Source organism: Arachis hypogaea, chromosome 10 (assembly GCF_003086295.3).
Source record: "Arachis hypogaea cultivar Tifrunner chromosome 10, arahy.Tifrunner.gnm2.J5K5, whole genome shotgun sequence".
Taxonomy (NCBI): domain Eukaryota; kingdom Viridiplantae; phylum Streptophyta; class Magnoliopsida; order Fabales; family Fabaceae; genus Arachis; species Arachis hypogaea.
In genome coordinates, this window is record NC_092045.1 from 93,614,130 (window position 1) to 93,685,192 (window position 71,063).

A 71,063-nucleotide genomic window follows, 5' to 3' on the forward strand; every position below is an offset into this window, starting at 1 on the left:
GCATGCGCCTAATTCAAGCTTTAGTGCGCCTTACTTGGAGTCACGGTCATTGTTGCGTGTTATGGATGGTGTCTTGCGCCTAACTTGAGAAATCTCAAGTTAGGCACAGCCTTGGACGAATTGGTGGGAGAGAAGTGTAGACTATTATATATCGTTGGAAAGCTTCGCAAGTTAGATTTTTAACGCCACTGAAATTACGTCCATTGGATCTCTATAGCTCGAGTTATTCAGGTTTGAGTGCAATGAGGTTAGGGTTGACAACATCATTCACCTTCTTCTCTTTTTCTGTGGAAACTCCATCAAATCCAGCCAAATGCTACCTAATAAATAGAATTGCACACGACTCAAAGTAACATTCATAGTGGCTAAAAGATAATTAATTCTTGATTAAACTCAATAAATTAAATGCAAATTCACTAGGAAAAGATAGGGAAGATGCTCATGCATCACAACACCAAACTTGAATTGTTTCTTGTCCTCAAGCAACCAAACTAATATAGCCTTAGGATGTGAATTTGCATGAGAATGAGAGTTCGATTAAGCTCATGTCTCTTCTTATAGTGGGGTTTATGAAACACCCTACCATACAGAGTGTTATGCTTAAGTCATAATTCAGAGATGGCAAGGTATTACGACCTCTAAAATAAAAATTTAGTACATATAGTAGTAGGAATGATTGATTATAACTAGGAGCCTTTGAAGAAAAAGGTGGTAAACAAAAATCGCAACTCAAAAGCGCAACACTCCGATCGATAACGTAACGAACAAAAGATAAGCCAACGCAAGATTATATATATACAAGGGAGTGTCAAAAATAGGAATATCAAGACTCAAAATTCGGTTGCAAAGATAACCGGTCCGAGCATAGCAATATATACATATGATAAAATAAGGAAAACCCCAAAGGAAACCCAAAGGGACACAAATACAGAAAACTATTCTCCCAAAATCTCCTATAAGAGGAGTCATCACAGTTTGTATTATTTAACGGAGATAAAAGTATCTAAGCAAAACATATAAACTAAAACAGAGTCCCCAAGAACAAAGGATCTTCGCTAATCCAGAAGTTTCCAGCAGGCCTCAGCGAGAAACCTCACGTCCTGCATCTGAAAACCAAAAAATCTGCATGGGTGAGAACCAGAGGTCCCCAGCATGGTAATAGCTTCCACATATATAATACATAATAATAGAGGAAAGCCGAAAGTAATCCTAGAACTTCTTCCAGATAATTCAAAACTTATAAACAAGCTAAACCATAAAGGGCGTCTGACTAAAGATTCTTCAGTCTAACTAACACTTCCCTTTCCAATTCCTTCACACCTCCCAACCATCAGCAGGAGTATAATGTAGCAAACACAGTTATATCAAACAAGGAATATACAAATAGGAACAATTAAGGCATTTAGACAATTAGCAAGTAATATGTAGTCAAATAGGCAATCTCAAACAATTCATATAGTATGCATATGATGAATGCCTGTCCCTAGTGGCTGATGATATCATCTGTCGGTTATAGAGCCAACCCGACAAGTCCTGATAGCTAACCATTGGACTGTCCCTCTGTCGCGCATCCCCAACTCGAGTTATACTCATCATAAACTTGATCATAATCATGATCTATATCCATCACCTTCACTGGTGAATATTTACGGGGGCGAGCTCATCCGGGGCTTTCATAGTGCCCGGCCACCCTTACGACATAGGGTCAAAAGAGCTTCGAGTCTCAACCTGGAGCACGTGGTGGCTAGCCACTGCTTCCTTCCAGGGAAACTCTCATCTCGAACAGTGGAAGTGCAACATTCACAATTCATTCAACAGCATATATGCATTTATACTTAGCAATAATCATGGCTCCGCCGTAACACGGCAATAATCTAGCCATCCGGCTCACGGTTAAATCCATAACCAGCCAATTCATCAACAATTACGGCCCTTCGGCTGATGGTATAACAAGCACTTCCACCACCATCCTCCGCATCTCACATAATCAACTTTGATCCTCATTGATCATTCATTTTTCCCTTGCTTCACTCATAAGTTACCACATTCTCTAGCTCCTTTTCTCATTGCTAGGCATATCATAATGACTTAAGACATAAGTGGTGATATCGTAGGCTTAGAAGTATGAGATTTGGCCTTTAAAACTCAAAAATCAACTTTGGGATGAAAACAGGGCCCCGCACACGCACTCCACGCGCACGCGTGGATGGCCACAAAACTCATCGACTCGTATGCGTCATGCACGCTAACGCATGGATTGAAAAATAGCCAAGCGACGCGCACGCGTTAGTCACGTGTACGCGTGGGTGTTCTCGTGCCCCAGGCACAAATCTGGCACAGTTCTGGCACAACTCTCTGGAAAATAGCTGGGCATTGGGTGCAGCACATCAGCGCGCCTGCACATACCACGCGCACGCATGGATGGCGTTTTCTGAAAGAACGGCGCGTTTGCGCTAAGTGCGCCTACGCGCGAGGGGTCTTTCTGCTAAAAATTTTCTAAGTTAAAAGTTGCAGAATTCACAGATTCGACCCCCAATCTTCCGACGGACATAACTTTCTCATTTTAAATCGTTTTTCGCCCGTTCTTCAAACGGCATGGACATCCCGGATCCAATTTTATTTCTAAATAGAATTGGCACAAAACAAAGATCCGTAGCCCAAGTTATGTCCCGTCAAAGTATACCAAAAAACCATGTTTTTCATACAAAACCACAAAGTGCCATTTGCAAAACAAACCATTTTCAACTCTTTTCAAAATCAATCAAAACATGCCAATTTCATCCATTTTCTTTGAAATCAATCAAAATATATCAAATTCAACATCAAGCCTCCTCAACTCACACATTGACACTTACCACAATTCACCAAAATCACTATCCCATCATTTTAACCCACTTCACCCAAGTGGCTCAAACTCAAACACATTGACATATCATATACTCTTCCTCAATATCATACTCACCATCAACATGGTTCCACCCACAATTCAACCATAATCAATCATCAAGCATATATCACAACATGCATATTTCTCATACATCATACCATCAAGACATCAATAATCATCATCACATATATGACCACATCATACATCTCAATCATTCAACAACATCAACCATTCAATGCCTATCTTAAGGTCTCTAGCCTAAGTATTTCCTACCACATTATGTATTAGATACGAGAAACCGAAACCATACCTTAGCCGATTTCCCAAACTCAACCGGAGCACTTCCAAACCACTTTTTCCTCAAGCTCTCAAGGCCTCAACACTTCCAAGAACAGATTTTTCACCACCAAATCCCTTTTCAAGCTTTTTAATATCACCAATCAAGCTCCAATATTCACATATACACAACCTAAGCCACAACCATCATACCCATACACAACATCTCAATACCCAAACATCATAGAACAACAAATTACACTAGGGTTGAGAATCTTACCACACCCAAGGTCCAAGGAGACAAGATTAACCTTCTACTTCAAGAGAGTTGGGTCCTATAACATCAAAGAGCCCAAAATTTCAACATTTTTGCTCATGAAACTCGAAATCAAAGCTGGAAATTTGAAGAGCAAAACGTGGCTTACCTCAAGATTGATTGTATGGGTTTTGTAGAGCTATCCGCGGTGAACGCGTGGCCGTAAACGACGCGGCATTCAGAGCTCTAGATCAAAAGTTATGGTGGGTTGAAGATCAAGGGAGAGATAGAACTTGAGAGAGTGTTCTTCCCCCCTCTATCTCAATTTTCAGCATGTGTGAGTGTATAGTGAGGAGAGAGAGAGAGTGCTGAAAACTAGGGTTCTGGTTTAGTTTAGTTGGGCCAAGGGCCCACTTTGGGTCCGGTTGGCCCGGTTTGGCCCGTTCGGTCCAATCTTGGTCCGAATTCTATAAAATTGGTACCGAAATTCTCGTCTCAATCTCCTCTATCACATTTAGCCATAAAAATCACATTTTGGGCTTTCTAGAATGAATTCTCATTTATGGGTTAATTAGCCATTAATTAACCAGGTTTTACATTCTACCCACCTAATTGGGAATTTTGCCCACAGAATTCAAATTCAATTACCTGAGAATAAGTGCGGATAATCCGTTCGCATCTCTGATTCAAGTTCCCAAGTGTGTTCCTCAACACCGCCTCGACTCCAAGCCACTTTGACTAATGAAACCTCTTTTCTACGCAACCGTTTGATACTAGTATCATCAATTCTGACCGGAGCCACTAGAAGCGTCAAATCTTCTCTTAACTGAACCGATTCAGGTTCTAACACATGGCTAGCATTAGGAGTATACTTCCGAAGCTGCGACACGTGAAACACGTCGTGCAGGTTCGAAAGATGAGGTGGTAGAGCCATCCGATACGCCACTGGTCCAACCCTCTCCAGGATTTGAAATGGACCAATGTATCGAGGATTCAACTTCTTTGTTTTAATCGCCCTACCTACTCCCGTGGTCGGAGTAACCTTAAGGAAAACATGGTCTCCTTCCTCAAATTCTAAGGGCTTTCGCCTCTGATCGGCGTAACTCTTTTGACGACTCTGCGCCGTAAGCATCCTATTTCGGATTTTCTTGACTTGTTCAGTGGTCTCAGCTATCATCTCTGGCCCCAACAAGCCTTTCTCTCCAACTTCATACCAACATAGCAGAGACTGACATTTCCTCCCATACAAGGCCTCATACGGAGCCATTCCGATGCTTGCATGGTAACTATTATTGTATGCAAACTCCACTAACGGCATATATCGATCCCAGCTCGCCGGTTGGTCCAAAACACAAGCTCTCAATATATCCTCTAGTGTTTGGATTGTCCTCTCGGATTGACCATCTGTTTGAGGATGGTAAGCTGTACTCAAGCTTAATCGGGTTTCAAAAGCTTTCTGAAATGCACCCCAGAACCTTGAAGTGAAACGAGGATCTCTATCAGAGATTATAGTAGCAGGTACACCATGAAGTCTCACAATCTCCTTTATGTATAACCGTGCTAGCTTCTCAAGGGTGTAAGTCATACGAATGGGTAAAAAGTGAGCTGACTTCGTCAGTCGGTCCACAATCACCCAGATAGCATCAAAACCAGCCCTAGTCCTTGGCAATCCTGACACAAAGTCCATTGCAATACTTTCCCACTTCCATTGTGTAATCTCTAAAGGTTGCAACATACCGGCAGGCCTTTGATGTTCAATCTTTACTTTTTGACAAGTTAAGCACTTTGATACATATTCCGCCACATCATTCTTCATACCCGGCCACCAAAACATCGCATTTAAATCATGGTACATCTTAGTACTTCCCGGGTGAATGGAGAATCCGCTTTTGTGTGCCTCCTTTAAAATATCTTGCTTCAAAGTGCCAACATCTGGCACAATGATCCTACCCTTGAATCTCCATAACCCATCTTTTTCTTCCGACACTCTCCACTGTTTCCCTTGCTCAATAGCCGGTAACACCTTCCATAACGCTTCAGCATTTTGATGAGCCTTTAGGAGTTCGGACTTAAAGTCACTTGAGATTTCTAATCGGCTCAAACACAAAGTTCCGGATACTTCTCAAGCACCAATTTTCAGACTCTCGAATCCCTTGAGTAACTTCTCCTCTTGAAGCATCATCCAAGCCGCATCTAACGACTTCCGACTTAACGCATCCGCCACTACGTTCGCCTTTCCCAGATGGTAACTCAACTCAAAGTCGTAGTCTTTCAATAATTCCATCCACCTCCTTTGCCTCATATTAAGCTCTTTCTGACCAAAGAGGTACTTCAAGCTCTTATGATCAGAGAAAACTTGGAACTTAACCCCATAGAGGTAATGCCTCCACACCTTTAGCGCAAACACGACCGCAGCAAGCTCCAAATCGTGCGTAGGATAATTAACTTCATGCGGTTTCAACTGCCGTGAGGCATACGCCACCACCTTATGATGCTGCATCAGCACGCACCCTAAACCCTTCAATGAGGCATCACAGTACACCTCAAATGGCTCATTCGCCTCAGGTAACACTAACACAGGTGCAGTGGTCAACTATTTCTTCAATGCCTGAAAGCTCTCCTTGCACTCAGGAGTCCAAACAAACGGAGTGTCTTTGCGGGTTAACTTTGTCATTGGCAAGGCTATCTGTGAAAAGCCCTTGATAAACCTTCGGTAATAGCCAGCTAAGCCCAGAAAACTCCTTATCTCCGTTAATGTGGTTGGTTGCTTCCAATCCATCATAGCCTCCACCTTAGTTGGATCTACGGCTATTCCCTTCTTACTCACCACGTGACCCAGAAACTTCACCTCACTCTTCCAAAACTCACACTTAGACAGTTTCGCATAGAGTTTCTTCTCCTTTAGAATTTGCAACACAGTCCTCAAGTGTTCCGCATACTCTTCCTCAGTCTTGGAATAAATTAGTATGTCGTCAATGAAGACAACAACAAATTTATCTAGAAACAAACGGAAAACTCTGTTCATGTAATCCATAAATACTGCAGGAGCGTTTGTCAATCCAAAAGACATTATAATGTACTATAATGACCATAACGAGTCCTGAAAGCAGCCTTAGGGATATCCTCACCCCTCACCCTTATCTGGTGATAACCGGATCGCAAATCGATTTTGAAGAAAATTCCAGCTCCTTGTAACTGATCCATGAGATCATCAATTCTCGGCAATGGGTACTTATTCTTTATTGTGACCTTGTTCAGCTGCCTGTAATCCACACAGAGCCGTATACTCCCATCTTTCTTCTTTACCAGTAGCATTGGCGCACCCCACGGAGAGACACTTGGTCGTATAAAATTCTTACCCAACAAATCCTCTAACTGAGACTTTAGCTCGTCCATCTCTAACGGTGACATCCAATAAGGAGCACTTGAGATTGGTCCCGCCCCAGGCAACCAATTCAATAGCAAACTCAACTTCTCGGTTAGGTGGAAACTCATCAATATCATCGGGAAACACTTCTGGAAACTCACACACAACCGGAATCTGTTCCAACCTTTGATCATCACCTGAAACATCCGCGGTTAACAACAGGATACCCTGACATTCGATTCTGGAACAGTTCACCATCATCGAATTCAAGTAATAATTATTCACCATGACCGGCCCTTCTGTATCCTCCGGCAGAAAGTACACCGACTTTGTAGAACAATCAAGCAGGATATGGTTCTCGGATAACCAGTCCAATCCCAAGATAAGATCAAGACCGATCATCGGCAAGCAGACTAAATTATGAACAAAATCATGCTGCTTGAACCTAAAGGAAACTTTCGGGCATCCTAGCCTAGTTACCATGGCTTCATGGGTAGCATTATACACTTTTAGGTCATAACCTAAGGTTACAATATTCAATCCTAACTCATGGGCTTTCTCAAATGCAATGAATGAATGCAATGCTCCCGAATCAAATAAAGCATTTAAAGTTTGACCAGCCATTTCACAGTTACCTCGAATAAGTGTCTCGGATCCCTCGGCACCTATAGCTGAGGTGGTGAACACCCGACCAGTCTGTTGTGCTTTTTCAGCACCTTGTTTCTGCTTTTCCGGACAGCTGGCGGCTTTGTGCCCCGCCTTTCCACAATTGTAGCACAAACCCCATCCGGCCTTGCATGGTGTTCCCGGATGGTGACTCCCACATCTAGTACAAGCTTGATCATTCTGAGGCTGCTTCCCAAACTTCTTCCCTTGGAGTTGTTGCTGTTGGGCCTCCTAAAGGAACCTCCCCTCTTGAAAGGCAGACCTCTAGCTGCAAAGCTCTTCCCTCGATTATGTGGGAATGATCCTTTGTGACTTCCTTTCTCAGCGACTGTCCTCTTCACACACTCTTCAGCAACCCTACACTTGTTCACCAATTCGGAGAAAGTTCTGATCTCCATTGGTCCCACTGAGCTAAAGATATCGCTCCGGAGTCCTCCTTCATACTTAACACACTTCCATTCCTCATATTCCACCAGAGTCCCTTGACACATACAAGAGAACCTGAACAGCTCTTCAAACTTGTCAGTATACTCTGATACGGACATGGTTCCCTGCTTCAGCTGTAGTAATTCAAGTTCCTTAGCCGTCCTAGCAGAAGTCGGAAAGTACTTCTTATAGAACTCCTCTTGGAAGATATTCCAAGTGATATAGTCATCACCCTGCTGCAGAAGACGTCGGATACCTTGCCACCAATGCGACGCTTCACCAGTGAGCATATAGGTAGCGAACTTGACACACTGTCCTTCACGTACCACTTGTGCTTGCAGTGCTCGCTCTATAGCCTGAAACCATGTATCAGTCTCAGTCGGGCTAGCATTTCCCTTGAACTTAGGCGGATTAACCTTCAAAAAGTTTGCCAGTGTCATCGGGCCCTGAACTCCACCTCTATCATTTCTATGGTTGTTCATCTGTTGACCAAGAGCCTCAGCAGTGGCTTGCATAGCAGCAGCCATATTCTCCAACGTCGTCATAAAGTTCACTGGGTCATTAGGATTATTCTCCGGTGCACGAGAATTCGTACGACCTCTTCCTCGGCCTCCACCGCGTCCACGAGGCGCCATCTGGTCCCTATACACACCCAACAATCGATATTAAGTTGATCAGTCTCAATATCGGAAGTCTAGTGCTTCAAAGTCCCAAATGCACGCTCATGAATGTTTATGCCAATTATATCAAGCAGATATACTAATAGCACATAACACACATACAGAGAATGCATAGAAGCATAGTCAGTCCATCCCTCAGGCTCTACAGGAACGAACTGCTCTGATACCATAATGTAACACCCTACCATACAGAGTCTTATGCTTAAGTCATAATTCAGAGATGGCAAGGTATTACGACCTCTAAAATAAAAATTTAGTACATATAGTAGTAGGAATTATTGATTATAACTAGGAGCCTTTGAAGAAAAAGGGGGTAAACAAAAATCGCAACTCGAAAGCGCAACACTCCGATCGATAACGTAACAAACAAAGGATAAGCCAACGCAAGATTATATATATACAAGGGAGTGTCAAAAATAGGAATATCAAGACTCAAAATCCGGTTGCGAAGATAACTGGTCCGAGCATAGCAATATATACATATGATAAAATAAGGAAAACCCCAAAGGAAACCCAAAGGGACACAAATACAGAAAACTATTCTCCCAAAATCTCCTATAAGAGGAGTCATCACAGTTTTTATTATTTAACGGAGATAAAAGTATCTAAGCAAAACATATAAACTAAAACAAAGTCCCCAAGAACAAAGGATCTTCGCTAATCTAGAAGTCTCCAGCAGGCCTCAGCGAGAAACCTCACGTCCTGCATCTACAAACCACAAATTCCGCATGGGTGAGAACCAGAGGTCCCCAGCATGGTAACAGCTTCCACATATATAATACATAATAATAGAGGAAAGCCGAAGGTAATCCTAGAACTTCCTCCAGATAATTCAAAACTTATAAACAAGCTAAACCATAAAGGGCGTATGACTAAAGATTCTTCAGTCTATCTAATACTTCCCTTTCCAATTCCTTCACACCTCCTAACCACCAGTAGGAGTATAATGTAGCAAACACAGTTATATCAAACAAGGAATATACAAATAGGAACAATTAAGGCATTTAGACAATTAGCAAGTAATATGCAGTCAAATAGGCAATCTCAAATAATTCATATAATATGCATATGATGAATGACTGTCCCTAGTGGCTGATGATATCATTTGTCGGTTATAGAGCCAACCCGACAAGTCCTGGTAGCTAACCATTGGACTGTCCCTCTGTCGCGCATCCCCAACTCGAGTTATACTCATCATAAACTTGATCATAATCATGATCTATATCCATCACCTTCACTGGTGAATATTTACGGGGGCGAGCTCATCTAGGGCTTTCACAGTGCCCGGCCACCCTTACGACATAGGGTCAAAAGAGCTTCGAGTCTCAACCTGGAGTACGTGGTGGCTAGCCACTGCTTCCTTCCAAGGAAACTCTCATCTCCAACAGTAGAAGTGCAACATTCACAATTCATTCAACAGCATATATGCATTTATACTTAGCAATAATCATGGCTCCGCCGTAACACGGCAATAATCTAGCCATCGGCTCACGGTTAAATCCATAACCAGCCAATTCATCAACAATTACGGCCCTTCAGCCCATGGCATAACAAGCACTTCCACCACCATCCTCCGCATCTCACGTAATCATCTTTGATCCTCATTGATCATTCATTTTTCCCTTGCTTCACTCGCAACTTACCACATTCTCTAGCTCCTTTTCTCATTGCTAGGCATATCATAATGATTTAAGACATAAGTGGTGAGATTAGAGGCTTAGAAGTATAAGATTTGACTTTTAAAACTCAAAAATCAACTTTGGGATGAAAAAAGTGCCCCGCGTACGTGCACTCCACGCGCACGCGTGGATGGCCACAAAACTCATCAACGCGTATGCGTCATGCACGCTAACGCGTGGATTGAAAAATAGCCAAGCGATGCGCACGCGTCAGCCACGCGTATGCGTGGGTGTTCTCGTGCCCCAGGCACAAATCTGGCACAGTTCTGGCACAACTCTCTTGAAAATGGCTGGGCATAAAGTGCAGCACATCGGCGTGCCCACGCACACCACGCGCACGCGTGGATGGCATTTTCTGAAAGAACGGCGCATACGCGCCAAGTGCGCCTACGCGTGAGGGGTCTTTCTGCTAAAAAGTTTCTAAGTTAAAAGTTGTAGAATTCAGAGATTCGACCCCTAATCTTCCGACAGACATAACTTTCTCATTTTAAATTGTTTTTCGCCCATTCTTCAAACGGCATGGACATCCCAGATCCAATTTCATTTCTAAACAGAATTGGCACAAAATGATGATCCGTAGCCCAAGTTATGTCCCGTCAAAGTATGCCCAAAAACCATGTTTTTCATACAAAACCACAAAGTGCCATTTCCAAAACAAACCATTTTCAACTCTTTTCAAAATCAATCAAAACATGCCAATTTCATCCATTTTCTTTGAAATCAATCAAAATATATCAAATTCAACATCAAGCCTCCTCAACTCACACATTGACACTTACCACAATTCACCAAAATCACTATCCCATCATTTTAACCCACTTCACCCAAGTGGCTCAAACTCAAACACATTGACATATCATATACTCTTCCTCAATATCATACTCACCATCAACATGGTTCCACCCACAATTCAACCATAATCAATCATCAAGCATATATCACAACATGCATATTTCTCATACATCATATCATCAAGGCATCAATAATCATCATCACATATATGACCACATCATACATCTCAATCATTCAACAACATCAACCATTCAATGCCTATCTTAGGGCCTCTAGCCTAAGTATTTCCTACCACATTACGTATTAGATACGAGAAACCGAAACCATACCTTAGCCGATTTCCCAAGCTCAACCGGAGCACTTCCAAACCACTTTTTCCTCAAGCTCTCAAGGCCTCAACACTTCCAAGAACAGATTTTTCACCACCAAATCCTTTTTCAAGCTTTTCAATATCACCAATCAAGCTCCAATATTCACATATACACAACCTAAGCCACAACCATCATACCCATACACAACATCTCAATACCCAAACATCATAGAACAACAAACTACACTAGGGTTGAGAATCTTACCACACCCAAGGTCTAAGGAGACAAGATTAACCTTCTCCTTCAAGAGAGTTGGGTCCTATAACATCAAAGAGCCCAAAATCTCAACAATTTTACTCTTGAAACTCGAAATCAAAGCTGGAAATTCGAAGAGCAAAATGTAGCTTACTTCAAGATTGATTGTATGGGTTTTGTAGAGCTATCTGTGATGAACGCGTAGCCGCAAACGGTGCGACAATCAGAGCTCTAGATCAAAAGTTATGATGGTTTGAAGATCAAGGGAGAGATAGAACTTGAGAGAGTGTTCTTCCCCCTCCATCTTAATTTTCAGCGTGTGTGAGTGTATAGTGAGGAGAGAGAGAGTGCTGAAAACTAGGGTTTTGGTTTAGTTTAGTTGGGCCAAGGGCCCACTTTGGGTCCGGTTGGCCCGGTTTGGCCCGTTCGGTCCAATCTTGGTCCGAATTCTATAAAATTGGTACCGAAATTCTCGTCTCAATCTCCTCTATCACATTTAGCCATAAAAATCACATTTTGGACTTTCTAGAATAAATTCTCATTTGTGGGTTAATTAGCCAATAATTAACTGGATTTTACAGTTTACAACTGAAATCCTAAATAGTTTTGGCATCTCACTCTCCTTTGAATCAGAAGGATGTCACTATCATTCGGAATTAGAATCTGGATAATATTATGAATTTTCTAATCTTTTTGTACTTCAATTTAATCCTTGAACACAGCAAATTTCCTTTGATTTTCTTTTCTTTGGTGCTTTGCACCTTGAGCCTAGCCGTGACTTTAAATGTTTTTTCTCAAGCTTCACTGACACAAAAACATCACAAACACTTAATTGAGGAACTCTCTTTAAGTTCTGATTTTCCTTTCAGTTACTCCCAGACAGTGGTGCTCAAAGCCTTTGGCATACTCTGTTAAATGTATTTGATCTCGACTCTTAGTGTTCTGTCTCAAGGATTACTTGACACAATCACACCACAAGCATATGACCAGGGAAACAACTCTTTGAGCTTTTAATCATGTTTGACCTCCCTAGTCATTGATGCTCAGAGCCTTGGACCTTGCTTTTATTTTTCTTTGCTGTTTCTTCTGCTTCAAGGATTAAACTTTCACTTATTGCATAGACTTTATAATAGTTCTCTAAATTTCTGTTCCTTGTACATCAACATTCTTTGATATAAATTTAAATATGCACTGTACATGTCATACATTTAGAGTCACAGAAAATACCACCACATTTGGATAAATGAGACTATTCTTAAAATTAAACTCACTTTCTCATGCACTACATCTTTTATTCTTTCTTTTTGATTTCAAGATCAGTGGGCAATACATGAGGCACCTTTCAACATTAAAGCAAATAACAGAAAATTTCAAAATAGTAGAACTAAACTATAACCTAGGAATTTATCTAATAAAGGATCATGCAATAAACGAGACAAAATAGCAGAAAACCGGAACATAACATAGTAAGAGCGGGAAGGAATATAGAATGAAAGAAATTCAACCACCTCAGTTATCCTAGTGGCCGTTTTATTTTTCAGGCTGTGCTCCTCCGTGAAGATGATTCGCCTCCCTTTGGTACCATAAAAATAAACAGAAAAATCATCAGCGAAGCGACAACACCAAACTTAAAGGTTTGCTTGTCCTCAAGCAAGGAAGAATTGAAAACAGAGAGAGACATAAAAAGACACACGAAAAAATAAAAATAAATAGTATGATAAAAGAAGAAATAAAGGATAAAAGAACGAGAGGTTAAAATAATTAAAATAAATAGAGTATTTTTTGTTTTTTTTGTTTGTTTTTTTTATTATTTTTTATTTTTTTATTTTTATTATATATATATATATATTATATATATATATAAGACGGGGTAGTAATATAAGTAAATATGTTATATCATAGTTATGAGAACCGAACCGGTAATTAACCCGGTCATATGACTGGGTCATTGGGTTACTGGTTTAACCGGTGGGTCACTGATTTATCCGTTTGACCCGGTCATAATTAAATAAAAATATAAAATTATAAAAATAAAAATAAAACTAAAAAATTAAATGCATGTTTTCAAAAAATATATTAATCATTAATCAAATATCAATTCTTAGATAATATTTATGGTGCAAAAATAGATAATAAATTAGTCACTAGTATAAAATATTTTCTCAATTTAAATGAATGAGAGAAAAACAAAAGATAACACAATCAATATCAATATATTAATATGTTTGTATATTAGGTATTGTTATTTGTTTGGTATCCATGTCAATTCATATTTAAAAGGATAAAAAATATAAAAATTCATTTATGATTATTATATATATAATTTTTGTCATAAGAATTATGAAGATGCATAATGGCATAGCGGTAAGTGCTAGAGTGGCATACTCATCACTATGTGTTCAAATCTCCCATGTTGCATTTTTGGAAATTGATATGGACGGGAGCTCCTACCGTGGTTCAGCAGCGCGCATGTGTATCGTGGACCCGCGCGGGTTTGATGCGGTCTGGAGCTCGAACCGGCCGATTTTCAACAGATTTGACCACCGTTGACCGGTTCAACTGCATATTCGGTTCAACTCACTAACCGAACCAGACAGACCACCGGTTCACTGGTCGTACCGGCCGGTCCGGTCCGATTCTGATAACTGTGTTATATAATTGGGGGGTGGGTGGGGCGGGGCGTGTAATATATATATATATATATATTAGAAGTGGGTGTTGGGTTTAATGGTTAATTAATAGGGGAGGGTGGGGGAGACGTGTTGGTTTGAATGGGGAATGAATGAGGGGGTAGGTGGGGGTGATCACGGGATGAAGAAGGGTGTTGTGGGGACCAGCTTGCATGGTTTTTTTTCAACTCTCCCACACTGAATTTGGAGATAGGCAAAATTTTTTTGAAATATTCGGTTCCTGTTTTAAAATAGCTGCATGATCAAAATACACGTAAAACGAAAGAAAAACAGTAAAAACTCAATAAAAATCAAATAAATAAGAAAACCACTACTACGAAAAATAACTAAGGATACAAAGTTATTGGGTTGCCTCCTGACAAGCGCTTCTTTACCGTCACTAGCTTGACAGTCAGCTCTTCTAAGGAGGAGGATCATAGGGGCTCAGCTCTTCACCCCTTACTTTGAACTTCTTTCTTGTGTCTCCATAAAGTAGCTCAATATGCTCCAGAGAGAGGATTCTGTTTACACTATAAATCCACACTGGATTGCTAGTCAACACCACTTTCATTCCTGGGGAGAAACCTTCAGTGGGGATCTTTTTGTTTCTCCATCTTCTGGGTACTTTCTTCTTTTTGGGAACCACCTCCTTGGTGGATGATGCATTCCCGACACCAAAATTAGGTTTGATGTCAGGAGAAATTTTATTGATTGTCACCAAAGGAGGTTTGAGCTGCAGATTCTGCTGTGCATCATCAGGGGGTTCTTGAAGGTTTGGATCAATGAGCTCAGTTTTCATGCACCTCTCTTCTTCACCTGCTGAATGTATATCTTTGAAGACATGAAAGACCAGTTGCTCATTATGCACTCTAAGCACTAATTTACCTTCTTCCACATCAATTAGAGCTCTTCCAGTGGCTAGGAATGGTCTTCCTAGAATTATAGAGGCATTCTCATCCTCTCCTGTGTCAAAAATCACAAATTCTGCTGGGAGGAAGAACTTACCCACTTTGACCAAGATATTCTCTACTAACCCGTATGTAGACTTCATAGATTTTTCTGCCATCTGTAATGCTATCCTTGTGGGTTGTGCCTCTTGGATTTGCAGCTTCTTCATCACAGACAAGGGCATTAAATTAATACTTGCTCTGAGATCACATAACGCTTTCTCAAAGGTTGTGCTCCCAATGGTGCCTGGAATTTGAAAGCTCCCTAGATCTGGCATCTTCCTTGGCAAGTTATTCTGAATTATGGCACTACATTCCTTAGTCAGGACCACTGTCTCATCTCCCCTTAAAGGCTTCTTCTTTGACAACAGCTCCTTTATGAACTTAACATAGAGAGGCATTTGCTCCAAAACTTCAGCAAAAGGAATATTGATTTACAGCTTTCTGAAGACTTCTAAGAACTTTGAAAACTGCTTGTCCTTGGTCTCCTTTTGAAGTCTCTGAGGATATGGTATTTTAGGCTTGTACTCAGGAGCCTTTGGTAATGTAGGATAAGTGTCAAGAGAGTCCGGAAATGGGTTGTCCACACACTTTGGAGGTATGTGCTCTACTTCTTCCTTCTTCTCTTCTGGAGCTTCTTTTTCAACTGGCTCCTCATTAACTTGTGCTTCCATACTTGCTACTTGTCTACTTATCAAGGTGATAGCCTTGCATTCCTCTCTTGGATTCACCACTGTATCACCAGAAAATGTATTTGAGGACCTCTCAGGTATTTGCTTGCTCAGTTGGCCCATTTGCACCTCTAGGTTTCTAATGGAAGCTCTGGTTTTCTACATAAAACTTTTCATCATCTCCCAATTAGAATCTTGTTGGGGTTGAGAATTTGCCTGCTGAGGTGGTTGTTGTTGATGAGACTGAAATTGGTGGTTATTATGATTGTTCTGTTGGAAACCGCCCTGAAAATCATTGTTGAAATTCTGAGATCTATGAGGTTGGTCCCTCCACCCAAAATTTGGGTGGTTTCTCCACCCCTGATTATAGGTCTTAGAATATGGGTCATTATTGGGGTTTCTAGGAGCATTCCCCATGTAATTGACCTGTTCAGAAGAAAATTGAGTATAATCATAATTCTCATTTTGCACAAAATTACCTGTCATGTCATAAGGGTTCTCTGGAGGTACATTCTGAGTGTTGACAGCTGAAACCTGCATCCTACTCAATTGTTGAGAAATTAAACTCATCTGGTGACTCAAAATTTTATTCTGAGCAAGGATAGCATCAAGAGCTTCTACTTCCATAACGTTTTTCTTTTGAGGGGTCTTAGAGTTCACAGGATTCCTGTTAGATGAATATAAATATTGATTGCTAGCAACCAATTCAATAAGCTCAATAGTCTCCTCAGGTGTCTTCTTCATGTGCAATGAACCACCTGTAGAATTATCCAAACACATCTTAGACTTTTGACCCAAGCCTTCATAAAAGATACTTAGTTGGGTCCATTTAGAGAACATATCCGGAGGGCATTGCCTAGTCAGCAACGTGTACCTCTCCCAAGCTTCATAGAGGGTCTCACCATCCTTCTGTGTGAAGGTCTGAACCTCCACCCTAAGCTTAGTCAGCTTCTTTGGTGAGAAAAATTTAGTAAGAAACCCAGTGACAACCTTATTCCAAGTATCCAAACTCTCCTTGGGTTGGGAATCTAGCCACAGCTTTGCTCTGTCTTTCAAGGCAAATGGAAAGAGCATGAGTTTGTACACATCTGATTTCACTCCATTTGTCTTCACAGTATCACAAATTTGCAAAAAATTAGAAATAAATTGATTTGGGTCTTCTTGGGGAAGGCCATGATACTGACAGTTTTATTGCACCAGGGAGACCAGTTGTGGCTTCAACTCAAAGTTGTTTGCAGCTATAGGAGGCACCACAATGCTTTTTCCATAAAGATCTGTGGTAAGAGCAGTGTAAGAGCCAAGCACTCTCCTTTGTTGCTCATTCCCATTCAGATATGCCACATTGGCATTAGCAGCATTGTTAGGATCCATTGTGGATTCTGCAGCCTTGTAAAGTCTTGCTTGTTGCAAACGCCACCTGAAAGTCCTTTCAGGTTTGGGATCAAAGTCTAAAAGAGGTTCCTTGTCTCTGTTCCTGTGCATACACAGATAGAAGACAAGAAAGGATAGAACTCTCTACGTCAGAGTGCAGAGAATTTTCAGTAAGGTAACCTGTGTAAAGAGATAAAAGTATTGAATAAAACAAATACTAAAATTCGAAAATTACTATTAAACTTAAGATTAAAAATTTTTGAAATTATTAGGCAAATTAAATAAGAAAAATTAAAATAAGACTAATTAGGAAACACCAAACTTAATTTCAGAAATTAAGAAAAATAACATAAGATGCAAATTTTTATTTTATTTTATTTTTTTTACGAGAAACAAATAATAAAAGAAAAAAATAAAACAAAACAGGAGGGGGGTCACGAATGAAAGAACGAAAGAAAGAAGGAAAGAAAAAAATTTAATGGGAATAAAAATAAACAAATAGAGAAATAAAAGTTAATAATAATAAAATAAAACTAATTAAAAGAAAAATTATCTAATCTAAGAAATCAAACAACGAGTAGTTGTCAATCACAATCAATCCCCGACAATGGCGCCAAAAATTTGGTGCGAAATTTACAACCACAAACTAATCGGCAAGTGCACAGGGTCGTACCAAGTAGTACCTCAGGTAAATGAGGGTCGATTCCACGAGGATTGATGGACTAAGCAACAATGGTTAAGTGATTTACTTAGTTAGACTAACAGAAAATGGTGTTTGAGAGTTCAAAAAGCATTAAACAGGAAACTCAGAATATTAGAAGACAGGCTATAAATAAGTTGGGAATAAAATACGGAGAAAGCAGTTAAGGCTTCAGATTGACTTTTCTTATTAATTTATCTTAATCATTCAAGATTTAATTCCTGACAAACTATATATGACTAAACCCTAATTCCTTAGACCTTTTTAGTCTCCTCTAAAATTCATCAACCGCCAATTTCTTGGTCAACTAATTCCAATTAGAGGGTGAAATTCAATTCTAGTTATATGCCACAGAAATCCTAATTACCCAAATATAAGAGGATTATATGTCACGTATCCCATTAAATTCAGATAATTAAAAATTTAGGAGAATATGTTTTCAAGCTGTTGTTCAAGTAAAGAGCTTTTCCAAGTTATACAAGAACTCAATTAGAAAGAGGGTCATACTTCCGTTCCACCCAATTTCATAAAATAAAGAACGAAAACAATTCTTGAAATATAAATCAGTACATAAATTAAAATAGAAAAAACAAGGAACAGAATCAATCCATACAATAGACAGAGCTCCTAACCTTAACCGTGGAGGTTTAGTTGCTCATGGAAAAGAGTGAAAACTAGGATTCTGATAAACTGTAATTTTCAGAATGAGGTGAAATAATCCAGAAGAGAAGTTTCTTTTCCCTTTTATATCTAATCCTAATAAATTTAAATTATATATTTTTTAAAAGTAAATAATATCTTTTCCTATTTTTAAATAAAAATAAAGTTTAAATCAAAATTAATTAAAGTAATCCGCGCGTCTTCAATTTATGAATGGGGACTACTTGCTTCGTAGGGAGGCACACCTAACTTAGCATCAAGCCACGCCTTACTTAAGGTATGCAGTGATTGGAGCTACAAGGCTTGTGTTGCTGCGCCCTACTTGAGTGAAGCAAAATCAATGTGGCATGCTTTTGTTGTGGTATACGCCTAACTCAAGCTTTAGTGTGCCTTACTTGGAGTCACGGTCATTGTTGCATGTTATTGATGCTGTCTTGCGCCTAACATGAGAAATCTCAAGTTAGGCGCAGCCTTGGCCAAATTGGTGGTAAAGAAGTGTGAACTATTATATATCATTGGAAAGCTCTAGAAGTTAGCTTTTCAACACCACTAGAATCACATCCATTGGACCTCTAAAACTCGAGTTATTTAGGTTTGAGTGCAGAGAGGTCAGGGTTGACAGCATCATTCGCCTTCTTCTCTTTTTCTGCGGAAACTCCATCAAATCCAGCCAAATGCTATCTAAAATAAACAAAATTGCACACGAATCAAAGTAACATCCATAGTGGCTAAAAGATAATTAATTCTTGATTAAACTCAATAAATTAAATGCAAATTCACTAGGAAAAGATAGGGAAGATGCTCACGCATCATGCGTACGCACAGGTACCAAATTTTGCAATGCTGTTCCCTCGACAAGGCATGTGAGCGCCCCAACAGACTGACCTTCCCAATGTGCGCGTATGCACAGGGCTGTACGTACGCACAGGTTGTAAATCCTCATTAGATATGTGCGCACACCAGCTGTGCTAGCGCTCAAAACAGGAAGCATTCCCCTGCGTGTGCGTACGCACAGCTCTATGCATGCGCACAGGATTAAAATTTTGCAGGGTTGTGCGTGCACACAAATCAGAAATCACAAAATTCTTCAACTTTTCAGAGTTTCAGATTTTGACACCAAACTTTGAATGATCATAACTTTCTCTACAAGAATCCAAATTTTACAAACTTTATATCAGTTCAAAGCTCTCAAAGCCATCTTTAATTTAAAATAAGTTTCATGCAATTTCAATCTTTGAGGCTCAAGTTATGATCCGTCAAAGTTCACCTAAAATCCATTTTTACCCAAAAACCTCATAACCTCAAATTCACCAAATCTCACAATTCGAAACCAAACTAATCATAACCCAAACAATACCAAAATAACATCAAAGTCCATACCATTTCCTCCCAATTCAACCATCCATAATATCCCAATTACCTCATTCAACACCATCAAAATCCTTAGTCATCAACATCCAAACCATCATAATCATTCATAATCATCATCAATCAACAACAGCATCAACCACTACAATTCCTCATATTAATCTCATAAAACTCACATCTTCAAACAATAGTCATCAGAATCAAAACTCATATTTCCAATATCAACATACACACTCACCCACATCAATTAACATCATAATACATCATTAACACCAATACTTCTTAACAATCACCATCACCCACGAGAATCAATTATTCATCACAAGTCATCAACCATATCAACAACCCTTATCAACAATAATAATCCACAACATTTATCATCCACTTTCTCAACACCAACAACCATCAACATATAATATTACTCTTCAACCATATCCACTCCATACACTATTATACCAATCGCTAAATCACAATTCACTTTCAATTACCAACAACATCAATTATCAATACTCATTAACACCAACAATCCCCAATAATCATCATCAACCACAATTATCCAATATAACCAACAATTACATCAATTCAGATACAACTATCACACACCAATATCATTCAATCCTATCTTAGGGTCAACTAGCCTAAGTGTCCATAAACATTACATATTACATAAAGGAAATCGAAACCATACCTTGGCCGATTTTCAATATGCACAAACCACCACTTGAGTCCAAACAAGCATCCAAAAAGGCCAAGCCAACACCAACAAGCACTAAAGCTCAAACTAACATCGCATATATCACCAAAATCAAAACCTAGAAATCACAACATACAACACTACAAAGGTTTATGAGCAACTCACCTTATTCACAGATGATTGGGACAATTTCCAATAATTATCTGCTACTAGAGATCACCTAAACAACCAAAACCACAAAACTTGCTCAAAAACTAAACCCAAAAACGCGCAGAAAATTAGGGCAGCAAACTGGGACTTGAGCTTCAAGTTCTTACCAAGTTTTCTTAGATAGAAACGTAGAGCTTGACAAGAGCTTCGCGTGGCCACAAACGGCTCGTCAATCGGAGCTCCGTAGCTCAAATTATGGCTCCTGGAAAAGGAGAGTGAATAGTGACAAGCCAAACCCTCTTTCTTCTCTCAACTCCACGAGCTCTCTCTCTCTCTCCTGAGCTGAAAGTGGCTTTTTTTGCCACTTAAGTGGAGTATATATATGTTGGACTTGGGCCCACTTGGGCTCGGTCCAACCCATTAGCGTTTTAGGTCCGTTTGGCCTACTTTGGGGCAAAACCTTTAAGATTAGTGCCCGGTTTTCAATTCTAAATTATTTTTACTCATTTCAAAATAATAAACCAATCTTCAAAATATTATTTTCCAAAATATACGGTACTGAACAGACTAGAGCCGGTACTGCCAGCTTAAGCGCCAATACACATTTTTACAAAACTTTTCGAAAGAAATATATTTTCCAACTCAGAAAAATTCACTGAAATCAAATTTCACCTTTTTATTTTCAAATTAAAACTTCTAAATTTTAAATATATTCCACGCACTAAAATTATTTTTATAAAAACGGTTTTGCGTAAAAAAACTCGGGTTCTTACAAATAGAGTAGTGTCTGTGGTGCCTCTTTAAAAATCGTTTTTCAAAAGAAAAGAACTAAGTCTTTCATACCAAACTCTAGGATCTTGCCTTAAACCATAAAGTGCTTGGGAAAGCTTGAAAACTTGATTTGAAAATTCTTTATTTTCAAAATTAGGGGACTGTGCCATATACACTTCTCTATCAATCACACCATTTAAGAAAGCACATTTCACATCCATTTGAAAAAGTTTAAAACCACAATGGACAGCATAAGCAAGGAGAAGTCTTATAGCTTCTATTCGGGACACAGGAGAAAATGATTCATCAAAATCTATCAATTCCTCTTGATCATATCCTTGTGCCACCAATCTAGCTTTGTTTCTTGCTATGCTTCCATCCTTGTTCAGTTTGTTCTTAAAAATTCATTTAGTACCCGTCACTTTGTTTTCAATTGGATCCAGTACAAGAGTCCATACTTGATTCTTCTCATATTGTTGTAGCTCTTCCTCCATAGCTTTGACCCAAAAAGGATCACCTAGAGCCTCTTTGACAGTTTGAGGTTCAATTTAAGAGAGAAGTGCTAAATTGTTTTCTTCCGATACTCTTCTTATTGAGAATCTTGTAGTGACACCTTGAGAGGGATCTCCAATGATGAATTCTTGAGGATAGTTCTTTAAAAATCTTTATTCACGGGGCCTTAGTAATTTAGGAACAGATTCAGCTTGAGATGGTTCAGTTTGGTTAACATTCCCAAGAATTTCATCAGTTGCAGGAGATAAAATCAGTTTGTCTCCTGTAAAATCGTCTGCATCAGCTGAGATAGGGAAAGATTGCACAAATTCAGATTGGTCTTGATTAAGAGCTTCACTCATGCTATTTTTCACTTGATTTCCTGCATCATAATCTTCTGAAACACTTGAAATAGTATTGGAATCACAAAATATAACATGTATGTATTTCTCAATGATTTTAGCCTCTTCATGATAAACTCTATAGATTTTGCTAGTTGTGGAATGTCCAACAAAAATACATTCATAGGCCTTTGGATCAAAATTTTCTAAATTATTTTTGGTATTTGAAATAAAGCACTTGCATCCAAAGATACGAAAATATTTTAGATTTGGTGGATTTCCTTTCCACAGTTCATAAAGAGTTTTCTTTAAAAAATTTCTAATGATGGTTCTATCCAAAATGTAGCATGCCGTATTCACGACTTCATCTCAAAGAAGCTTGGGAACTTCACTTTCACATAATATGGTCCTTGCCATTTCTTGAAGACTTCGATCCATTCTCTCAACAATACCATTTTGTTGTGGAGTTCTTGGACAAGAAAAATTATGTGAAATTCCAAGTTCATCAGAAAAGGATTCAAAAAATTGATTTTCAAACTCTTTTCCATGATCACTTCTAATAGAGACAATCTTTAAATCCTTTTCATTTTGAATTCTTTTGCAAAATACTTCAAAGGATGAAAAAACATCATTTTTTATGTACTAGAAAAAGAACCCAACCAATTCTTGTATAGTCATCCACAATTACTAAACCATAATGTTTACCACCCAAACTTTGAGTTCTAGTTGGACCAAAGAGATCAATATGTAGCAATTCAAGGGGTATTTTAGTAGAAATGTCTTCCTTTGATTTGAAAAATCTTTTTGTTTGTTTTTCCATTTGACATGCATCACAAGTAATATCTTTGTCAAATCTTATTTTAGGAAGATCTTTCACTAAATCCCTTTTAACAAGCTTGTTAATCTGAAACATGCTAGCATCACCTAATCTTTTGTGCCATAGCCACTTTTCATAATCTTTTGAGTGAAAGCAAGCTACATTTTGACTCTTTAATTTGTCAAGAGTGAGTCTATACACATTATCACACCGTTTAGCTACAAATAATACTTCATTTGATTTTTCACACACAACTTGGCAATCTAATTTTTTGAAAATAACTAAATAACCAAGATTACATAGTTGACTTATGCTCAAAAGATTGTGTTTCAGTCCATCAACTAAGAAAACATTATCAATGAAGGTAGAAAGATTTTTACCCACTTTTTCAATTGCAATTATTTTTCCTTTACCGTCATCTCCAAAGGTCACAAGGCCATCATCATAGTTGTTGAGACTAACAAAGAAGGTAGACTTTCCCGTCATGTGCCTAGAACATTCGTTGTCCAAGTACCATAGATCTTTCTTCCTCTTGGACGCTAGGCAAATCTGCAATCATTCTTAAGCGGCCTTAGGTATCCAAACAAGTTTGGATCATTTGAAGTTAATCCATCTTGATTTCTCATGTTCATTAAAATCACAAACAATCTTGTATGTTTTATTTTCCACAATTCTTTTGTCAATAAAACATTGAGGGAAAGAATGATAATTTTTATTGCAATTAGAACAATGATTTTTGATTGCATGATGCTGAAAGTAATTAATATTATGATGCTGAAATTGATTAAGGTTATGAAAATTTTATTTTTGAAAAGGATGTATTTCTTTTGATGAACCGTTTCCCAACATTTGCACCTCTTTTTGCAACATAGCTCAAATCATAATTTTTTGACACAAAACTGTTTCTTGTAAATGAGGTACTTTTGTCAAAATTGGTTTTTCAAAAGCAGCATTATTGTTAGAAAAACAACCCATATCATAATTTTTTAACACAGATTTGGTTTTTGATGATGATGCATTTATATCAAAATATGGTATTTCATAACCAGCATCATTTTCAAAAAAATACCCAATACCAGAATTATTAATTGAGGGTTTTATTTTTTCAGGTTGATGCCTTGGTCTTGTTAAATAATTTTTCAAAAACTACATCATTCTTTGTCACATAATTCAAACCAGATTTTTCAAATAATGGACTTCGATTAGCAAGTAATTTGTCCAAGTTGCTGGAACTGTGTACAAATTTTGCTAAATCATTATTCAATCCTTTAATCATTTCATTTAATCTTTCGTCTTCTGTAATCAGTTCTTGTGAAGCGTCAACCGTGTGCTTTCCTTTGAATTTTTCAATTTCATATTTTAAAAATCTATTTTCTTCAACAAGATCAATAGCACATTCAATTTCCTTCACTTTCTCTTTCAAAAATTTATTTTCAGCTTTCAGAACTTTATTTTCATATTTACATTTATTGTATTTATTCATAGTTTTTCAGAATGGTGAGAGAGATCATCAATAATAACATGTAAATCTTCAATAGACAAGTCAAAATAATTTACCTCATCTAATTGATCATGACCAGCCATAAAAGAGATTTGTGTTTCATGTTCGGAGTCTTCATCCTCATCCGAATCATTATCTAGATCCTCCCAAGACGCCATGAGTACTTTCTTCTTTTCTTTCTTTGCCTTGTCCTCTTTCTTGAGCTTTGGACAGTTAAACTTGAAGTGTCCTATGACGATCGGATTTTTGACGGTTTAGAATTTCACAAATGAATTCTCGTTGCAAGTATAGTTTCTAAACCAAACAATAATCCTTTCATACAAAAAGTTGTTTGTCACTAAAACAAACCCCTAGAATTTATAAACCGAAGTATTGGACCTCGGGTCGTCTCTCAAAGGACTTGCAGGGTAGTGTTCTTGTTATTGGTTATGGATTTATTTATTTTGGGGTTTTAGATGAGAAAAATGAATAGTAAATGGTAAGAAAACTTTATTAACAAAATGGTCTTGGCAAGATTTGGTTGTCAAGGGTCTTCATCATTATCACTAGCCACAAGTATGGTAGTTGCAAGGATTAATCCCACTTAGTCATCCTTAAATCAATTAACAAAGGAAAGTCAAGTGAGTTATATCAATCCTAGTCCTAGCTTTCCACTAATTGGATTAATGAAGGCTAGAGTTAATGGCTATCAACTAGCAATCAATTGGACACTAGTGACTCAAGAAATCCTAAGTTACCTTCTCAAGCCAAGAACATAAAATCCTACTCTAACATCCTCTCAAGCATTTCATCAAACACTTGGAGGGTAATGAAAGAAAGTATTTTTATTTGTAAGAATAAAAGGAATCAACAACCAACAATTACAAAGAATTAACAAAACAACAATCAACAACATCACATTCACATGAATTATCTCAAATTGCATTATTAAAAGAAAACAAAAGAACAAGAATATCTCAATTACAAAACCTAGAGACAAAATAAGAGAAATTACAACAAGAGGATAGGGATAGAAAGAAGAACCAAAGTGTAGCAATCACCACTTGAAGGTAGAAGTAGAAGGAGACTTGAATTAAACCTAGAACTATGAGATCCTAATCTAACCCTAATTCCTAATCCTAGAGAGAAGTGAGAGCTTCTCTCTCTAAAACTAACTCTAACTCCTAAAACTAAGCTAATGATCAAAAGTACCTAAAAGTCCCTTGATTCCCCTTCAATACTTGACTTAAATAGCATCAGAAATGAGTTGGATTGGGCCCACATGGCTCCTAAAATCGCTGGCCACATGTTGCATTAAGTGAACCAGATGGCAGCAACGGCGCGCGCGCACAAAGTGCGCGTGCGCGCCCCTGAACACGAAGCAACATATGGCAAATTTTATATCATTTCGAAGCCCCGGATGTTAGCTTTCCAACCCAACTGGAACCGCATTATTTGGACCTCTGTAGCTCAAGTTATGGTCAATTAAGTGCGAAGAGGTCGGCTTGACAGCTTTCCGGTTCTTTCATTTCTTCATGAGTTCTCCAACTTTACATGCTTTTTCTTCATTCCCTTGATCCAATTTTTGCCTCCTAAATCTGAAATCACTTAACAAACATATCAAGGCATCTAATGGAATCAAGGTAAATTACATTTGGCTATTTTAAGACCTAAAAAGCATGTTTTCACTCTTAAGCACAATTAAAGGAGAATATACAAAACCATGCTATTTCATTGAATAAATGTGGGTGAAAGGTTATAAAATCCCCTAAAATCAATACAAGATAAACCCTACAAATGGGGTTTGTCAACCTCCCCACACTTAAACCAAGCATGTCCTCATGCTTAAGCCAAGAGAAAGCAAAGGGCATCAACATTTATTCAATGTAAATAAACTATATGCAACCTAAACTATATGCAACTAAATGCAAAATGGTTTTACTTACTTGGTTAAAAATAAATCAATCTCCAAGACATATATGCACAAGTAGGGCCAAGATCATATAACGATTCATGAGTCCTACCAATTGAAGTATAAACATGAAATTCACATAGACTTGCAAGAAGAACGCTCGTTAAAGCCGGGAATCAAGGAATTGAGCATCGAACCCTTACCGGGAGTGTTTGCACTCTAGTCACTCGGTGTTTGGGGTTGATTCTCTCAATTCTCCCCTAATCATGCGTTCCAAGATTTGTTTTTCATCTAACAATCAACAATTATTTCAATGCATACATACATGTATCATGAGGTCTTTTCTTTAGGTTGTAATGGGGCTAGGGTCAAGGTAGAATCATATATGGCTAGTGGACTTAGGATTTGAATCTTTGATTAACTTAAACTTTCCCACCTAACCTATATAATGACCTATACAATTAAGTGCTAATCTAACTACCCATTCCTCACTTTTTCACATACTCATGCATTTTCTTTTCATTTCACAACATTTATGCATTGATTCTTATTGAGCTTCACTTTGGGGCATTTTGTCCCCTTTATTGCTTTTCTTTTTTTTTTCTTTTTCTATATACATTTTTTTCTTTTCTTTTTTCTTTTCTCTTTCACTTTTATTTCTTTTTCTTTTCAATTTTTTTTCTTTCAAACTATATGCAAGAACATCAATGCATAAGGTCTATGCATTTAATCAATACATGAGTATGTACCCAATTCTCCAATATAAAAATACAAAACACAAACACCCTTTTATCCCAAGCAATGTCCCAAAGTTTTCCCACTCTTGGATGACACTCACACTCACTAGCCTAAGCCAATCAAAGATCCAAATAAGGACTTTTATTGTTTTTCGCTTTAAGGCTTGTAATGTGCTAAATTAAGAAGAAAGTGGGTTAATCATAGGCTCAAATTTGGCTAACAAAGGAAGATAAAAGGTAAGGCTATTTGGGTAAGTGAGCTAATGAAATGATGGCTTCAATCATATAAATGCATGAATACAAAGAATAATGGACATATAGACTCAAACAAAGCAAAGATCACAATCATAGGAAGAGAATAATACACACAAGAAGGAAAAATAAGTGGTTATAAGATGTAACCACACTATTAGGCTCAAATCTCACTTGCTTGTGTTCTTAGCTCAAAAACCATGTTCCAAAATAAATTCTTTCAAGCAAGTTCCACAAATTTTCTTTTTCAAATTGGTAGGGTGCCCTAAAACAGTTTCTTGGAAAGGAAATCATCACCCTAACCAAGTAGTCCTAATAAGAAGAGGGTAGTAAAATATGTACAAATTCTAACTAACATGCAACCTAGCATGCGAATGCAATAACTAACTAACATTGGTGTTGAAAAAGAAAATTGTTACCCATGGAGATCGGTCGACGACCTCCCCACACTTGAAGATTGCACCGTCCTCGGTGCATGCAAAGAAGAGCAAGGTGGATGGGTTGCTATAATTGATGAGCTCCTTCAAAAGGTTGTGCGGATGACTTGTTTGTTGCCCCATTTAGAAACTTTCCTTTTTCCCTTCTCGGTGGCCAACCTAAAAGGAAAGAAAAAGAAAGAAAGTGAAGCCTATAACAAAGATATCAAAGCAAATAGAACATAGGCGGGGGCTAATGCCAAATAAAGGTATGGTTCTCTACTACATGGTAGCTAAGCATGTGAGTGAGAAAACAATGTAAGCTAAGGCATGTCATTAAGCTCGATGCAAGAGTAAAGTTAAAGCATGAAGATTGTATTGAGCATCAAGTTCCAATGAGAAGAAGTGGGTCATGAAAGACAATATGAGGTCATATCAATGCACAAAGATACAAGAGTCATACAAGATGAGGCATTGATTTAAAAGTTTCATCACCCAACAATATCAAACAAGTCAAGAAGCACCAAAATAGTGTAAGAAAGTCTCAACAATTGAGTAGGAAGATGCAACACCATTATTAAAATGACTTAAAAAAAAACATGCTACAAAAACTAAATGAAAATGGGAAGAGTAGAAGTATGCGAATGTGATAAGCAAAAGAAAATAGAAGGGGAGAAAAAAAACTCTTTTTTTTATTTTTTTTTTTACCGACGCGTGCGCGTCATGCACGTTTACGCGTCGATGGGTATATTGGTCGAAGGACGCGTACGCGCCGGGTGCGCGCACGCGTGCATCGAGTTAGGCCGGAGGCATAGTGTCGGCCCAAGTCTGGCACAACTCTCGGGTAAAAGTACCGGGGGTGCAGATTGTGCAATCGACGCGCGCGCACAGTGTGCGTGCGCGTGCATTGCGAATTTAAGCTAATGTGCGCGTACGCGCCAGGTGCGCGCACGCGTGCATAGGCTTGTGCCTTAGGCCCAATGTTCGCACAGTCCAGGCCTAACTCTCGGGTTTTTGGCTGGGGTTGAAAATTTTTTTTGCATCCACGCGTACGCGTACAGTGCGCGTCCGCGTGGATGGTCGAAAATGCTCAGGTGCGCGTCCGCGTCATGTGCGCGAACGCGTGGATGGTGTTCTGTTTTTCAAAAAATTTTTTTCCAAGTTCTTGCACCAATCCAAGCATTCCAAACCTCCAAACAGCTACCAAAACACCCTAAAACCTTATTTATCATATTATACTTCTAACTAAACTTAACAAACCAATAAAAACATGAAGTCAAACTAATTCTTACCAATATTTACAAAAGAGAAAATGAAAAGATTTTTACCATGGTGGGGTGCCTCCCACCTAGCACTTTTGTTTATTGTCCTTAAGTTGGACTTATGGGGAGCTCCTCTCAAGGTGGCTTGTGCTTGTATTCATCTTGGAACTCCCACCAATGCTTGGTTCTCCATTGTGCCCCAAGATTCTTTATGGATTGAGCCAAGTGTTGATGGAGTTCTTCACAAGCTTGGGGCTCCCAAAGTTGATCCTCTTCTTGTGATCCGGGATCCCACACTTTATTTTCACACCCGTCTTGAGGTTGATCATCATTATTAGTCCATCCGGGTGGTGAGCAAGATGAATTCTCTATGAAGTGCCCAACAATCCTTCTAGACCCATCTATTTGAGCACTACTCCAACCTTTATATCTCATGTTTGATGCATCAACCATAATGAGCCTTGATTTGCAACGCCAACCACAAAACCTTTTCCGCTTACGCTTCATCCCACAAACTTCCCTAAGTTGGCCATCCGTTTCAAGCAAACCATATTCAAGTGGGACAATAAAACTAATAGAAATGAATTTCACCCACTCAAATGAAGGTGTAGATGGCAACCTAGGCAAAGATGCTTCCAAAGATCTTGACAAAGCGTAACCAACCCTCATTCTTCTATTTCTAGGGACTTCCACCTCTTCACAAGATCTCTTAATCTCAATCCTTTGTTCAAAAATTTTATCTAAACCTTTTCCTTTACTCAAATCATAATAGGGAGGGTGAGAAAGATTTACCTCCTCAACGTTTTCAAATCCAACCGGAGAAGGTTCTTCATGCTCAAAGGATTCTTCACCACTAAGACTTGATGCTTGATCTTCATCTCCAAGGGCACTCAATTCTTTCTCAATCCCATCCAAGTCTTCATATGGAATATGCCTTGGAAGGTGTGCACTTTCCTCCCTAGCATCAATTTCAATCATCTTGTAGGGGTTTTCTTCAACTTTATGTTCCCATGGAGGCTCCGCATCTCCTAAGTCTTCTACCACTTCTTCCTTGTCTTCAACAATTAAAGCTTCCTCCAATTGTTCCAATACAAAGCAACTTCCTTCATTTCCCACCGGAGTTTCCAATCTCTCCTTCATGCTATGTTCTTCATTTGATTCTCCACATGTAACCATGGGAGTTCTTTGGGTGTTCAAGCATTGGGAGGCTAATTGATTTGTTACCGCATCCAAGGCGGCCATGAAATTTTGCACATCCTTTTTCATCTCTTCTTGCCCTTGAACAAGAACACCAAGGGTTTCATCCATTAGATATTGGGGTGGTTGGAAGGATTCATCATTTTGGGAAAAGGGTTCATAGTAGGAAGATGGTTCTTCTTGGTAGAGTTGTGGTGGTTCAATGTTTTCCATTCTTTCCACTTGTTGCACAACACACTCCATGGTTGCTTGAAATTGATCCAATGCTTCCTTGAGATGATCCCTTGACTCTTGTTCCTCTTGGATAATATGATTAGGATCATGTGGCTCTTGGATCAATGGATATGAGTATTCTTCCATGGGCGGTTGTGGTGGAAAGTAGTATTCATCTTGTGGTTGAAAATTTTCATTTATTGGAGGTGGTTCATCTTGGTAATAATGTGGACGAGGTGGCTCTTGAAAATGTTGATGTTGGAATTGTGGTGGCTCTATATGTGGTTCATATGGTTCATAAGGTTGTTGGTAGGATGGATATGGATTAGGGTCATATGAAGGTGGTTGGTAAGAAGGGGCTTGTGAGTATGGTTGAGAGTTATGTTGAGGATATGGTTCATAGGCATATGGTGGTAGTTCTTGAAAGTCACAAGGAGATTCACCATAGCCATTTGATTGGTATGCATCATGGAATGGCTCTTCTTCATAGTGCATTGGTGGGGGTTGTTGCCAAGAGGATTGATCATATGCATATGGCTCCTCCCACCTTTGGTTGTCCCATCCTTGATACACATTCTCATTATAGTTCTCATTACCTACAACATAGTTGTAATCACACTCATAGCCAAAATGAGAATTCATGATAGTAAGAGAGGAAAAAAACAAAAAATAGGAACAAATAAAGAGAACAAATAAAGAGAACAAACTAAAAAACTAACAAAGAAGCAAAAAGCAAACATATTCACAATATTCACATATATACAATAACCAATAACATAACACCATTACAACTCCCCGGCAACGGCGCCATTTTGACGATCGGATTTTTGACGGTTTAGAATTTCACAAATGAATTCTCGTTGCAAGTATAGTTTCTAAACCAAACAATAATCCTTTCATACAAAAAGTTGTTTGTCACTAGTACAAACCCCTAGAATTTATAAACCGAAGTATTGGACCTCGGGTCGTCTCTCAAAGGACTTGCAGGGTAGTGTTCTTGTTATTGGTTATGGATTTATTTATTTTGGGGTTTTAGATGAGAAAAATGAATAGTAAATGGTAAGAAAACTTTATTAACAAAATGGTCTTGGCAAGATTTGGTTGTCAAGGGTCTTCATCATTATCACTAGCCACAAGTATGGTAGTTGCAAGGATTAATCCCACTTAGTCATCCTTAAATCAATTAACAAAGGAAAGTCAAGTGAGTTATATCAATCCTAGTCCATAAGTCCTAGCTTTCCACTAATTGGATTAATGAAGGCTAGAGTTAATGGCTATCAACTAGCAATCAATTGGACACTAGTGACTCAAGAAATCCTAAGTTACCTTCTCAAGCCAAGAACATAAAATCCTACTCTAACATCCTCTCAAGCATTTCATCAAACACTTGGAGGGTAATGAAAGAAAGCATTTTTATTTGTAAGAATAAAAGGAATCAACAACCAACAATTACAAAGAATTAACAAAACAACAATCAACAACATCACATTCACATGAATTATCTCAAATTGCATTATTAAAAGAAAACAAAAGAACAAGAATATCTCAATTACAAAATCTAGAGACAAAATAAGAGAAATTACAACAAGAGGATAGGGATAGAAAGAAGAACCAAAGTGTAGCAATCACCACTTGAAGGTAGAAGTAGAAGGAGACTTGAATTAAACCTAGAACTATGAGATCCTAATCTAACCCTAATTCCTAATCCTAGAGAGAAGTGAGAGCTTCTCTCTCTAAAACTAACTCTAACTCCTAAAACTAAGCTAATGATCAAAAGTACCTAAAAGTCCCTTGATTCCCCTTCAATACTTGACTTAAATAGCATCAGAAATGAGTTGGATTGGGCCCACATGGCTCCTAAAATCGCTGGCCACATGTTGCATTAAGTGAACCAGATGGCAGCAACGGCGCGCGCGCGCAAAGCGCGCGCGCGTGCCCCTAAACACGAAGCAACATATGGCAAATTTTATATCATTTCGAAGCCCCGGATGTTAGCTTTCCAACCCAACTGGAACCGCATCATTTGGACCTCTGTAACTCAAGTTATGGTCAATTAAGTGCGAAGAGGTCGGCTTGACAGCTTTCCGGTTCTTTCATCTCTTCATGAGTTCTCCAACTTTACATGCTTTTTCTTCATTCCCTTGATCCAATCTTTGCCTCCTAAATCTGAAATCACTTAACAAACATATCAAGGCATCTAATGGAATCAAGGTAAATTACATTTGGCTATTTTAAGACCTAAAAAACATGTTTTCACTCTTAAGCACAATTAAAGGAGAATATACAAAACCATGCTATTTCATTGAATAAATGTGGGTGAAAGGTGATAAAATCCCCTAAAATCAATACAAGATAAACCCTACAAATGGGGTTTGTCATCCTACCACATTGCTGTGATGGCAAGTGACCTTGCTAAGATCCTTCTTTTGCTCCTTTGAACTTGATCCCTTGTACTTGCCTTTGTTCCTCATTAGCCTTCTTAATCTCCTAGCAAAAGAGACAAGTTCGTCATCCGAAAAATTGTCACTTGAATCACTCTCCCTAGATTCAACTTTTGATTTTAGGGCCACTCCTTTTTTCTTTGTGTCTTGGCTGGTGTGTGTGGCTTCATATGCTAAGAGTTTTCCTCTCAATTTATCATAGGTTAAAGGACTCAGGTTGTTGCTCTCAGCTAGGACAGTAGCTTTAGTTTTTCACTCTTTTGTAAGACTTCTAAGGACCTTCCTCATCACAGTTTGTTCAATATGGGTCATGCCCATGGCATCTAGGTTGTTTATGATGATTGAGAATCTCTCAAACATCTCATCAATGCTTTCTCCATCCTTCATAGTAAATATTTCATACTTTTTTCGCAGCATATCAATCCTTATTTCTTTGACTTGTTTGATGCCTTCATGTGTGACTTGGAGTTTCTCCCAGATTTCTTTTATCATTTTACATCTAAACACCTTTTGGTACTCCTCAAAGTTGATAGCACAGTGCATCAAGTTAATAGCTTTTGTATTCAGCTCTACTTTCTTTTTGTCATCATCATTTCATTTGGCTTCCTCCTTTAGAGTCACCACTCACCACTTCATCAGCACTTATCTTTGTAGGAATTTTAGGACCATTTACCACTATCTTTCATATGTTGTAGTCAATTGATTGAATGAAGATCCGCATCCTTTCTTTCAAATAAGCATAGTTCTTCCCATTGAAGAAGGAAGGCCTATTGTTTGACTGACCCTCTATTAGAGTGTAGGCCACAATGGTTGCATCCATGTTGTTCACCATTGGACCTTTCCTCCAAGATATAAAACTTGATTCTTGAGACCTAGCTCTTGATACCAATTGAAGGTTCTTGATGGCCTAGAAAAGGGGGGTTGAATCTATGGCCTTCTTTTAAGTTAATTGACTAACCCTTAAAACTAGGAAATAAAACTTTGCTTCTATTTGTCTGCGTGATGGATTATGTAGGAGACAATTTAGTTTTGTCTCATAAATTGCAGAGATGCAAAAATAGTGCAAAGAAGAAGAATATGGCACCAGTATATATACTGGTTCAGCTGCTTTGTCTAATGCAACCGTTGGTGGAATTTTAACTATGCATTCAAGTGTTACAGACACCAATTCCCTAGAACTCAAAATAATCCTATCTGAGACAAACCAAACTTCAACATATGCTTGATTTGGCTAGAAAATGTCCTAGACTCTTAATAAGTGCTTACCCAACTTAGCAAGGGATACATCAGATACAAGATGCAAAACAAAAATACAAACAAATAGAAATCTGAAATCAAATTTTGCTTTTCTCTCCAAGTTTCTCTTTTTGCCTTTTCTCTATATTTGACATTTTTCAAATGCTTCACCTTTATGCCTTTTCCACTCAAGAGAAAATAGAGAAAGAGAAATATTGAAATAGAAATATAAAAAGTAAACCATGAAGGAGATGATTATTCACAACCTTGACTCCTATAAGAAGAACCAACTTCAATATTCTCTGAAGAAGCTCTTCATCTTGGTGGAATATTTCTTTAATGTAGAAACACTGTCCAAAATATTGAACTCTCACAGGGAAGCTCTCTATAAAATTCAGATTCTAGTTCTCTCTCCTTGCTTGCAATGATTTTCCTATTTTTATGTGCTCTATTCTTTAGCTAGGGTTTTCTTCACAAGTCAGCTTCTTGAATCTAGAGCTAGCTGAGGTATTTCTTCTTCTTTCTTCCACCAGCCCCAAAAATTAGGGATTTGAAATCAGAGTCAAGTAATATAATTTTTTTGAAAATATATCCTCAATGAACTTGATAAATCCAAACCCTTAATCTTATGCTTTGCCTCTAAAAAATAATTTTACCTATTGATTTACAGCAAAGGAAAGTTGCCTCTGTTTTCTCTTTATTTTTCGAAATGGTAGTGAAGAGGAAAGAAGATATCATCAAATAATTTTATTGCATGTAAATAGAAATAAATTACTTTTTCTTCTGATTGTGTTTTGATTAGACATTTGCTTTTCTTTCTTCTGATTTGGTGCCTAATGAGAGGTAGGGCAACTTTTTCTTCTTAGATGTATGGTGATAGAATGAGAAAGTGAGTTTCTCTTTCTTCTCTGGGTATTACCCGAAGCAACATAGCATTCTATCTTAGGGTTTGCTTTCCTTTTTCTTTGGTTCTTCACGTGGGTGAAAGAAAAGAGAGGAGAGAGAATGGACTCGGTGGTTCTGTTTTGATTCATATGAAATTTGAGTTCCATTACTTAGTTAGCCACCAATATAAGTGAGTGGGCTTGGATCACCAATTGGGCTTATGAAGGTAGTATCAATTATATTCAACCACTTATTTCTTGAAGCATATTGGTGTATGTGGGCCTGAGAGTATGATTTGTATTTAGGCCAAACTTGATTTTTCCTTTCTTCCTTGTTTTAGTCAGATTGCTTGCTTTTCTTTATATTGTGCTGATTGTTCTCTTTATTTGGGTGGCATATTAAAGAGTGACTTGGGCCTACAATCATTCACACACACATCACAAATACAATTGGGCTTTCAACCCAAAAACCAAATGTCTGTCATCATCAATATTATTAATTTTTCAAACTCAACACATCAGACTCAACCTGACACGTTAGACGGAGAACCATTTACCAATCGGTAACAGAGGTCTATCTGTCCATTTTTCTTGATAGATGGAGACATGATTAAGATTTAAGTATGATTAAGGTATGCTATGTCTCATAAAAAAAATAAAGGGTCGAAAAGGATATTTACCTTATAAATTAAACAATTAAAAGCTCATTAAATTGGAAAGAGAGAGAGAAATAAGTAGAGTTATAATAGCCAATAGGACCAAAAGGGATCAGGTTCGACAACTCCAAGCTTGTGGCCAAAGTTGTTGTCCGTCAATAAGCTAGGGTCTATCTAGGTTGGTCGATTGTCAGCAATAATAATGGATTGAAATCAGTCAACTGACATCGACTTAAAGGTAGGTAAACAAGTACTTGGTTGCATGTCGCAGGGGCAATCAGAATATGTAAATCGACAGCCATTTTATCGATTAATTAAGGTCAATTGATGGATGATTGTCAGTCTATTAGTTGTCAGGTGTCTAGTTGAGGATGACGGTCATCGATTGTAGTCAACCAATTGGCAGTTTACCAACTGGTGTTCCTAACGAGCAGCCAAAGTCCATTGGTTGACTGACTTCTATGGCATTAGGTCAATTGGTGATCAGTCTGTGTCGTGTGGTTGATGGTCAGTGGGCGACATATTTAATGATCAATGAATCACTAGGTCGGGAGTAGTCGACTAATATCATCGACTTGTTTGTCCATCTAACTGCCTCTTCAACTCTTTTAAAACTATTCTCTTTTAAGAATATAAAGGGTCAAATTAATCATTTGTTTCTAATAATATATAGGTAAGATTTTAAGTATTCCAAAAATTTTAATTATTAATTTTAATTAATATATTATATATATTTTATAATTAAAATTATTTGTTAAAATTAAAAAATATATAATACGAAGAGAAAGAGATAGATAGGAAAGGAGGAGTGAGCGAGCGAACTCTTTGATTTTGAATAGGAAAAAAATATTTTTTTAATATAATTAAATGATGATGACATGTGATATTTTAGTTATAAAATGCAATAGAAAAAAATGATAGCAGATAGATAATAGAGTGCAAAAAATATAAAAAGATAGAGTGAGACAAAAAAAAACTCCTTAATTTAAAAAAAAATATTTTAACTGTATTAAAAATATCACCTAACACATTTTAATTGTCTAACCAATAATATTATTATAATGAATTCCTAACATATTTACCTTTCCTGCAATCTTTTATCGGTATATTTTGTTGAAACCTGATTATCAATAAAAGTGGTTTACAGGTAATACTTACTAATAATTTGAAGTAAATCTATAAATAAATGTGACATACGGCTTTATAAATGTTCAAAAAGTCGTCATTTATGTTTGATTTTATTAGTAATTATTAGTTAGTTAAATTGTTAAATTGTAATCTATGAAAATTAATATTTTTGTAAAGTGTAATTGTGTAAACACTAAATTTAGGAGTTTATAGAAAATCCAATTACATGTTTTTCCTAAACTTTTGTTACAAAAAATTAATTTAGGCGGATGAACTAATATCCGGGTTAATCTTTTGACATGTGTAGATAACTTTGGCTTTTGCATAATGAAATCTAATTATTGTTACCGCAATCACAAGTCATTTTTAGACAAGTTCGATTATCAAAGGGATTTTTTATTTAAATTAAATAAATATAATCTTTATGAAAATGTATAAATAGTAGAGTATTTATTAATATACACGGCATAATATATTTCGAAATTTACTGTAATAAAAAATCACATTAAAAACACATATCGATTATTTTGTGCCCTAGATATGACACGTATATTTAAATTACATCTCGCCTATTCACCCAATTTTTGTTTTTGTTTTTCTATTCTGGGTGCAACTGGAATGTGATTTAAATTTCTGTATTATCTTCAAAGTACTGAGTAATCAAGATGTGCCTTTAATGAGATTTTTTTTGACACTGTACTCGAAATATGATATGCTATGTATATTGATAAATATAAGTTTTTGAAAATCGAATTGAATCAGTCGATTCAACTGGATTAATTGAAAATTAGTCTTCTAGTCGATTCGATTGATTCTCCAAAATCGTCTTACAAAAAATCAATAAAAAAATAGCTAAATTGGCAGTTAACTAGTGAACTGGCCTAGATTTTTGAAGGCCCAGTTCATTATTCAGCATCAAAACGGCGTGTTTTTTGATTCCGGAAGGGGAGGGGAAAAAAAATCAAAGTCCCAAACGGGCAGAAGTGTAGAACATCTCCCTTTTTCTTGTCTCTCACAATTCACAAACCAAACCTAAACCCTATCAAAGACAAGAGCAGCCCCAGCAACAGCTGTCACTCGTCCTTTTCTCCTCGCCGTTGAATATCGTTGTCGCTGGTGTCACCCACCTCACTGTCGCACATCACTCATTTTGTTGGCTCGCCTCTTCGGTCTCCGGCCTTTGTTCACCTCTCCGTTGCTCACCTCTACGGTAAGCACTTCTCGGTTCCTCCCTCACTAGCCACTGCTTGCTGCTTTCTTGTTTCAGTGCTTCGCGACTTTTATTTTTAAAAATTTTATTGATTTATTCTTCAATCTTCAATGCTTTTTCAGTGATTCTTCTCTCGGTCGTTGTCGTCATCGTTGACGTAACTAGCGTCGGTCACTTCACCCATGTTCCTCTCCTTGCTATTTCATGGTTCGTCTACTTTGTTTCTGTCACTAGTTTGCTGCCCAAATCACCTCTCTGCTCGCCTCTCCGTTCTCCACCGAGAGTGATGTCGCTGCTTGCTACTTTGACATCATTGACGGTAAGCTCCTCATCACTAACCTGATCATTCTTTCCAGACTCCTTATATCGTCGTCGTAGGTTCTTTCTTGTATTATCGTCGTGGGTTCTTTAGTTACTCTTAAATTAATTTTGAGTTCATTTCTTTTCCAATTAATTTTTAAGATTTTGAGCTGAGTTTGTGTTCTGAGTTTCGAATTAGATTATTTATTTAATTTGTTGAATGCTAATCTGATTCTGAATTTAATTTAATTTGAATTCTGAATTTGAAATTAAATTCAGTTTAATTTTTATTGCTGATGTGTTTTCAGTTTAGCTTAGATTCAAAAGTCATAATCTTACTGATTAATTAATTAGAATCCAAAAACTAAACATAATTATATGCTTTGGCTTTTTTATATTTAGCAGGTTTAGAAATTTATAATTGAATTGAACTTTGTTTTATGTTACGATTACATGATTCTTAATTTGATAATCTTTAATAATATTCAATTCTTTATGTAAAATGACAATGATGTTCTTATTAGAAATTACTTGATTATTAGAAATTATTGTTAAATATTTTTTTATTCTAAATATTTGTTGCTAATGTGATGACACATTAGTATTATTGCTAATTATTTAATTTGAACTTAGAAATTTATTATTTTATAAATTTTTAATTATAAATTATGGATATTGTGAAATTTTAAAATTAGTTTAAAAATTATTGAGTTTGAATATTTAAAATTATATATTGAATTTTTAATAATTTTATTATATATTTAATTAAATCAGTTTAATTACAATTTGATTTTGGTTAAATCAATAAATCATTGAACTAGTTATCAGTTTAATGACTGAAAATAACGTAAAATGCTAACCCCACCTTGAAAGGGGCATGAGCGAGTTTTGGAATAGATATTATTATTATTATTATTATTATTATTATTATTATTATTATTATTATTATTATTATTATTATCATCATCATCATCGGACAGAAACACTCCTACATATGATTCCATTTTAAGATATCGTTTAGCTGTCTAATAGAACCAAATCTCTTTTACAGATTTCTCTGTCTGTCGTCCAAAACATTTCCACATCCAAAAAGCCTTTCTCACACAAAAAGGGGCCACAATGTTCCGATGCGATCCACACCCTCGTCATAATTAGCAAAAGGGTGTTCAGTTTTGTTTTTTTTTTTAAAAAAAAAAAAAAAGAGAATAAAGGATTTATAGGGTTGAATTTTAAAGTGTTAGAAATTTTAATTTATATGTTGACTAGTAATTTTAATCAATAACCTAGCATCTTTAGTTTAATAACTCAATACCATATTTTTTTAGTAAATAACTTTAAATATTATATATTAATTAAGTATTGATTAAAAAAAATCAATTATACTAATTCTATAATATTATTTATTTTAATTCACAAGTAACCTTAAAGATATTTTTAAATATTATTGATTAATTATTAAAAAATAATAAATTATATTATTCCTATAACATTGCTAATTTTAATTTGCAAGCAATTTTTAAAGAGACTCATCATTAAAATTAAAAAAAATGAATTAACTGAATTATTGAAAACTTAAAATTATTTTATTTTTTAATTAAATATTCTCGCTTTAAGAACCCCCAATGAGTAGCTTAGCCTTTAAACAAAATTATAAGAAAAAATATCTTTAGGATCCACATTAAAGTACTCAAAAGATGACAACTTGAGTGCTACCTTCTTTCCTTTTATCTCTTGCTAGTCATCCACACATTTAGATCAAATAATCGATTGTGTTTCAAAGTACTTTCTCTCACTTTCTCTTTCTCTTTTTCTTTCTAACATAACACACAAATGATGAATAAATAAATAAATAAATAAATTGTCACGACAAGTTAAAACATGGCGTGGTCTTGATGGCCACGTACTTGAGTTATAGATAACCCTTAATTTAGATTGTGTTCACAATTTGCCAGTAATATCTATTGTGATGCCTTTTTTCTTTTAACTTTGTATTTTTGTTCTTACATCATCTAATATATATCCCTAACTAACTAATTTTCAACATCTCGTCCAAATAGTGGCCTTAGTCTCTTCAAAATTTTGAAAAAGTATACATATACTATATGTGTTTAATAAAATATAAAATATTTAGTAATTTTATATATAATTATTTTTAATAATATAATGTATTTAAATTTTATTTTTTCACTAACATTATTATTTAACTAATTTAATATTATACACTCAAATTTTTATACTTTTTATATTAATTTCTACATACTTATTTTTATGAAATTTATATTTTTTGATAATCACATTGTTTATTTTAGATATTTTTTTATAAAATACATTAATTTTTCTTCTAAATTTATAGTGTTAAAAGAAAAAATTTTTAATTTATTTTTTATGATAACGTATTTCGACTATCGTTTTATTTTGAAATTAAAGTTATATCTCATAGTGCCAGATCACAGAGTGAGGCTACGATTACGGTGGAGAGTGAGAGAGACAGAGCCAGCAAGGAGTGATGAAGAGTGAGAGGAAGGGGTTGCGTCGGATAGTGATGGTTCAGAGAGGGAGATACAGCGAAGAGTGGAACTTACGAGGGAATGGAGAAATTTGGGGGGAGGGGGGACGGGGGATTTTTTTGGAGGGGGGTCTCTATGGTTACCCTTTTTAAAAAAACTGTGATTATAGACCGTTTTAGGTCACTCTTTCGAAAAGCCGTGATCATAGACTCTTTTAGGCCACCCTTTAAAACTATGATCATAGACCCCCTTTAAATCACTCCCCAAAGTCGTGATCATAAACTCTTTTAGGTCACCTTTTTTTGAAAAAACGTGACTATAGAACTTTTTTTGTCACTGTAAAAAACTGTGACCATAAATCTCTTTAGGTCACCCCCAAAACTGTGATTATAAACCCTTTTAGGCCACTCCCAAAACCGTAACCATAGAGGGTCTATGGTCACGATTTTTTACCGTAACCAAAAAAACCGTAACCATAGACCCAAAATGTTGTAATGTGTATGCTATAAAAGTATCGATATCTTTGAGATAATTAATAATTTATGATTTGTTTTTAAATTTTTAAAACTTTTAAGAGAATTAATTTTAATTAAAAAAATACATAACAAGATTTGAACCAAATACAACATATATAAAAGTATTGGTGTCTTATAATTTTATAGAATATTATTGAATATTATGTTTCTTTTATGTAATTCTCACATCAAAAGCAAAATTACTAAAAATTCTATGATTTTATATATATATATATATATATATATATTAATAAACTTAATAAAAAACAACTCAATAGTTAAATATCATGTATAAATTATTTTTATATAATAAAACATAACAAAAAATAATTAAAAAATTAGTATAAAATTTGATCCATGCATATTAAAATTTATAGTTTTGTTAGGTAAACAATGATTTTTATGAACAATGTGAACAATAATTAATTCTTGCGAAAATAACTTGTTTAAACCAAGTGCATTTGAAAATGTCCTAAATGTCCCAAACAGAAATTTGCAATGTCAAAGTTCCAACCACGTTTATATATAAATCGAATTGAATAGATTCGATTTAGTAAAACAGGTAGTAAATCGAATCTAAATGATTCGAATTAGGTGCATTTAAGTTCAGTGAACGTAAATCAAATCAAATGAATTCGATTTAGATATGAACGTAATTCGAATCAATTAGATTCGATTTATGGTTGAACGTAAATTGAGTCAATTAAATTCGATTTACACATGCAACCAGCATTAGAGTAAATCGAATGTAATTGTTTCGATTTACAAAGCGGGGAGGTGTATAACCCTTAATCGAATGTAATTGTTTTGATGTCGCAAATTTTTGTTTGGAACATTTAGGACATTTTCAAAAACACTTGGTCTAACCAAATCATTTGCTCTTAATTCTTAAACCCTAACATTAGGATAACCATCTACACCCTTAATGAATTGAACATTTAATATATCTATTGTTCACATTATTTAGTATTATTCTTATTATTTATCTATACTTTTCCTAAAATTTATAGATTTGTTCGTGTCCACAATCACTCGTATTCACGTTCAAATTTAAAGGCTAAGTCGTTTTCCAAGACCCCAATTTCTTTGTTAAAGATATGCATGTTACGTTGTTCTATATATACACGACCATATGGAGCAGATTCTAAATCATATGCTGAAAAAGAAAAATAGATGGAGAGACATTGTATGAGAATTGAAGTAAAAGGTGGAAAATAAATGGCTGGAATTAATTAAGGGCATGCGGCGTATAAAGAGAGGACCGAAAGTGCACTGCATATAATATAATGATACTAACATAGTGGGATGTTCAACTAACAAGTAACAACTCTCTATTTTAGTTTATTTTTTTTTATTCTGGAACGACGACTTTTATTTCCTCATCATTTAATTTTGTGATGACACTGCCATAGGGGGACTTTCACATCAGACCAACAAAAGAAAAGCTTCATCATGTTACTATAAACAGAAAAGTTTAGGGTTACGAAACCCATAGTTTCTCTTATTAAAGATAAGGTTTTCTTTTGTGGGGTCTAGCTAGCCATTGTGTAGAAAGTGGCTAGAAAAATTTGAAATGAAATGTAATGACAAACGTATTCCTGCACGGTAATTCAGTTGCTGTATATATATATATATATATATATATATATATATATATATATATATATATATATATATATATATATAGTAGCCAACAATAAGAAAATGCGAAATTTTTTATATAGGAACATTTTATTTCGTTTCATTTGTACAAAGCTAGAGGAAGAACGAAAGAAAAACTCGGTAATAGACTTCTCCATATAACAATTAAGTTAAATGTTGAGAAAGATTTTTATCTAAAAGAAGTGTGAGTAGTATTAAATATACATCGAAAATATTTTTGGATATAACTTTTATATTACTCTTTAGAATAGGAATAGATAGATACTTTGGAAGTACTACATGTAAGTCAAATCTGTATAAGAGTGTAAAAAAGATACTACGTAGTTATTTTGAATATAGAATTTTTTTTTCAAAGTATTGGCATGTGATTTTTTTCCAGCTTTAAGATTTTCTAAGTTAAATATTAGAATAAAATACTATTCTTGTAACCTGACTTAGAATGAGTTAGTTGCTGTTGTTAGCATTAGTTAGTTAGAGTTGCCAGTTAGTAAAGTTAGGTAGATTAAGTTAATTAGGTCTTGTGTAACTATATAAAGATAAGTATGTAATGCAGAAACAGATGATGAATGAATACAGCTTTCATCTTTGCCAAAATCTCTCTTTCTCATCTTCTCCAATTCTCTCCTTTTGGAGATTCCAATTCTCCAAATTCCAATTCACTAACAGTTTCTTCTTTACTTGCACCTTCCTTCTCTATTCATCTCTCTCTCTCACTCCCTTCTCTAAGTTCTTCACCTTTCACCTTTGGACTCACCTGACAAAGATTAGTGAGAGCCCAAATCTCTCCAACCACGAAATTTCACATGGCGCGATGAGCCTGGAGGAGAGATCGCAGCTCCGATCAACGAGACCGAGGGTGAAAGATTTGAATCTGAAATCAAACCGGATTTATCGATTACCTTCCTGTTTTTCTTGCTTTTCATTTTGAAGCTGTTAAGACCCAATTCTTTTCAATTTCTCAATTTCTTGAATCTACATTAATTCCTTAATCGACGATGACAACCAATCAATCGAATCCACCTTTTCCTATGGACGCACAATCAATTGCAAATTTTCTGAATCAGATCTCTGCGATTTAAGCTCATGTGGCAAGAACTACTGTGAATACGATGCAAGATCTAGCGAGCCCCCTATTTCATCCATCCAAGTGAAAGTCCGAGTAATCCTTTCATACCTATTAAAGTGAATGCAAGCAATTATAACTCGTGGAGTCGAGGCATGCTTTTAGCTCTGAAATCAAAGAACAAGTTAAAATTTATCGATGGATCCATTGTAAAACCAGACGAACTCGATCCACTATTTGAAGCCTGGGAGAAGTGCAACACCTATCTGGTGTCATGGATAACTATGTCCCTTAGCACAGAAATATCAGGAAGTGTAATTTGGAGCAACAACGCCTCAGACTTGTGGAAAGAATTGAAACGGAGGTACTATCAGGGTGACAAGTTTAGAGTTGCTGAGTTACAAGAAGAGCTCTTCCAACTCAGGCAAGGGGATGCCACTATAACTGCTTACTACACGAAGCTACAATCAATTTGGGAAGACTTGAATAATTTCAAGCCAATTCTAGAGTGCACTCATTGTGAACAATCATGCACATGTGGACTGAATGTGATGCAAGAATTCAGAAGAGATGATTACACAACAAGATTTTTGAGAGGTCTCAATGACCAGTATACTGTTGTCAGATTGCAACTGATGTTGATGACTCCCATGCCTGATATAGACACTGCCTTCTCCATGTTGACACAACAGGAAAGACAGTTCAATGATTGCCAAGATTCAAAGATCTTCTTTACAAAGCAATACCTCCTTATCAACCAACTGACGATAGAAATAGAGGGAAAGGCAGAGGCAAAGGAAGATACTAAGGCAATGGTAGAGGCAGTGGTACCAGAATGCAATGCTCATTCTATGACAAATCAGGACATACCATTGATACATGCTATAAAAAGCATAGCTTGCAACCCCATCTAAGGCAATGACAAACCGGCAGCATCAATTTCACCACTGTTGAACCACATACTGAGAAGAGAAATCATGATCTCAGCTAAGTCAGTCTGGGGAATTGCCATAAGGAAGCTAGTGAGAAGCCAAGCTATGATATCAATTCACTCCAAAAGGAAGCAATTATCAAATTTCTCAAAGGACAAGAAGCTCAACAGCAACCTCAAGTCACAACCCAGGTTCAACACCCTCCAAATGTTATTCCCATGAATCAAGGTAAAATTGTTGTTTTAAAATACAGTAGCAATATTTCATCCTTTATTACTGCAAAATCCTCCCTTTGGGTCATAGACACAGGGGCCACTGATCATGTCACTTTTGACATAAATGACTATTATTCACACTACCAAGTAAAACCTATAATTGTTAGAATGCCTGATAGCAGCTACACAACAAGTAGCATCATTGGCACCATTAGATTTTCTAATCAGTTATTTCTTTCAAATGTGCTATTCATTCCAACTTTTGAATTTAAATTGATTTCTGTTTCAAAACTGACTGATGGATTGAAGTGTCAAATGTTAATTGATGATAAAAATTTGTGATATTCAGGACCAAGCTACTTCGAAGAGGATTGGAGTAGCTAAATGTGATGACGGTCTCTATACAATGGATAGCCAACCTTTTAGTTTTGTTTCTGCAACACACAATAATCATAGCATGCATAATTCAGCAAAGCAGCCACTCACTTTCACAGCAGCACTTTCCACCAATAATAGAATAATAGCACTGAAACTTGCACTGCATCATCAGTTCAAATAAATGCACTTTGGAATTCTAGATTAGGTCATATCCCTCAAAATAGATTGCATGTAATGCACAAAACTATTCCCTTCATTTATTGTAATGAGCAAATAAACCCATGTAACTCATGTCATTTAGCAAAGCAAAAACGCTTACCTTTCTCTTATAGCAACTCTGAATCTAATGCTTGTTTTGATTGCTGCATCTTGATATCTGGAGACCAATTTCTGTCCCCTCCATTAATGCTCACAAATATTTTTTTACCACAGTTGATGACAAAAGTAGATACACCTAGATTTTTTGTATGAAAGAAAAACGTCAGAAACTTCAGAGTTAGTTAAAACCTTTATAAAATTTGTTCAAACTCAATTCAATGACACTGTCAAGTGACTAAGAACTGACAATGGTCCTGAGTTCACTATGCAATCATTTTATGCATCCCAAGGCATTGTGCACCACACTTCATGTGTCGAAACTCCACAGCAAAATAGGATAGTGGAGAGAAAATACCAACACATTTTGGGGGTGGCTAGAGCATTGCTATTCCACTCATCTATGCCTAAATGTTTTTGGAATTTTGCTATAAAGCATGTTGTGCATATCATCAATATATTGCCAAGCCTATTTCTCAACGACAAATCACCTTTTGAACTTCTTTTCAACCAATTACCTAATCTGTCCAATTTAAAGGTTTTTGGGTGTCTCGCCTATGCATCAACTCTTTCAAATGGAAGAACTAAATTGGACCTGAGAGCACAAAAATTTGCTTTTCTCAGTTTTCAAGAAGGAACAAAAGGATTCACACCCATTGATGTGAAAACCAAAAGAATTTTCACATATAGAGATGCCATTTTCTATGAAAATCACTTTCCATATTGTGCCCATGATGATTCTGATCTGCACAATGCAATTACAATGAAGTTTCACAGCAAAATTATAACTTTGATCCATTCACTTAAGATTCTCACTACACTGACTCATTTGCTCCTAGTTCGCATCAACCACATATGCCTCAAACTTATGTTCCACTTACACATCATCAAAACTATCAAAATCTTCAAACACCATCAAATTTGAATTCTAAATTTGTTGATCACACCATAAATAAACCTGCACATTCAGCACACACTATTGAACAAATAGAAAATCTTATATCACATGCATCACATCAAAATCAACAACCACTTGAACTTATAAAATCTACAAGAATTAAAAGAAAATCCATTACTGGCCATTGCTTCTACATTGAAAAGTCACTCATTAGTTGGAAAAGCAAGAAACAAAACACTGTTGCGAGGTCGTCCTCAGAAGCTGAGTACAGAGCTCTGACCCTGGCAACATGCCAAGCTCAATGGTTGTCTTACATCATGAATGATTTGCGCATGCCACTAACAGAACCCATCACACTCTTCTGCGACCATATATTAGCCATCCACATAGCCACTAATCATATTTTCCACGAGAGAACTAAGCACATTGAGGTTGATTGCCACACTGCTCGAAACCAGCATCTCTCAGGTCTCACACACCTTATGCCGGTTTCTTCATCGAACCAATTGGTTGACTTCCTTACCAAGGCCTTAGCCCCTGGTCCCTTCTCAAGCAACATTTTCCAAACTAGGCCTTTTTGGATATTCATAGTCCTAGTTTGAGGGAGGTTGTAACCTTATATAACAGACTTAGAATTAGTTAGTTGCTGCTGTTAGCATTAGTAGACTTAGAATTAGTTAGTTGCTGTTGTTAGTATTAGTCAGTTAGAGTTGCCAGCTAGCAAAGTTAGTTAGGCAGATTAAGTTAATTAGCTCTTGTGTAACTATATAAAGATAAACATGTAATACAGAAACAAATGATGAATGAACCCAACTTTCATCTTCGCCAAAATCCCTCTTTCTCATCTTCTCCAATTCTCTCCTTCTGCAGATTCCAATTCTCCAAATTCCAATTCACTAACAGCTTCTTCTTCACTTGCACCTTCCTCATCTATTCGTTTCTCTCTCACACTCCCTTCTCCAAGTTCTTCACCTTTCACCTTTGGACTCATCTGACAGAGACTGACGAGAGCCCAAATCTCTCCAACCATGAAATTTCACAATTCTTTTAATATTTCTTGTGTAACTATTCATCGTACATATACATATTGTTAAGTCGTTACTTGAGGTCGTTGGAGATAAAAGGAAGACTTCTAGCCGTAGTCCGGGAAATGAGAATGTTGTTAGTAGAGGGGCAGCAGAGGTGGTATCTACAAATTTACTTTAACTTCCAAGTTAATATTTGATAACGAGGTAGAAAATGTTAGGGTAAGGTTGGTTACTTCTAGGGAGGTCGACCCCTCCCCCATATATCTGGCATCCTATTGTAGGCCTTCCAGGGATCATGAGCCTCCCACTATCCCTAGATTATCGCATCTTCCGTATTCATCATACTCTAAAAGTATTTGGTACAGAGGTTGATAGTTTTTCCAAGTGGCTAAGAGACTAGCCGGATGGTGAATATAGGGTCTGATCTTATATAATGGGGCAGTTTCAAACAATGCCCCTAATGCGGGAAGCTACGAGGATCGTGGTTGTCGTACTCGTAGATCATGTCGGCCCATTGGGTTTATTAAGTGAGTCATTTCTCCTGATGTTCCCGTAGGTTGGATTCTCTCGCAGGAGTTCCATTGGTCTCGTACTTTTAATGGGACGTTATTGTCCCTCACGATTCTCAAGAACATCGTCTCGATTCACGAGCACATTAGTAGTGGGTTTTAAGTGTGTGTTGGAAAGTCAATTCTCAAGAACATCGCATTCTTACTTCTTTTGGATTTTCCCTTTTCCAAATTTTCATGCAATTCTGTTTCCCTAATTGCTTTCGTGCGTGGCATAGCACCCTTCATTGATCTATTTCCTTCTTCACCTCTATGATTTCAAGTAAGCATTCTTTTTCTTTCTTTATGGATTTATTGCACTACCTTTCCTGCTTTCTAGTTCATTAGGGAGGAGCACTGTCTTTTAGGTGAACCTTTTTAGGATTAGAACTTAGAAGGTTGTCATTGCTACTTCATTCCATTAGATAGGTGATTTAGCATAGGGGTTGAAGTAGGATTTTTCTTATTTTATGTTGATTAGTAGAGATGTTTGCAGTGCAATTTGGTTTAGTTATTTAAGAAAAAGTTATCAAATCTAATTTTATATTAATATTTTAGTTTGGTTTGGTTGAATTAACTTTTAAAAAAACTTGTCCTACTTATATTCGATGTCCTAATAACAACAATTATAGTGATGAAAGGTTCAATAACCACACATGAAAAGAAAAAAAACTAAATTCCTTTATTTTTCTAACAAAAAATAGTCACATTTTGATGTTTTCTCTAGCAAAATAACTTTAAGCAAAAAAACCTGAAATCAGAAGGGAAATATACAACAACAACATAGCACCAGCAAAAAAATCCTAAAGAATCAAAACATAATTTGAAGCACAGAATCATTAAAACAGAATTTAAAAACCCTAAATAAATCTTCACTAATAATTTCAAAAAATAAAAGCAGAAGCCAACAGTGAAGAAATAGAAGATCAATAATCATCATCAACAACAACAACAGCAACGAGAAATAGAATCAACCTGACTCAGAGGATTTATTCTTAAGGAGTTCATGATGTAAACAGAGAGTGGCTGATTGTAGGGAGATCTTGTTATGCATGGAAGTTGATGGTGTCTAGTGTGTGCTCCTGCTGTGGGTGGAAGACGATGGCGGCTATTAGTGCAAGGTGTTGTGAATGAGGACGGAGAGAGAAGCGCTATAAGGAAGGGAGAGGGAGAGGAAAGGATCGCATCGCCGCTGGATGCGAGTCAGGGTTGGTGCTATCCGGTGGCGTCAATAGTAGAGAAGAAGGAGGAGTATCATTGCTTTGGAGGCTGAGAGAGGGAGAAGAGATTCCACACTATAGGAGACTAGGAGTGGGGTATTTTTATTTGGGGTGCGCGCTGAGGAGTTGTTAATATAGGGTTTTTACTAAACACCAGTTTAGTTTGGTTTGGTTAGGATTTTTCCTATTAGAATCGACAATTAAATAGAACCGCAAAAAAAACTTCAAAACATCTTTTTTTATTTTTGTTATTTTGGTTGTAGGATTTTTTAGTTTGGTGATCGCTTTTGTTTGGATTGGATCAATTTTGAACACCTCTATTGATTAAGGTCCCAGCAAGGCTAACAATGGTGGTTCCCCATTGTAGGTATGGTGAGGCGAAGACCCGAGCCCATTCTTGCCTGCGGTCTGGTGTTTCCCACTCTAGGCGTCCCGAATTGGTACCCCTAGTGTACATCTGACGTGACGAGGACACCATCCTGACTTACCGTAGAGGAAATCCAACAGCTCCATGATAGCAGGTTATCTGCGAAGTTGGCCCCCGAGGAAGCACTTTACTCCCTCCTCAATAGTCAGGAGTGAATTTACTACTTAAACATGGAGGAACCACGAGTCCGTGATTGGCGCTGGGTCTACAAACCCATGTTTTTTTTTGTGTTGGGGGTTCGATTTCCCTTCTCTAGTTTTGTGCAGTCCCTTCTAAATTGGTACAAAGTTTTCCCTTCTCAACTACATCTGAATAGTTGGGATGCTATTTGGTGCTTCGAGCAGGTTTATGGCTACCTAGAGATCCCTGCCAGAGTTAAAGTGTTCTTATACTTTTTTCTTACAAACCAAACCCGGGAAAGCAAACATTTGAAAGGGTACCTTTCCATCTGAGTAGTATAGAACCAGAAAATCTTTGGAATCTTTAAGGGTTCTTTTCATGGTTTCAAAAGAAGAGTATTTTAAGGTGAGGCTGACCTGAGGTCGTCATCCTTTTTTGTTGACCCTTGAAGGGAAACATAGATTCCCAACGTATTGGACCTTTGGGGTCAGGGATAATTATTTGATCAAAGTTACCTACAAATGTTTAGGTAGGCCAACAGAATTGAAACATTGCCAATGTGTTATTAGTAATTTTTAGTTCTAACCCTTTGAATCCCTATTTGGTTATGGGTGACCGAGACGCTGGTTGCACGCACATTGCTTATTACTACCTTTTATGCCCTATGTTAACAATAATTCCTCTCCTTTTTTAGTTGGGATGGCCGGCGAACACATAACCCTTTCTCGCTTGATGAGAAACTTGCTGAGGAATAGGAAGAGGCTGCACAAGAGGTCGAGATGGCCTTTCATGTCAAAATCCCTCACGTGGATGGTCACTCTGCTTTCAACTGATGAAGATTACACTATCACTTCAGAAAATTTTGAAGGTCAGACCTCGGGAGGTCCTAAGGGTGATAATGGGCTGCAGGAGATTCCTGACCTGAAAAAGAGGAAACGAGAAGGGAGGAAGCCCTCTCTCTCATGGAGAAGCACTTTGATGCTACCACTTTCATTGATACCCACAAGTTGTCAGGAACTAGAGATTTTTTCACGGACTGTGACCTTGCCTGCCCAGGCCAAGTGGGCCTATCGAAGCCTTCTACATTCAGCTGCCATCGCTAGGAGGATAGAGTCGATCTTGGATCAATGCCACACTTTGGATGGTAAGCTCAGACAAGCACATGCTGACATGTCTTTATTGAAGCACTAGAAAGAGGCTACAGAGGAAGAGCGGCTTGATGCTGAGAAGAAAGTTAAAGATGTAGGTGACGAGATTCAATGCTTGTCAGACTGGGAGACTGAGCTTCATGGGAAAGTTTCCCATGCACAACGTCGTGCAACCGAGGCGGAAGAAAAGTTGAAGGACTTAAAGAAGATGTTGATAAAGGCTATGAAGTTGGCAGAGGTAGCTCGCACTGAGGTTGCCAACTTGAAGAAGAGGAACAAAGATTTCCATATAAATATATTCATTGTATTTTTTGTCCAACTTTAAAAATTTTCACCTTAAATATTGGTACAAGTTACTAATTTTGCAATAATTTCCATATAATTCTATTCATTGTACATGTATAGTAGTATTATTTGCCTTACGTATACAAACCAAGTTTCTAAAAATCGGTTCAAATTGGCTAGTCGAACTGTAAACTGACAAGATTTGCAATTCGGTTAGAAGTTATAACTGCCGTATTTAAAAACCGTTATTAAACCACCAAATCGGCTGAAAACTAGTCGGTCGAACCGAACTGCACCCCGGTCAATTTTCACCTTTTGAATAAAAACGATATCGTTTTGCTTATTAAAAAAAAGGAGAAAACGGTAACCCCTAGGTAGGAGCCCACTCCAGAAGGCTAGAACTCTAATCCCCTTCTTAAGTACACTCCCAAAACCTTTCGAACTCCTCCCTTAGTCACACACTTTTCCCGTCTAGTCACCACTACCGTTGCAACTGCTCAAAGCCTCCTTCTCTACTACGGCCGTCTCCGCCACTACTAGAAGCCTTTGAAAATCGTCTCGCATCGTTGATCGTTCTTCCGTCGTGTAGCCGCTTCTTTATTCCACCATCATCAGTCGTTTCTCCGCACCGGTTCTATTCCACCGAGCTCCATCCCTTCTCTGCTCCAGTTTTACGACGCGCCACCCTTCTCTGCTCTAGTTCTGTCATGCTCCACCCTCTTCCTGCTCTAGTTCTGCGGTGGTCTGGGCCACCTCTTTTCCAGTCCTGCCACGTACAGCCTTTCGATGCTCCCTCACTATGCTTCCAGTTCTGCCGCGAAGGTATTCTTTTTATTTTTTAGGATTGTGAATATGTGATATTTTGCATTTTCTTCCTCAATAGTTGTTGACTTATTGTCATTATGTGATTTGGTTTAGGATTGTTCTTAGAATCATGATTTTAATATTCTATGATTTACTTGATATTACATTGATGATGTTGTGGTTCCAGTAATTTACTTATTCTTTAATTTTATTGTTTACTGATTTACATTAATTTGGTTGTTGTAATATTGTTAATTTGTTATTAGGTTAGTAATAATTTTTAGGTATGGATGAAAGCATGAATCAAGAAGCATCTAGGGATAATAATGCATCTGCTGAGAAATCCTCTTGGTTCAAATCAAGCTCTTCATCCTCATAATTTCAATGATAACCAATCACAAACTTCTTCTAATGTACGAAAAAAATAGACCCAGCTTGGAGATATGTTCCTTTATAAATAGTGAATGGAAAGCCGCATTACCAACAGTTGTTTTGTCCTAGTATTTTTTGTTATTTCTTTTGTTATTTGACTTTTAAGTTTGTATTTGGATGAGATTATAACATTGTGGTTGTGTAATATTTTTAGGGAGTCACTCAGATAAACACGTCTAAAACGTCTTTTTTTAAAGATGTTTTCTAATAATTAAAATTTAATATATATAATCGATTAAATTGTGTTATTTTTGTCAAAATTAGGCTAGGCAAATTAATTTAACCGAAAAAAATGGTGAATTAAATTTTAAACTGGTCTGAATTAATATTATTTTTTATAAAAAATGACTACAATACCCCTATTATAGAAAATGACTAAAATTCTCCTATCAAACTAATATATATATTAGTTTTGAGAATCCTAAATTCTAGCATTTTTCTTCACTGTCATCATAAGGTTAGGATTTAGAATTTTCAATATATATATTCATAAGGATATTTTAGTTATTTTTTATAATAGAGATATTGTAGTTATTTTTATAAAAAAATCTTAATTTTGATCGATTTAAAATTTAACTTATTAGTTTTTTGGCAAAACTGATTTTCCGGTCTAATTTTAATAAAAACAACACAGTTTAATCGGTTATATGTGTTAAATTTTAATGACTAAAAAATATCTTTAAAAAAAGACGTTTTTGACATTTTATCTGAGTGGCTCCTATATTTTTAATTTAGATAATATTTTAAAGTTTATATTAGACCATTATTCTGCTTCATTGTATTTATTTATATTATTTTTTTATTTTATTATAAAATAATTTTTTTGATTAAACCATAATTAAATCAATTAAACTAATAAATCAATAAATCAGTAACTAAAATACTTTGATGATCAGTTCAATTTTTCGAAACTTGATACGAACTGTTAACAATATAATACTCTATTAAATTTGTACATGTATGCACTATGCAGTACTATTCACAGGTACAATTTCTTATCCATTGTATTTCCTCATCGTTAAGATTGATTTTCACTAAAAAAAATTAGTGTTGTGTTTTTTCCAACATTTTCTCAATGTTTTTAGAAAATAAATAAATAAATAGTAGAGCGTAAATTTGTGGAAACAACTACAGAAAAGTCTAACAACATATGTTATATATTGATAGCAATGACAAGAAAATATGAGATATATGCATCATGGCATCGGTTACACATACCAATTTAAAATACCTTTTTAACTAAATTTGTAGTATAATTATCTTATAGTTATTAAAATCAGTTCTTTCCAAAACACTTCTTTTGAATACGCTTTTTTATTTGGACTTTACTACTAAGCACACATTTTTTTGGTTCTTGGTACGATACTTGGCACACTTTGGATTTTTATCAGTCTTAAAAATTGAATCGGTCAATAAATCGATAGAGTTAAAAAATAAAAAATGGATAATATTCAGTAATCTTGAAAAACAATATACAAAATTATTATTTTGAACTAAATTAATAAAAAACAGCACATAAATGTAAGTTTTTTAACCAATAATTTATATATTTAAGTCGCAGCATAATATAGTACATTGAGACAAAAGGCAGCCATTGCAATTCCACGTGTGGCTGCTATTATATACAATTCACGTTGATTTCAATGTACACATTAATTAAACTATACTTTATTGCTTGGTTTTACATTTTTAGAGAAAATGATATCATATGTTCAGGATCAAATTGATTTTCATAAGCAATTGTGAATCTTCTTATTATTATGTTCGCCATTTGAATACTATCCAAAAACAACAGTTACTTTAAGTTCAGAACATTATTAGATAGCTATATAATAAGTATCTTTTGAATTATGTAATGCATAAAAGTTATATCTTTGGATTTATCTTGAAAGCTAAAAATTAAAGTTAAACGATATTAGTTCTTTTATTAAGCACAAAAATAAATATCAAATGAATCAACAGTAGGTTCGATTAGAGAACAAAATATCCTATAATAAAAGAATGACTTAAAGCTAAAAAATGCATAACAAAATATGACGTGTCTCAGCAGATATAAAATACGATGAAAATAAAAAAACTTCAATCTTTTTGCAGTCGTGACTGTTTCTGTAGTATATCTTTCACATATGCATGTGCCTTATCCATAACATCTGACTTCTTCATATTGAATTCCTTGCTAACCAAGTCGATTGCTAGCCTCATCCTATCATTGTCATAGACTTAATAATTTTAAAAAGTACGTAGCAATATTTATATATTACTTAGACACATATTACTTTTTTCCTAATAATAATAAAAAATTTAGAAAATGAATAAGATTGGTTACCGTGATGCCAAAATTATCAGTCCACCTGCACTCTTTCATCCGTTGAGCAACCTAGATACCGCAGTCATTACTGTTTAGTTAAATGTGTGATTGTACTACTTTATCAGTTTAACAGAACACATGATTTGTACATACCAAACTTAATAGACATGAAAGTAATTCTTTTTTTAAAATAATATTACTTACGAGCCTTTCCTCTATTGTGGCAGGTCAGACGGTTTCACGATACGAAATTTAGAAATCCAAGATACAGTGATTTCACTAGAATTGTAGAAAGATTTGTGTTCTAACATTCGTTCAATGAATATAGCCTGTGTGACATAAAATATGGTTAGATACTGTGTAGTGCAAGCAATGTAACGGGTTAATTTTGTTTACCTGTCTAAAATGGTTATATTATAAAAAATTTAAAAATTATTAATTCGATATTATTGTTAACAAATGAACCTTAATTTCAAATTAAACAAATTACTAAATCACATACAAACTGAATAGAGCAATGATTTTAAAATACAAATTCAAATCGTAATTTCAAACGATGTGGTATTTTTTTTCATTATATACAAAATATTCAAAATTAATAGAGAATAAAAGTTGAAAAACTAATTGTCATTTGCAATTAAACAATAAAATTTAAAACAATAATACTAAACAATGTCAGTACAATACAAGTTCATGTTTTTTTACAGATACCTGTGGAATTTTTGGGCCACATGAACGCCGCGGCAACGCAAATGATGAGGTACCCTTTTTACCAATATATATTCCCGTATTTAAATTCCAATCTAATTCATATGATCTTCGTGGGGAGACATTTGGTTTGAAGAGCTCCTTGAGAGTAACGTCATTTGTGTGCTTATCAGAATTGTTGATAAGGGAGAATTTGTATAGGGTGGGTTGTACAACTGTTTTATGACATTCTTGGGATTGAATGAATTTGCTCATTATTTTATCTATGTCAACTTTGCTATCAGTTTTTGAATTATTAATATTTGTCGTATTATTAATAGCTAAATTTTCTATGTACGGATTGTCCGATGTAGTTCTATTAACAGCATACAATGGATAAGCCATTTGTGTTTGTTTTTCGAGGATTTTCATCAAAGAGGTTATGGCTATTATTTTCTTATATTTAAAGCATCAACAGATACTAAATAATTAATAAACCTTAATATCGTATTCTAAAGAGTACATAAAATTTAATGAAAATTAATTCGTATAAAAAAGTTATCACAAAGAAGGTACTTTATTTTTTCTTTTTTAACTAAAAAATACCGTTTATATCTTCTAGGCATCACAAAATCAAAAATAATAAAATTAAAAGCCTAAATATATAAATAGTTTTTATTCTAATATATTCATAGTCATAAACATGGAACATATATGAGTAGTGTAGCTTTTTGAAGTTGAAAAAATGATTATATCATTCTTCATGAAACATACGCTAAAATATTAATCTAATACATTTTCCATGAGTTATGTTGTAGAATAATTATTTACACAGGGAAGAATGATTCATGATTTAAAAATTGTAAACTAAAACAGTCTATAAAATTTCGGAAAATGTTTAAAATCTTGCACTAAAGATATGTACTAATAAATAATAAAACGATTTTTTCTATTATATTGAATAGTACGGGATAATAATTAAGAATTAAATTGATGTTAAGGAAAAAACAAAATTAGACTTAGATCTATTATTCACATAGACCGATCATAATATAACGACCATATTCAGTTGTAGAATAAAGTTGGATCGATTACCTTGATAATGTATCTATTATTTGTTTCAGCGTTCTTTTCCTCCCCTTTGTCCTATTCTTGTCCATGAGATTTATACAACGCTTTGTCGATTTACTTGTGACATTGATGGTAGATCTATCTCTTTCCTTGCTCGGCCTCCTACCTTTCCCCCTCGAAGACATGTTTTTGTGATAATAGTTAATTCAAGTTAAAATTAACTAAGATTTTTCTCGTATGAATAGCTAAATTAAAAGAACTTTTGATTATCTTTGATCTAGGTGCTCCAAATTTATAAGGGCTAATGATGGAGTATATTCCAGAAATGATAATTTCAAATAATGAATTTTGTACTAATCAATTTTAAAGTTACGAAATCCAATTTGTTTTCAATCTACATAATGTTGCCCACATTGGAAAAATACACTTAATTATCAAATTTAAGTGATAGTTATTTTTTTAAATTTATTTAAAAATATCTTATTCAAGTATTACAACTTGATAAAAGTATGTTGATTATTAATGAAAGTTACGATTTATTTTCTGTTCAACCGGGAATGGCGAAGAAAACGGTTTGGTCCAACGTGTGAAACCGCCAAATTAAATAGCATTTGAAAATTGCTGAACCGGTTGTTTACTTGCTGATTGGACCGGATCAAGAATCGACTGGTTCTTATAAAATGCTGTCGTTTTGAGTTTTAACAAAAAAAGAAAAAAAAGAAAAGAAACAAATGCTTAAACGCGTCACCCTAACCCACCCCCTTACCCCTTGCCCCAATAGCCCCCCTCTCCGTGAAGAATTGAAAAGCTTAGATTGAAAATTGAAAACTTAGGGTTCTACATTTAACAAAAGATTAGGGTTCTGCTGCCACTGTCTATTATTGTCGATGCCTCTGCGGCCTCTTAATTCCCTATGTCTCAAACCCAGCAACTCTCTTGTTACTTAGCGCGTCGTCTGGTTAAGGGTTGGAGCTACTCACCGTCTATTGTTGATTGTTTGTTGTTAAAAATGGATTTGTTATTCCGCTACTGCTCTTTTTAATTCATGAGGAAGTGAGTATGCTGTTTTTGAATTTTAATTGATATATTTACTGATTTCTGGTTTAAGGTGATTAATTGTTGTTTTTTTCTTAAATTTTGTTGCGAATTGTTCTTGATTCCTGGATGTTTTTCACTATGTTGTGGTGTTGGTAATGGTATTTTTTTATTGGGACCCATTGAGAGATGATGGTAGTGTGTTGCCTTATTGATTTTAGCTATGGAATTATGGATGATTAATTGATATTTGGCTGTGCTGCTGTTGCTGTTTTTAACTTTGTGAATGATTTATTGATTTCAGTCACTCCACCTTCTCCAACCCTAGCCTCTCTTCGTCCACTGCCGCCGCCCGTCCGTCGACCTCACCCGCCGTCCTCTCCAACTCCTGTTTTCTTATTCTTTTTTCTGGGTTCCTTGAAGATAAGATTGGGTTGAATTTTTTTTTATTTATTTTCTTAAGCAAATGTAGATATGCTGCAATTTTTTCTAACTCCTATTAGTTAGTTTTGATCCGAGGGTCTTTGTTTGTTCTACTAACAACAGAAAATATAAACAAAAAACAAAAAAATTAAATACTCATGCCAAAAATACTCATGCTAAAATTAAATATATCAATTTCTATTGTTATAGAATAATAACTTAATCATCGTTTTGAAATTTTAAAATAATTAATTTGGTTCATTCAGTTAAAATTAGTTGATATCAAATTATTTGATTAAAAATGTTTATGAAGCAGTTGAAACTATGATGATCTTCTAATTTAGTTCGAATGCCACTTGCATGCAGCCATGTGTTCAAAACGTATTTAGAGTTATCATGCTCTTCTAAATATAGTATACACTTTTGTTTTTCAACCGTGATTTTTTTAAGCAATAACAGGTATAGGATTTGAACGAATTGGATAAATAGAAAAAAAAGTTACAAAATAGAGTTCATTATAAAGGTCCGGTAATTTGTAAACATAATATTAATATTGCAATTAAGTCGTTTTGTTAATTAATATAATATATTCTTCTGAAATTATAAAAATTATAAAAAATGGATGTTTAACTTTTTTTATTAAATGATCAATTTAGATTTTAATTTACGGTGAAATTAATCAATTAATTTATCTGAATTATATTTAAAATTTAAATTAAAATTTGAAAGGCAACGTTTTTAAATTGAAATTTTAACGGTTTGCCAACTTGTGCAAAAAGTAACTTAAATTTGAATATTGTTAAAGGCCATCAAAAAAATCTTGTAACAAATTTTGTATGTATGGTCGATGTAATTTAAAAATAAAAAAATCTAACTTAAACCTCCTATTGTTTAGAGGGTCTAACTTTTTAAATTTCAAACGAGATGCAAAACGTTATAAATAACTGTTAGAGTAATGTCAGTTCTCTTCAGCCTTCTCATTAACTTTTTTATTTTTTTTCTGTTATCTACTCCTTTTTAGCACTCACGTTACGAAGAACGTGACACCATAACTGGTCGTGCAACTAGGAGTAGTTCAAAGAAGTCGTAACGTCAATTTTTTAATAATTTTTTTGGTGACTAATTTTATTTTATTATTTTTTAAAATTTATTGGTTCCATACCATACCTTTTTTTAAGTCTACATGCTAGCAATTATTTTAAAAATTTTATGCGATTGTTAACTTATTTAATTATCAATCTGACATTATTCATGTGTTTTTTTTTGAAGATTAAATTCAACGCAAAAAAAAGAGATGGAAAAGAAGACCGCACAAAATGAGATCATCACCACGCATGACGCTGTTTGTGATGTATCTTCTAGGTAAATCTCAATTATGTATTTCTAATTAAAACCACAAATTATGAAAAAAGTATCTAAATTGTATATACTTTATTCCAGTTAGCATGCGTAACCTTTTATTTTTTAAAACCTACACCACTGTGGTAGCACGATTTATATGTAACTAATTATTCCACGCCTTCTACTATAATTAATATGTAACGACCTATCCCACGCTACCAAAGCACTAATCAAAGAATATGCGTACCTTTGTGATAAAAATAATCCTATTATTTTTAAATTAAAATGTTGTGGTTCTAAAACATGACAAAGGATATTATATTCAATTCTATGAATACTAACGAATGTACTTGTATTGCGTTCAAAATGATTTACAATAACATGAGCGTTAATCATAATATCAAAATTTATTATTTTGAAATAAATTAATAAAAAACAGCACATAAATGTAAGTTTTCTAACTAATAATTTATATATTTAAGTCGCAGTGTGGCTGCTATTATATATAATTCACATTTATTTCAATGTACACATTAATTAAACTATACTTTATTGCTTGGTTTTACATTTTTAGAAAAAATGATATCATATGTTTAGGATGAGATTGTTTTTCAAAATTTAATCTGAATCTTCTTATTATTATGTTCATCATTTGAATACTATCCAAAAACAAAAAATACTTTAAGTTCAGAATATTATTTGATAGCTATATAATAATTATCTTTTAAATTATGTAATGCATAAAAGTTACATCTTTGGATTTATCTTGAAAGCTAAAAATTAAAGTTAAATGGTATTAGTTCTTTTATTGAGCAGAGAAATAAACATCAAATGACTCAACAGTAGGTTTGATTAGAGAACAAAATATCCTATAATAAAAGAATGACTTAAAGCTAAGAAATGCATAACAAATATGACGTGTCTCAGCATATAAAAAATGTGATGAAAATAAAAAAAACTTCAATCTTTTTGCAGTCGTGACTATTTTTGTAGTATATCTTTCATATATGCATGTGCCTTATCCGTAACTTCTAACTTCTTCATATTGAATTCCTTGCTAACCAAGTGGATTGCTAGTCTCATCCTATCCTTGTCATAGACCTAATAATTTTAACAAGTACGAAGCAATTAGAATAATAATATTGGTTATCGTGAGGCCAAAATTATCAGTCCACTCGCACTATTTCATCCATTGAGCAACACAGATACCGCAGTCATTACTGTTTAGTTAAATGTATGATTGTACTACTTTATCAATTTAACCAAACACATGATTCATACATAACAAACTTAATAGACATGAAATTAAAAATTGTTTTTAAATAATATTACTTACGAGCCATTCCCTTGTTGTGGCAGGTCAGACGATTCCACGATACGAAACTTAGAAATTCAAGATACAGTGATTTCACTAGAATTATAGAAAGATTTGTGTTCTAACCTTCGTTCAATGAATATAGCCTGTGTGACATAAAATATAGTTAGATACTGTGTAGTGCAAGAAATGTAACAGATTAATTTTGTTTACCTGTCTAAAATGGTTAGATTATAAAAAATTTAAAAATTATTAATTCGATATTAGTGTTAACAAATGAACCTTAATTTCAAATTAAACAAACTACTAAATCACTTACAAACTGAATAGAGCAATGATTTTAAAATACAAATTCAAATCGTAATTTCAAACGATGAGGTATTTTTTCATTATATACAAAACATTCAAAATTAATAGAGAATAAAAGTTGAAAAACTAATTTTACTTTAAAAAAAAATAAAACTGGACCACTTACCGTAGTTTCAACTGATAATATTCTACCATAGTTTCTGTCTGGTATTTTACAAGAATCTAGAACAAAGATCTTTTCTTTTTTCATGTCTACGATCATCAGGAACCAATGCTCATTGAGGTCGTTGATGGAGACAAAAATATACTTATTTACAAAATAATGAGGATTGTGAGTCTATGCTATTAAGATAAACATACAATTTGGATTAAATAAATCATATTTTATTTACTAAAAATTAAAAGACTTACCCTTGACAAGTACTCAATCTTATACATGTAGTTATCTTCATATTGTTCTCTTTGTTTATTGGGTGCTCTAGATCATGTAAGTGGTAGTTGGTGATTATATTGTCATAAAAAATATGACATCAAATTATTCATATGCTGCTTGAAACTTAAACCAAACAAAATATCAAATACAAATTTTCTCGGGATATTTTTGTACTAAAACTTATCAAAAAGGTTGTTGGCATAAACCATACGGATGGCAATTTGTTAAGCTTTTTTATGCTCTTGTGTGAGAATGCACGTAAGGAAATCTATAACCTACAAACGAATACATTTGTATATTTTTAATCTTACGGTACATAACATTAACATTTTGTACTTTTCATGTTAAATAATAAAAAATAAATATTTACATCTTGGATGACTTGTTCTCCTAGAATTAATGTGGCTAAACTTTCTCTATTTGCATATAAGGTACGAGTTGACACCATACTTCATCCCTTTATGAATACACATGCAAATATATAGTTCAGGAAATTGTTGTTACCGAAGTATAAAATAGACTTTCATCAAATTGAATAGCATTATAAGGATTTACCGATTCACTTGGAACTTTAAATCCGGGCCAAAAATATAAGCGGCACAAGCAAGCTCATCCGTCATTAGAATCATGTCCTCTGGTGGTCTAAAACTAAGGGGCATCCACTGCAAACATGAAGCCGTCATCATGTGTAATTAAATAATAAAATTAAAAACAGTAATACTAAATAATGTCATTACAATACAAGTTCATGTTTTTATACACATACCTATGGAATTTTCGGGCCACATGAACGCTGCGGCAACGCAAATGATGAGGTACCTTTTTTACCAATATATATTCCCGTATTTGAATTTCAATCTAATTCAGATGATTTTCATGGGGAGATATTTGGTTTGAAGAGCTCCTTGAGAGTAACATCGTCTGCGTGCTTATCAGAATTGTTCCTAGGGGAGAATTTGTGTAGGGTGGGTTGTACAACTATTTTATGACATTCTTTGGATATAATGAATTTGATCATTATTTTATCTATGTCAACTTTGTTATAAGCTTTTGAGTTATTGACATTTGTCGTATTATTAATAGCTAAATTTTTTATGTACGGATTGTCCGATCTAGTTTTATTAACACCATACAATGGATAAGCCATTTGTGTTTGTTTTTCGAGAATTTTCGTCAGAGAGGTTATGGTTGTTGTCTTCTTATCAACTGCATTAGTAAAATAATTTCACGCTGGTGGTGGTACTGGTTGTAGTTGGGTGGTGAGTGGACTTCAACGTGTTCAGACTGGTTCTTGTCAAGGGGTGAGTTCACCTCCTTCTGTTTCTTGTTACCCGTATTTAAACTTCCATGAAAGCTGTATTTTAAATGTTGCACATAACATACAAATTATGAACATATATTTAAAGTATCAACAGATACTAAATAATTAATAAACCTTAATATCGTATTCTAAAGAGTACATAAAATTTAATGAAAATTAATTCGTATAAAAAATTTATCACAAAGAAGGTACTTTATTTTTTCTTTTTTAACTAAAAAAATATAGTTTATATCTTCTAGGCATCACAATATCAAAAATAATAAAATTGAAAGCCTAAATATATAAATAGTTTTTATTCTAATATATTCATAGTCATAAACATGGAACATATATGAGTAGTGTAGATTTTTGAAGTTGAAAAATGATTACATCATTTTTCACGAAACATACGCTAAAATATTAATCTAATACATTTTCCCATGAGTTATGTTGCAGAATAATTATTTACACAGGGAAAAATGATTCATGATTTAAAAATTGTAATAAAAACAATCTAGAAAATTTCAAAAAATGTTTAAAATCTTGTACTAAAGATATGTAGTAATAAATAATAAAACGGTTTTTTCTATTATATTAAATAAAATAGTATGGAATAATAATTAAGAATTAAATTAATGTTAAGAAAAAAACAAAATTGGGCTTAGATCCATTATTCACATAGACCGATCATAATATAACGATCATATTCAGTTGTAGAATAAAGTTGGATCGATTACCTTGATGATGTATCTATTATTTGTTTCAGCGTTCTTTTTCTCTGCTTTGTCATATTCTTGTCCATGACATTTATACAAGGCTCTGTCGATTCACTTGTGACATTGATGGTAGATCTATCTCTTCCCTTGCTCAGCCTCCTACCTCTCCCCCTCGAAGACATGTTTTTGTGATAATAGTTAATTCAAGTTAAAATTAACTAAGATTTTTCTCGTACGAATAGCTGAATTATAAAAACTTTTGACTATCTATGATCTAGGTGCTCCGATATTATAAAGGCTAAGGATTGAGTATATTCCAGAAATTATAATTTCAAATATTGAATTTTATACAAATCAATTTTAAAGTTACAAAATCTAATTTGTTTTCAATCTACATAATGTTGCCCACATTTGAAAAATACACTCAATTATCAAATTTAAGTGATAGTTTTTTTTAAATTTATTTAAAAATATCTTATTCAAATATTGCAGCTTGATAAAAGTATGTTGATGATTGTTGGAAGCTACAATTTATTTTTTGTTACATTATTTTCTGCTCAACCGGGAACCGGCGAAGAAAACGTTCTGGTCCAACATGTGAAACCGACAAATTAAATAGCAATCGAAAACTGCTGAACCGGCCGGTTACCTGCAGGTTGGACCGGATCAGGAATCGGCCGATTCTTATAAAACGCTGTCATTTTGAGTTTTAACAAAAAAAAAAAGAAAAAAGGAAAAGAAACAAACGCTTTAATGCATCACCCTAACCCACCCCCTTGCCCCTTCCCTCAAAATCCCCTTCTTCGTGAAGAATTGAAAAGCTTAGATTGAAAATTGAAAACTTAGGGTTCTACATTTAACAAAAAATTAAGGTTCTGCCGCCACCGTCTATTATTGTCGGCGCCTCCGCGGCCTCCTCCTCCCCCTATCTCGAACCCAGCAACTCTTTTGTTGCTCGGCATGTCGTCTGGTTGAGGGTTGGAGCTGCTCACCATCTATTGTTGATTTTTTGTTGTTAAAAATGAATTTTTACTCCCCTACTGCTCTTTTTAATTGATGAGGAAGTGAGTATGCTGTTTTTGAATTTTAATTGATATATTTACTGATTTCTGGTTTAAGGTGATTAATTGTTGCTATTTTTTAATTTTTGTTGCTGATTGTTCTTGATTCCTGGATGTTGTTCAGTATGTTGTGGTGTTGGTAATGGTATTTTTTATTGGGACCCGTTGAGAGATGATGGTAGTATGTTGCCTTATTGATTTTAGCTGTGGAATTATGGATGATTAATTGATATTTGGCTGTGCTGCTGTTGCTATTTTTAACTTTGTGAATGATTTATTGATTTCAGCCACTCCACCGTCTCAAACTCTAGCCTCTCTTCGAGCCACTACCGCCGCCCGTCCGTCGATATCGCCCGCCATCCGTGCTCTCCAACTCATGCTTTCTGACTCTTTTTTTGCTACGTTACTTGAAGATAAGATTGGGTTGAATTTTTTTTTACTTTTATTTATTTTCTTAAGTAAATGTAGATATGCTGCAATTTTTTCTAACTCCTATTAGTTAGTTCTGATCCGAGGGTATTTGTTTGTTCTATCAACAACAGAAAATATCAAGAAAAAATAAAAAAATACTCATGCTAAAAATTAAATATATCAATTTCTATTGTTATCAAATAATAACTTAATCGTCGTTTTGAAAATTTAAAATAATTAATTCGGTTCATTCAGTTAAAATTAGTTGATATCAAATTATTTGATTAAAAATGTTTATGAAGCAGTTGAAACTATGATGCTCTTCTAATTTAGTTCGAATGCCACCTACATGCAGCCATGTGTTCAAAACGTATTTAGAGTTATCATACTCTTCTAAATATAGTATACACTTTTGTTTTTCAACCGTGATTTTTTTTAAGCAATAACAGGTACAGGATTTGAATGAATTGGATAAATAGAAAAAAAAGTTACAAAATAGAGTTCATTATAAAGGTCCGATAATTTGTAAAGATAATATTAATATTACAATTAAGTCGTTTTGTTAATTAATATAATATATTCTTCTGAAATGATAAAAATTATAAAAAAACAGATGTTTAACTTTTTTTATTAAATGATCAATTTAGATTTTAATTTACGGTGAAATTAATCAATTAATTCATCTGAATTATATTTAAAATTTAAATTAAAATTTGAAAGGCAACGTTTTTAAATTGAAATTTTAACGGTTTGCCAGCTTGTGCAAAAAGTAACTTAAATTTGAATATTGTTAAAGGCCATCAAAAAGTCTTGTAACAAATTTTGTATGTGTGGTCGATGTAATTTAAAAATAAAAAAAATCTAACTTAAACCTCCTATTGTTTAGAGAGTCTAACTTTTTTACATTTCAAATGAGATGCAAACATTATAAATAACTGTTAGAGTAACGTCAGTTCTATTCAGCCTTCTCATTAATTTGTTTTATTTTTTTTTTCTGTTATCTACTCCTTTTCAGCACTCACGTTACGAATAACGCGACACCATAACTGGTCGTGCAACTAGGAGTAGTTCAAAGAAGTCGTAACGTCAATTTTTTAATAATTTTTTTGGTATCTAATTTTATTTTATTTTATGTTTTTTTTAAATTTATTAGTTCCATACCATACCTTTTTTTATGTCTACGTGTTAGCAATTATTTATAAAATTTTATCCGATTTTTAACTTATTTAATTATCAATCTGACATTATTTATATGTTTTTTTTTGAAGATTAAATTCAACGCAAAAAAAGGAGATGGAAAAGAAAACCGCACAAAATGAAATCATCACCGTGCATGACGCTATTTGTGATGTATCTTCTAGGTAAATCTGAATTATGTATTTTTGATTAAAACCACAAATTATGAAAAAAGTATCTAAATTGTATATCATTTGTTCCAGGTAGCATGTGTAACCTTTCATTTTTTAAAACGTACACCACCGTTGTAGCACGATTTATGTGCAACTAATTATTCCACACCCTTTACTATGATTAACATGTAACGACTTATCCCTCACTATCAAAGCACAAATCAAAAGAATATGCGTACCTTTGTGATAAAAATAATCCTATTATTTTTAAATTAAAATGTTGTGGTTCTAAAACATGATAAAAGTATATTATATTCAATTCTAAGATTACTAACGAATGTACTTGTATTGCTTTCAAAATGATTTACAATAACATGAGCGTTAATCATAATTTCAAAATTTATTATTTCAAATTAAATTAACAAAAAACAGCACATAAATGTAAGTTTTTTAACTAATAATTTATATATTTAACTCGTAGTGTAATATAGTACATTGAGACAAAAGGCAGCCATTGCAATTCCACGTGTGGCTGCTACTATATACAATTCACATTTATTTTAATGTACACATTAATTAAATTATACTTTACTGCTTGGTTTTATATTTTTAGAAAAAATGATATCATATGTTCAGGGTGAGATTGATTTTCATAATCGAATGTGAATCTTATTATTATCTTTGTCATTTGAATACTATCCAGAAACAACATTTACTTTAAGTTTAGAATATTATTTGATAGCTATATAATAAGTATCTTTTAAATTGTGTAATGCCTAAAAGTTATATCTTTGGATTTATCTTGAAAGCTAAAAATTAAAGTTAAATGATATTAGTCTTTTATTAAGCATAGAAATAAACATCAAATGACTCAACAGTAGGTTCGATTAGAGAACAAAATATCCGATAATAAAAGAACGACTTAAAGCTAAAAAATGCATAACAGAATATGATGTGTGTCTCAGTAAATATAAAATGCGATGAAAATAAACAAAAAAACTTCAATCGTTTTGTAGTCGTGACTGTTTTTGTAGTATACCTTTCATATATGCATGTGCCTTATCCATAACTTCTGACTACTTCATATTGAATTCCTTGCTAACCAAGTCAATTGCTAGCCTCATCCTATCATTGTCATAGACCTAATAATTTTAAAAGGTACGAAGCAATTAGCATAATATATATATATATATATATATATATATATATATATATATATATATATATATATATATATATATATATATATATATATATATATATATATATATACTTGGACACATAATACATTTTTTCCTAATAATAATAAAAAATGAATAAGATTGGTTACCGTGATGCCAAAATTATCAGTCCATCCGCACTCTTTCATCCATTGAGCAATGATGCACCACTATTTCGTGGTTGTTTTTGTAGTATACCTTTCATATATGCATGTGCCTTATCCATAACTTCTGACTACTTCATATTGAATTCCTTGCTAACCAAGTCAATTGCTAGCCTCATCCTATCATTGTCATAGACCTAATAATTTTAAAAGGTACGAAGCAATTAGCATAATATATATATATATATATATATATATATATATATATATATATATATATATATATATATATATATATACTTGGACACATAATACATTTTTTCCTAATAATAATAAAAAATGAATAAGATTGGTTACCGTGATGCCAAAATTATCAGTCCATCCGCACTCTTTCATCCATTGAGCAATGATGCACCACTATTTCGTGGTACATCTTGTACTTAGTTGAGTGGATTTTATCCACTAATCTCACATTTATTCATGTAAATTGCATGTTTTACATTTTCCTTCCTGATTTTATGCTATGATTGAAAACATGCTCCTTTGGCCTTAAATATGCCATGTTTAATATTCTCTCATTACCATTTGATGCCTTGATATGTGCGTTAAGTGTTTTCAGGCTTTATAGGGAAGGAATGGCTTAGAGAATGGAAAGGAAGCATGCAAAAGTGGAAGGAATACAAGAAGCTGAAGGAATTGTAAAGCTATCAACCCTAACCTCTTCGCACTCAATCGATCATAACTTGAGCTACAGAGGTCCAAATAAGGCGGTTTCAGTTGCGTTGGAAAGCTAACGTCTAGGGCTTCGAAATGATATATAATTTCCATAGTGGTCATGCACCTAGACGACACGCAGGCACACTTGACGTGCACGCGCACATTGGCACGCACGCGCACATTGGTGAAAAGTCCATCGGCACGCACGCGCACCTGGCGCGTACGCGCAACATGCGCGACGTACTATGACTGCAGAAATTGATGGGGGCAATTTCTATGCTGTTTTTGACCCAGTTTTTGGCCCAGAAAACACAGATTAGAGGCTATAGAGTGGGGTAATCATTCATTCAATCACACAACTTCTCATACACACAAATTTAGGAACCTCTCTCTAGGTTTTAGGATTTAGGATTTCTCTTAGTTTTAGGTTTATTTCTCCTCCAATCCAGGTTTAATGTTCCTTTAATTTAGTTTCCCTTCTACTTTTATTTATTCTATTACTTTAATTTATAAATTCTCAAGTTAGATTTGATTTCTCTTATTAATGCAATATGAGGTATTTCATATTTATTGCTTGGTTCTCCATTTGTTGTTATTGAATCTCTTGGCTATAGTTGAGTAATTGGTGACACTTGAGTTATCAAACTCCTTTGTTGATGGATAATTGTTATGTTTGTGCTAGTTGATTTGAATTCCACTAACTCTAGTCTTTCCATAGGAGTTGACTAGGATCTTGGGAAATCAAATTGATTTATCCACTTGACATACCTTCATAGTTAGAGGTTGACCAAGTGGGAGCAATGAACAATTCTCATCACATTTGATAAGGATAACTAGGATAGGACATCCAGTTCTCATACCTTTCCAAGAGCTTTTCCAGTTGTTAGTTTACTTCTTTTGCCATTTACATTCCCTGTTCCTTATCCAAAACCCCAAAACACACTTTTCCATAACCAATAACAAGCACACTTCCCTGCAATTCCTTGAGAGACGGCCCGAGATTTAAATACTTTGGTTATTAATTTTACTAGGGGTTTGTTACTCATGATAAACAAATTTTTGTATGAAAAGATTCTTTGTTGGTTTAGAAGCTATACTTGCAACGAGGATTTATTGTGAATTCTAGACCACACGAGAATTCGTTCGTCAAAATGGCGCCGTTGCCGGGGAATTACAAACGTGTGCCTTATTATTGGTTATTATAGATATTTTCTTTTTACTTGTTTGTTAGTTTTAGGACTTAGTTGTGTATCTTTATTAGTTTTTGTTTTTCTTTTCTACTATGAAGTCTCACCCCTTTGGCTACGAGCGTGGTTAATTATAATTATGTTGTAGGAAGGGGAGATTATAATGAAAACATGCACCATTGTTGGAACAATCAAAGATGGGAGGAGCCACAAGGATTTGATCAACCCTCTTGGCAACAACCCCCTCCAATGTACCACGAGCAACAACCATTCCAAGATGCATACCAAGATAATGGTTATGGTGGACCTTTATATGACACTCAATACCCACCATAACATGTCTATGAACCCCCTTCTCAACATAGTTTTGAACCACCATACTCACAAGCCCCTTTTCACCATTCACCTCCATATGACCCTAACCCATATCCACCATACCAACCACCTTATGAGCCAAATGAACCATACATAGAACCACCCCCATTCCAACACAATTACTCTTATGAGCCACCACATCAATATTTACCATCTCCATGCCCTCACCAAGAAGAACCACCTTCCTACCATGCACCCTTTCTCCAAAATATGAACCCTCCTATCCACCCCAACCTCCACTGGATGACAACACCCTTGGTGTTATTCACCAAGGGCAAACAGACCTTCATACCACACTTGCCTCTATCACTAGTCTTACCTCTACTCTTTAAGCTCTTATATCCCGTATGGACCAATCCTCTACCTCGAGTACTCAGCTCTCAAGCTCTGGTGCACCACCACCCTCTATGGAAGAACATCTATACCCACTAATCCAAGAGCAAGATGATACCAACTATGCTATTGACATGGAGCAAGAGAGAAGGGATCATCTTAGGGACGCATTGGATCGGCTTCACGCAGCCTGGTAGCGCGAAATTGTGAACAATACTTTTCACAACTCTCATAATCCCCGGTCATGAACCCCAAAAACTTGGTGTTCAATACCATGGCATTACACAACTTCGCACAACTA

General features: G+C 35.1%; 1 protein-coding gene, 1 long non-coding RNA gene and 1 other non-coding gene across 4 annotated transcripts; all 3 read left to right on the forward strand.

Moving 5' to 3' along the window:
• The first annotated feature begins 16,717 nt into the window (after positions 1-16,717).
• LOC112719142 (small nucleolar RNA R71) lies at positions 16,718-16,824 on the forward strand. Its single transcript, XR_003161456.1, has one exon. It is a non-coding gene; the product is annotated as a small nucleolar RNA R71 (small nucleolar RNA).
• A 20,824-nt stretch (positions 16,825-37,648) lies between these two features.
• LOC112715964 (uncharacterized) lies at positions 37,649-41,159 on the forward strand. 2 transcript variants are annotated; one of them, XR_003160095.3, is made up of 3 exons: positions 37,649-38,270; positions 38,393-38,589; positions 41,017-41,159. It is a non-coding gene; the product is annotated as an uncharacterized lncRNA (long non-coding RNA). The 2 variants fall into 2 exon arrangements; XR_003160094.3 differs by lacking the exon at positions 41,017-41,159 and adding an exon at positions 39,622-39,845 and having other exon boundaries at positions 37,652-38,270.
• Positions 41,160-44,472: 3,313 nt separating this feature from the next.
• LOC140175707 (uncharacterized) lies at positions 44,473-46,023 on the forward strand. The gene is made up of 3 exons (XM_072204245.1): positions 44,473-45,144; positions 45,333-45,707; positions 45,814-46,023. The coding sequence occupies exons 1-3, from the start codon at positions 44,473-44,475 to the stop codon at positions 46,021-46,023; spliced, it is 1,257 nt and encodes a 418-aa protein (XP_072060346.1).
• The last annotated feature ends 25,040 nt before the right edge of the window (positions 46,024-71,063 follow it).

Excerpts from the sequence above, each read along its gene's own strand:
- LOC140175707 (XM_072204245.1), top strand. The coding sequence starts at position 44,473 with ATGCTTTTAGCTCTGAAATCAAAGAACAAGTTAAAATTTATCGATGGA. Across the intron at positions 45,145-45,332 it reads AGGCAATGGTAGAGGCAGTG|GAAGCTAGTGAGAAGCCAAG; the intron begins GTACCAGAATGC and ends AATTGCCATAAG. Across the intron at positions 45,708-45,813 it reads ATCAGTTATTTCTTTCAAAT|GACCAAGCTACTTCGAAGAG; the intron begins GTGCTATTCATT and ends TGTGATATTCAG.